Source organism: Glossina fuscipes, unplaced genomic scaffold (genome assembly GCF_014805625.2).
Source record: "Glossina fuscipes isolate IAEA_lab_2018 unplaced genomic scaffold, Yale_Gfus_2 112, whole genome shotgun sequence".
NCBI lineage: Eukaryota > Metazoa > Arthropoda > Insecta > Diptera > Glossinidae > Glossina > Glossina fuscipes.
This window is the reverse complement of record NW_023998455.1, coordinates 9,231,337-9,290,664: the sequence shown is the minus strand read 5'-3', so window position 1 is coordinate 9,290,664 and position 59,328 is coordinate 9,231,337. Positions and strand designations below refer to the sequence as shown.

General features: G+C 34.1%; 5 protein-coding genes and 1 long non-coding RNA gene across 11 annotated transcripts; 2 read left to right on the top strand and 4 right to left on the bottom strand.

The window, feature by feature from the left end:
• Positions 1-664: 664 nt before the first annotated feature.
• On the top strand, positions 665-4,165 carry LOC119639567. Of its 2 annotated transcripts, XM_038037018.1 has the most exons (5): positions 665-702; positions 920-1,121; positions 1,603-2,693; positions 3,372-3,519; positions 3,875-4,165. In XM_038037018.1, exons 2-5 carry the CDS (start codon positions 966-968, stop codon positions 4,019-4,021), a joined length of 1,542 nt encoding a protein of 513 aa, XP_037892946.1. In that variant the 5' UTR covers positions 665-702; positions 920-965; the 3' UTR covers positions 4,022-4,165. The 2 variants fall into 2 exon arrangements, with proteins under 2 accessions (XP_037892946.1, XP_037892945.1); XM_038037017.1 differs by lacking the exon at positions 665-702 and having other exon boundaries at positions 716-1,121.
• Positions 4,166-4,246: 81 nt separating this feature from the next.
• On the bottom strand, positions 4,247-6,979 carry LOC119639568 (Werner Syndrome-like exonuclease). The gene is made up of 5 exons (XM_038037019.1): positions 6,596-6,979; positions 5,701-5,925; positions 5,120-5,261; positions 4,759-4,860; positions 4,247-4,394 (listed from the first exon to the last, which is right to left on the bottom strand). The coding sequence occupies exons 1-5, from the start codon at positions 6,775-6,777 to the stop codon at positions 4,332-4,334; spliced, it is 714 nt and encodes a 237-aa protein (XP_037892947.1). The 5' UTR covers positions 6,778-6,979; the 3' UTR covers positions 4,247-4,331.
• A 730-nt stretch (positions 6,980-7,709) lies between these two features.
• LOC119639499 lies at positions 7,710-8,880 on the bottom strand. 2 transcript variants are annotated; one of them, XR_005247551.1, is made up of 3 exons: positions 8,579-8,880; positions 8,327-8,526; positions 7,710-8,268 (listed from the first exon to the last, which is right to left on the bottom strand). It is a non-coding gene; the product is annotated as an uncharacterized LOC119639499 (long non-coding RNA). The 2 variants fall into 2 exon arrangements; XR_005247550.1 differs by having other exon boundaries at positions 8,327-8,511; positions 8,579-8,878.
• A 16,620-nt stretch (positions 8,881-25,500) lies between these two features.
• Positions 25,501-37,982, top strand: LOC119639174 (protein glass). Its single transcript, XM_038036432.1, has 5 exons — positions 25,501-25,775; positions 28,235-28,380; positions 32,000-32,130; positions 36,483-37,139; positions 37,197-37,982. Exons 2-5 carry the CDS (start codon positions 28,335-28,337, stop codon positions 37,980-37,982), a joined length of 1,620 nt encoding a protein of 539 aa, XP_037892360.1. The 5' UTR covers positions 25,501-25,775; positions 28,235-28,334.
• A 6,553-nt stretch (positions 37,983-44,535) lies between these two features.
• LOC119639173 lies at positions 44,536-52,652 on the bottom strand. The gene is made up of 2 exons (XM_038036431.1): positions 51,352-52,652; positions 44,536-46,882 (listed from the first exon to the last, which is right to left on the bottom strand). The coding sequence occupies exons 1-2, from the start codon at positions 52,279-52,281 to the stop codon at positions 45,608-45,610; spliced, it is 2,205 nt and encodes a 734-aa protein (XP_037892359.1). The 5' UTR covers positions 52,282-52,652; the 3' UTR covers positions 44,536-45,607.
• A 2,787-nt stretch (positions 52,653-55,439) lies between these two features.
• LOC119639175 (retinol dehydrogenase 14) lies at positions 55,440-58,755 on the bottom strand. 4 transcript variants are annotated; one of them, XM_038036434.1, is made up of 4 exons: positions 58,565-58,755; positions 56,900-57,037; positions 56,339-56,477; positions 55,441-56,276 (listed from the first exon to the last, which is right to left on the bottom strand). In XM_038036434.1, exons 2-4 carry the CDS (start codon positions 57,035-57,037, stop codon positions 55,546-55,548), a joined length of 1,008 nt encoding a protein of 335 aa, XP_037892362.1. In that variant the 5' UTR covers positions 58,565-58,755; the 3' UTR covers positions 55,441-55,545. The 4 variants fall into 4 exon arrangements, with proteins under 4 accessions (XP_037892364.1, XP_037892362.1, XP_037892361.1 ...); XM_038036433.1 differs by lacking the exon at positions 58,565-58,755 and adding an exon at positions 57,120-57,804; XM_038036436.1 differs by lacking the exons at positions 56,900-57,037; positions 58,565-58,755 and adding an exon at positions 58,283-58,373 and having other exon boundaries at positions 55,440-56,276.
• Between the last annotated feature and the right edge of the window lie 573 nt (positions 58,756-59,328).

The window sequence follows — 59,328 nt, the reverse complement described above, 5'->3', positions numbered from 1 at the left end:
ACTTACACTCATAAAATTTTAGGCTTAAACGGTACTACGTTTTCATTTTCAATCTCACATAAATGGCAATTAATTCCACATAATTGGCAATTAATTCTACATGAATAATAAGTAATTCTACAAAAACAGGTCATCCGTAAGAATACATCTTCAAGATATTGGAATTAATGCGGAGTTCTGGGGAATTAATATAGGCAAAGCAGTAGCGGAATAAACTGTTCAAGTTTCTGTGGAAGTAAGTCGGTTTTTGTGGAACGTCTTCTGTTGGAGAGTTTAACATCTCTGTTTTCCTTGTAAACATATGGTGTTACTACTTACACTTTGGGCGATGAACAGCTTCAAAAAAGAGTAAGACAACAATTAATTCTGATAGATGTAGATAGCTTTTAGGCATGAACTGTTAAATGGAAGCCCGCCCGTATGCTATGATTTCTTTATGTTATGTAGCAGTGTTAGTGTTATGTATGTTACATATGTATTTGCGTGTTAGATAATTTGAATAAATGCATATGCATTCTTATGTTCATTGCTATTTTCTATTACAAATGAATATGGGCAGACAAGCGGTAAAGTCGGTCCTGGTTAACCACAATTTTCTATTCTTACATATTTGTTCTTTGGTTTTATCCCTTTTGTTGTTGATGTTTTTCTTTGCTGCGATTTGTAACTTCAGGGGTGGTCTAGCATAAACACAAAACAAAAGTATATATATAACATCGGCGTTATTGATTTTTCTTCACAATTTCCACTGGCAATAAACGAAATGCATTGAAAAGTGTTTATATAAAATAAAAAAAAACCGTAGGCCTTGAGATTTTGATATATTTTTTCAAGTGAATCCTTAGGTAGTTTCTTAATTTATCGGGTCATATTTTGTTTTTTCTCATTTACAAAACACGTATACATTTCGCTTCATCAGCATCAAAATCTCAATTTAAGTGAAGAAACAAGAAACGGACTTCGGAATGAGTGACGCAATTGATTCAGATGATGAACGTTATGCAAATGCATCTTTCGAAAATGACACCGATGAAGAAATTCCGGAAATGACTGATCTGGAAAGCGAAACCGAAAATAGTGGCAACGAAGATGACGCTTTGCCTTCAGTTAAAGCAAACGCGGTATGTATGTATGTAGGCAGAAAGGATAGTCAATGTATCATTTCCTTCAGACTTTATTATCTTTGCTTCGCGTAAAATGTTTAGGACTGTAGATCGAAAAACGTTAGTGCATTAATATGGAAATTCAGCCAGAGCCAATCATCAGCAATTTGGAATTTTTCCTTTTTGATTTAATTTTCCAAATAAAAAAGTAGTTTAGTAAGTAAAAATCCCTTTCAAAAATGTAGTGCAAGGTCATGAAAGCATGTACTTTTTATTGCGAGCTTCATTTTTTCGATAGCGACAAAGAACATGAAAACTCCAACATCGAACGAGAAAAAGATCTTAATAATTGTTAAGAAACCTATCTCAGGTTTACACATTTGAGTAACAGTGCAGTGGCAACCAAAGCACAGAAGTCGGTCCAATCGATCTAAATAAAACTTTCACTACCGCGATGTTATATTAGAAGATTAATTGATGATTCTCCTCGTCTTTTAAGGTAAACGGCAGTTACATTCATCGCTTATCGAAACGTATAAGTTCTACGCGAAAGTACGGCTACAGTAATCGCAGAATGCGTAACAATTCTTCTTCTGAGGAGGAGATTGATGCAACCGCAAATGAAACACAGGAGGAAATTGCAACCGAACCAATGTGTTTCGATGAAGATTTGCCACAAGCGTCAAAAAAGGGTAGCTGTCGCAATGGTTACAATATTGAACAACGTAATACCACTGAGTATTGTACTGAGGACGATGATGAAGATTACAAACAAATCGAAGTCATGGAAAGCCGATACAAGAAGTTCATGAAACAAAACTCTGTGGTTGCAAACGGTGAGGCCATTGAACAAAATGATCTCTGCTCCGAAGAAGATGAGGTCAGTGAAACTTTCGAAGAAAGCGAAATGGAAGATGACAAGGGTAGTCGTGAGGAATATTTCGAGCAAGAAGAATTAAGGGATGAAGAGGAACTGCCAAAGTCAGAACGACAAACGAGTCCTGGTTGCAATAATTATGCAGGCAGCAATAACTTGATTAAAGCAGATCAAAGCTTCCCACCGACTAATATTATTCGAATGCTACAAGAATCGTTGTATAAAATGAAGGCCAGTGAAGAGTACATTTTGCCTGCTAATGATACATTGCACCCTGCTGAGCTAAATATTGACTTCGAGCAAATGAACATACCGAATTCTCAAGAGATTGCAATGGCTCTAATGGATGCTGTAAAAACTACGATCTTAGAAAATTCGAATGAGGAAACGATTCGTCAAAGCAATGTAAATAACATTAAATCGAACAGCGAACAAGATGTAAATAGTGAGCAAGGATGCGATTCCGTTAATGATAATCAAACTCCTCGATGTCTCGAGCAAATGAAGACTGAAGACCCTGGAGAAGACCAAATGCAAGAGGTGGTCAGAGCTAATAGTAAAATCGAGTGCATTGATATGGAAGATATGGATGATGATATGAGCGAAACGCAAATGAGCTTCTGCCACCCGATATGTGCCTACAAGTCTGATGAATCTTTATTTAAACGGGGCTTTTACAAAGAACTTCAAACGTCATCGGCAGAAAAGGTTAAGTAAGTCTTGTTCTTAAAAATTATCTCTCAAACATGCTCAAATTAACGGCGATAGCAGTAGCGTTAAGCAAGCATTAGTACAACGTTGTTTTTCAATCTGCTCAATTAAGGGGACAGTTATTAAAAATTTAAATAATGTCGAGTTTTAAAGCAAAACTGCCTTAGTAAAATAAATAATAAGTTAATGAATCACTGCTTAAGATCGTTGTACACATAAATTGGACAACTATTGGCGACTCTGTACAATATCTTGGAAGGAAATGTTGCAAAATTTCAACACAGTCTAGCTATCAGTTTACAAGTTATATCCGTGGATTCCATGCGTTTATAGTAATGTTTTTAAGTTTTAACAATTTCAAAACCAACTCTCTTATAAAATTCAAATTGCACCTTCATCGTTTACTTGAACGTGTCATATGCAGACATTTATTTGTTTCATATGCAAACATGGTTAAGATATGGTTTTTTATTCATTATAGGTCAACCCTTCATATTAAAAAAAAAAAACCATATGTTGAAGGTTATTTTTTATAATTTTCTAATATTTTATAAAAAATTGTATATCCTTTCTATCCTTTCGTATATTTTCCTGCAAAATGAGAATAAAACTCCTGACGGCGTCGAGAAGCGTCTTCTAAAAAGACTAATATTAATTATCGACATTTTTCCTGCTTACAGGGCTACTTCTCAAAATCGCAAAAGTTGGAGCTTCTCAAACGAACGTATGCGTGAAATCGAGCGTCATAATCGAATATTATTGCGTAAGATATTATCCCAGAAACCAACGTACACAATGAATTCTCAACAAAAGCTTCAACACAAACTGGTAATTAACTGTTATTTAAAGGCTAACAATTATTAATAATAGGAAATTGGATAATTTAATTTGGAAAATTGCGTCGCGTCTGTTTTGAGAATGACCTACTAATCTGTCCGTCCTAATATAGACATAAGTAATTGCTTTGAAGTATATATAAACGGAAGTTTTCCGACCACTGTTTCAAAGTAAATATCCTCATTTTATGACAACTATACAAAATATACTTGAAAAAGTTTCAAGTCGCTCAGCTTATTATGACATAATATCATTTCCAAATTAAAATAAAAAAAAATATTGAAGATATTTTGTTTTTACATACATCACATTTACCACATTTTAAAATTTACGAATGCTTTTGCAGACCACTTCTTCGCCATATCCCAATACCCGTGTATCCAGTGCGGCCGTTAATCGCAAAAAGCAACAACGGCAAATCGACCTTGACAATCAGGTGTTAAAACGCAAAATCGAAGCCATATCCTTACGACGCGGCCCGATGCGGCCATGATATCATGTTCATCTTTCATCTATTTTAGAACCGACCGAATCGAAGGCATGTTTTTTTTTCTATTTTTAATTTTGTAGATATTTCGTTGTTATATTTCCGCTCCATTTATTTAGCAAATAAATAAGATCTTTTATTTTAACACAATTTTCCTCGGGTTTTTATCGTAATCTTTCTATTCGCTGAATGTGAAAAAACGGATAAAATCGCAAGCAAATAAAACACTTATTTTTAAAAGACTTTCCTTTTAATTCTTAGATCATGATAAATAAATAATTCCAACGCCATCATTCAACCATCTTCCAACAATCACTCACAGCCTTTCTTTTTTTATTCGCGCTCGATTTTCCAATTCCCGGTAAATCACTAGTCCAATCTGTCAGAAGATATGGAAAGCTTTATTCAACTTTTGATAATTGTAAGATGCTACTGCAGTTAATTCTTATTAAACAATTTTGTAACCTTTTTCAGTCCCTTTGATAGAATGATAGAATGTAAAACTAAAAACTTTGTTTTTTCCCGTTTGATCGTTAGGGGTTTTCTCGATTTGAAATTTTCAAATCTCCTATAATAATGAAAATTTTCACATCTTTGGGAAGTTAACAAAGGTACATTGACCAAAATTCTTGCCTACGGCCAAAGTATCTTTAACTAATAACGAACATAACTGGACAATTGTTGCCGTGGGTATGAAAAAGGAGATTGTCCTTGTAATATTACGTAATATGTTGCATACTTACATAAACATCTATAGCTGCATACATTAACTGATCTTTATTCAAAGGTACGACATGCCAATTGCTCATTCTAACTTTTTTGTTTTTGTCTACGGTTTGGTTTATCTGAAATTATATGTTTTTTGCTAAACCAATTTAAATACACCAAGAGCTTATGTTCGCTACTTTCTATCACTTCCACTTATATTGCTCACAAATCAAGCGAATTTCAGGAAAGATGCTTACGGATATGTTGCTTTGTTTAATTAAATTAAATATATTACTTTGCAACGCTTGATTTGCTAAGGAAGACTACTGGAAGTGAATGATGGGCATATTGATATTCAAACTTTTCTGCCGCAACAACTAATCTGACAAAAATTACCAAATAATTGCATAGACGATCTAAACTCCATCGGCATCCGGTTTCATTAATTTCGTTGCACCAAGTTCCCAAATCAATGCAGCGGTGCTTTAAGTCGTCTAATTTCATTTCAGGGAAATCCCTAGCCAGCTTCTGGACATCGCTGAAAATAACCAATTGAATAATTTGCATATTTCAAAAAAATGATGCAAGTGGTGCTTTTGTGTCCACCACCAGACATTTACATAAAATATATGTAAGAATCGTTTTTGGAAATTGCAGACCCCCCATCGTCGGTTAATTATGTATTTTCAAAATTTTTTCATAATCATACCTTGTAGTGCTCATATACTTGGGCGACTTTTCAATAACAACTGCGACGAACAGACCATATTGCATACCCTTATCTATTTCTTCTAATGACATCTTGCAATAGTCGTTGGACAAATTTTCGCTTTATAACTAGCAATGTAGCTTTTAACGTGAACATGCTCAGACAAAGCTATAATTTGCAAAATTCGCATTAAGTATAACTTTTTAGGAATTGCGAATAATATTTCTTAATGTTAAAGACGAAGAAGTCTAATAATATTTAAACTTACTTTTTAATGTTTACTCCGTGCATGCGAACGCGTGGATGTTTCAGCAAAGCGACTAGCGCTGCTGGTAATTTCCTCAAATTGGATAGTTGGAAAACATAACAACAATTTAATTCCAGGCACACCTGCACAACAGAAGTCTTACCCGGACCTGTTTGAAATGAAAATGGCCATTCCATATCAAAAGAGAGGGGAATCGGAACATGCTGCTGTCTTTCCACCCATTGTCTGAAATCGAAAGTTTTGCAAAATAACATATGGTTTCTTGCCTTACGTTTTCTTTCTTTTTTTTAAGAAAAACTAAAATATGAAGCGGACGATTGCTACCATAGTTTTATTGAAAATTTCATGTCCACACCGACGTAGGAAATGCAGGGAACAATCGGAAACACCTTTAGAAAATTTTGTAAATTCAATTAGTTTGTGCTATATCTTTTGTCTAAATGTTTTTGCTTACAACACACTCAATTGTTGAATTATTCGAATTGTATTTTTTTTTGAAATTTGGAAAATAAATAGGAATAATCATAAGGAAGTTGTATCTGTGATCACTATTTGCTCTCTTTGATTTACCATTTATAAAGGGTAAGCGTGAATTCAGGATGGCTGTTCACGAATAGAATGGCTAGGGAGTCATGAAGAAGGCAGCCAAGATAAAAAATATACGTTGAATAACAATGAGCTGTTAAAATTCAAAAATTACTTTCTTGTTAAGCATGAAGATATTTCTGTTTCCGAGATATGCGCATACTTTGTAATGGACGCATATCTTTAAAAGGATCACTCATACGTTTACGCATTTTAAAATAACAATTTTTTCAGCAAAGGACCGCCCGATCATTTTAGTAGAAAGTATGAAAGTTAGATTTTGTCCAAATTATTAAGTTCGTGGGCTTACATCAAGCTATCAGCGGCCTCAGCTATTTCTGACATATCCGTCAAGTAAACGATTTTTCCGCCATATTTGACATATTTGACACACGGGAAATTTTTCTTCTCGTTATTCTCCTTCTTTGCCGTAGCTTCCCGCGTTGAGTTATTATTTATTAAACGATCACTTCGTCTCTTAAAAGTTTCCATAGCATATGTGATTATTAGAATTCAACTCGCATACGTACACATAATTAAAATTATTAATTCACGAACATCTTTTTAATCTTTAAAGACAAATCCAATAATTTTTACACATAAAAACGCTAATTCATTTCATAAACAATTCTCAACAATATATACAAATAAGCGCTAAGTACGATCGACGAAGTTGCTATTCAGTATCAGAACAACATGAATTGAAACGATTCATCTTATGGCCAATAATGCTGCTCTGTGTTCATATAGATGCTGAAAAACAACTATGTGAGCGAGAATAATGGGATATATATATGTATATACGTAAGGACTACCAAAAAAAAGACGGCACAAATATTTGTAGTTGTAATGCCGCCAATATGAATGCATCTGTATACTTAATATACGTTATTCTTTTTCTGCGCTGCTTGGAAAGCCTAACTTATGATCACTCTTCTGCTTGTGATTAGATGAAAAAAGACTAATGTGTTGGCGGTTAGCAATGTATAATGTACATTTATAATTTTTTTTCTCAAAGTCATCTGAGGAATTTTTTTTTTTTTTAGGATTAACTTTGCGATTAAGGCGGAAATTTAATTCACGCACTTCGGTCATTGCAGCCGTCGCATTTTTTCTTGTTCACGTCGAAATCTCTACGCATTATAATGTTTTTTTTTGATGTATTTGAAACGTCTGCACATTATTTATCACTAATAAGCCGCGGTGGTCGACAAAAAGTTTCCTAGTTATTATTTCTATGGATTGTGAAGCAATTCCCTACACGAAATCTATGCATTTTATTTTATGTCACGAAACAACAAACGGACCATCCAAACAATAAAATAAAAAAATTAAATGTATTATAGTTGTTTATGTCCACAATTAATTTTATTAAAATGAATTGAAAAATTTCTCAATAAATTATGTAAATTTAATTTTATGCGGTACAACTGGAGAGCGGTGAACAACGTTCTTGGACCTTTCAATAATTTTTACTAATTTATTTTGTACATCCAAAATATCACGTTTCAGTAATTTAAAAAGATTCTTCGAGTTCGTTACATACCACGTCATGTTCTCGCTCTGCACAGTCACCGCAGTCAAGTTCTTAGTGTTCACGATGAAAATCGATAGATTCGACGTCTCTTCGGGAATGTTTTAGCAAAAAACAAAGGTAAAGGTTACCATATCAAGTCTGTCTCCAGAACCTGTGCCGTGTCGTCAATTTGCATGTTCAACTCTTTAGGCCGATTAACCGAACGTTCCGAAATCCCTTTAGGAAGATTACTTACTATCATTCAAAATATTTTGGCAGCCAACAGATGCATTCCTGCGACCATTGGACTAACTTGGTAAGCATCCATTCCCTTTCCAGTGCACATTTGGGATAATGCTCTGATACTAGCGCTAGTTGATCTTTGTAATCTAGATACAATTCGAATACTTTGCGTACTGTCTGATCATATTGCTGCATTTTTCATTTTTTATTTCAGTTGAATTTATCTGAAAGTAACTTACGCTGTAAACAGTCAGCAATTTATGTAAATTTACTAATACTAACCATATACATCAGTCTGAAAACTCATCTGCTAGTATAGATATTACGTTAGAACAGAGTATTCTGGAATTTGATGTATGCTATACTTTTCGGTCGTATGCATATAACGTTCCAATTCATCCTCATTTTCTACTAGAGCGGTAGTTATTTGGCGCTGATAGCGCTCTCTATGGTTAAGGTAAGACCTACTGTTTAAAAATTAGCTGATGGATGGATGTAAAGTGTGCATAAGCTGAGATGTTTAGAAAAACTTACTCAGCATTGCTGGTAGTCTCATCCGCTGCATAAGATACGTCATCAACCAGAACTTTGGACCATTTAAAAATAAGTAAAATGCTTTATTTCTTTACTTGTGGCAACGAAAAATGAAATAGTTTAATAGAGTTCGTATACATTGAAAGCCGCCATTTTACTGCAATTTTATTTCTGTTTTCCTATCTAATATATATTGCACACATCCTGCAACGATATTTATCATAAAACGATTCTATTGATTTGTTGATTCGTAGAATTTGTGTAGATTAAATCATGCAAGTACGTCGCACTTCTTCGAAGAATGCTAGTAAAGACACGATAGGATAACACAGCAATATTGCCAAATTTACAACAAATTTATATTTCCTCAACCATGGTTACCATCATCCTAGAGCACGTTAGGGATGCTTTATAAACTCCGCAGAACATCTCTATGCTTGATCACAAACGAATTGTATTTTCTATAAAAATTTGTACTTTTATATGTTGGATTTAAAGGGAACCTTGAGTGGTTGATGATAGCTCTGAACTGTTCCTTTTAAAAAATAAATTATTATTATTATTATAATGATAATAATAATAAAAAATAAATAAATAAAAAAGAGAAATAAATTAAAAAATAAACAAACACAAATAAATAGAAACAAACAAAAAAAAAAAAAAATAATAATAATAAAAGGCGGAGCTTACATCATTTAGTTTATATTATTATTATTTTAAAAGATGTAAAAACTATAAAATTTTTTGGTCTATTTTGTTTCCTATTTATTTTCAGGTTCTTGAATTATTATTATTTTATAGGTATTTTATATTATCGTATTTGTTTATCTTATTATATTATACATAAACATAAAATAAGTATAAAACCATGGTGAAAATTCCAGAACGTGTGTTTAGCAAGATATAGAAAAGAATATCCGGACTTATGGAATAGCATATAGGAAATAATTTGGGGTTGTCGCGGGCGGTAAGTACAATAACAAGGTAGCTTCTTTGAGATTCGACTTAGGAAAAAACCAAGTGATACAAGTAGGAGACAAGCTAGTATGGTGGAAGAAGCGATGGACGCTCAGGAGACAATATAAATGACAGCGCCATGCGTAGTGGTAGGTTAGATGTAATAAGGATATACAAAGCCCAGATGTTTGAATGGATGAAATTTACACCAGCTTACGCTAGGCTTATCCAGCAGTTGGAGAGGGTTCAAGAGGAAAAGAGGAGTAGGAACGGCACCTAGCAAAATATGAAGACCAGAAGGTCGAACTAGAAGCTGACAGCGTGGTGCCGGGCATGGAGGCCCTCCGTAGAGGTCGTGAGGAAATTGACTCCTCACGACAAAATTATCTAATTGCATTTCGACGAAGTCTTCACCAAAAATCAAGTAGTGTGTTCGCGGACGATCGATACACTAATTAGGTGCCATTAGCACAAGAAGAACACGTGTGATTACAAAATGATACTCGTCTTCGCTGTAAGTAGCTTGGCGACGGCGTTTAATATGATCATATACATCCAGCCCTCAACGCGTTCAAATTTAGTCGCAAAAGCACTACTAGACAACATCAACCTGGCTAAAGATATTGCAGTAGTTTGCGACAGGAATGTCGCATATAAAGAAGCGATATTACCTGCTGGAGTCCTATTAATGTACGATTATTTGTACCTCCTCAGAAGATATAAAGATAAAATAGAAAAAACGAAAGAAAAATACGCCATTACAATAATTAGAAGGTTGCACAAGCAATCCGAGCCCACTAGTCAATTCTGGACCGGAAGAGTGCACATCTTCAATGACGCGACACCGGCCATGCTACAAGTGGTCATCAAGGAAAATATATTCCGAAAGGAGTCCGAAATTGCAAGGCGGACATGCGAAATCTTCACGGCGCTGTCAAATTTCGTCAATATATTTCATCGGAGCTCCATAATGGATCAAAATGTGGAGGAGCTCAAACGCAAACTTGCTAAAATCAGTGACTACTTCTTGAAAGTATTTAATAAGGACGCCCCTGCCGTTGCTACAGAAACAATAACTGTAAGTTTTGCCATATTGATGGAAGATTTAACGAAGGCTTAGCATACCACAAATTTCGCTTCACACAGGGTAAGCCAAGACCTTCTCGGGGCATTCTTCATAAATATGTCTCCATCAAAAAGAAAGAGGACCAGATCGCCCGCCGAAATCGTTCAATTGCGCAACCGCCTAAGGAACTTCCAAGTTTTCAAATATAAAAAAGGAATAATTACAACCGACCATTACCGCCTCATCAATGAAATGAGGGACGAAACTGAGGAAGAGCCCGAAGAAGAGCATATACCATTCGGGCTCGATGGGGGGTATTTCGCGACAATTCATAAAGGGGAGATGACTAACATCGATTATGCAAATATCCGTTACTAGAATTTAACAACAAATCTTAATCAAAATCGTTTTGACGACATATCGTCTTGTTTCAAAGAAGAAAGGAATTGTAACTACCACCTATTTTTCTGCAAACGACACATCTTAACGAAACATATTGGCATATCCCAACTTCCACTTAACAAACCATCACTTTGTTTAAGTACTCGGGCAACCTTCGAATTTTAGAAATTTTCTCCGAACCAAGAAAAGTACTTTACTACTTCAGTATTAGACGACGTTATATGTATTGTATGTATATAAGAAATCCTTGGCCACTTTTAGATATTGTGGCCTTATTGTGAATTGGATTGCAAAGGTTCGCAAGGTCTTTGGTAGATATTTATGTTTTCATTTTCGGCAACGGCAGTATTCACATAATGAATATTTAAATATTTTTAAAAATGCTTTATTATTTTTTTAAGCACAAATTGGTTTGGTTGGTGTTAAAAATTACCTTAAATTTGTACTGAAAATTAGTCCACATGCATAACACCTCACAGAAATTAAAAAAACATACGCTTTTGTCCATTAATAAATTAATTCTAATAATTATTATAAAACTGAATGGTTACCGAAATTTGCATTAGCATCCGTACTTAAATAAAACGTTAATAGAACCAGATGAGTGCTGTATATAATTTCTCCACAGTTTGCTTTATGCTTATTCTTCAATTTGTAAAACAAAACTCGTTTTCGTATAAAAAACGTTCAACTTATCCATTTGTGGTCAGCTTCGTCACTTTTTCCACTTATTCTTTACCTTTCTTTTACGAGGAGTAATTGGTGTTCGTCAAATGTTCGCTATGCATATCAGCACGTATTCTGATTAATATAAGCAGACTGGCGATTGCTGAATATATTGTAAGCGTAGACGATATATTAATTCATATATCAGAGAACTCCCACGATAGTTATATTCGGGTGTCAGCGTAAATGAACAAGAGTTAAGCAAAGTTGGTCCCAAATTTTGTTCTCATAACTTTCGTCGTTAAGGGCTAAGAATTAGCAAAATGATTTTTCATTGTGGGCGAAGGCGGCACGAGAGTTTGTCTACCAATTATCAAAAAAAAAAAAAAAAAAAAAAAAAAAAAAAATGCGGGAAAATGTCAGTAGCGTAGTGAAAGGGTTCGATGATACTTTTGGTTTTAGTGGGTGTAATTACCTAAGGAGTACTACTATCTTTCGTTTCTTTCTTTCTCCACCTTCTTTCTTATCTTCCAGAAAGTAATTGCATAAAAAGAACCCTTTTTGAATTTGTACGATTGCGTAAAGATATGTGCAGCAGCATAATTGAATAAAACCAGTCTCCAGATCATTTTAGAATTTATTGTTCCATTTACTTATTGATTCAGATTCCTAGCAAAATTTTACACACTATGACATTGTTCTATCCAATAAAAAGGATTTTATTGAAAATTTGATTTTTATGTTTGGCTTTATCAAATCTTTTTCTTTTTTTGAACGGACGTATTTTTGCTTATATTATTTTTTATATTCTTTTTAGGCCGGGTTCTTTTGCCTAGCTGCAGGCATATGTACGCATAGCATTCTGAATGCACCTCGTTGCTTATGAATTGTTTTTTTAAGTAGACGGTCAAACATGTTGTGATGGATAGAATAGAAGCCTTAATAGTGTTTTAACGGCACAAAAAGTACATATTTAATTGATTTTTGAAGCCACAAGACTTGTCTTGAACAAGAAAAACTGCATTCAGATCAAGCCGAATCTTAAGTACTCATCACCGTTACCATTGCTGTTTATAAGAAGTTGTACCTGTCCTTAAAAACCCATTAAGAATTAATTTTTAATATAATAGAGTTTATTATGATTCCTTTCAATTACTTTAAAATAGCAAATATGTAGACCTCTTGTATGAGTTGAATTTGTAATTTATTATTGTTGTTTTCACGGAAAATTTGTATATCTAAAAACGTAATAAGGATTGCAGCGACATTTACTTGTTGTAAGTTGTTTAAGAGTCGCGGTATCATTCTTAGGTTAGCTTGAATTGACAAGTGGTGCAATTTACTTCAACGTAAATATATGTGTACATACATGCATATGCCTTTAAACGCCTATGAACGTATGCATGTATCCGTACTCTTGGCAATCATGAGATTTTGAGTTGATTTGATGACATTCGTCCGATTATCGGTCCTTGGTTCATATGTTGTTTAAATTCCTACGAGCGTAAAAATTGTACCCGAAGACAAAAATTTGGCATATGGGTTCTTAATATAAGTTCACATATCAAGCTCATCATGTACTTGCCTTTGCTATTATTTCCATTTTAATTAGCATTAATTTCACTTAAACTAAGCAGAATTGCATTCTAAGCTAACGTTAAGTTTGATAATTGTGTATTTAGTTTGAAATGAGTTTATAGTTGTTTGAAGAAATACATGTATGTGGATTAGTACTAAATAATATATATTTGTATTCGGTATTTGAAAGAGACGTTCTTGTGATTACACTGAACTAACACTAAATTGGCATTTTGGGTGAGACGTTTGAAAAGCGCTGACGGACAAAAATCGCTTGCCACTAACGAAGAGTGTATTCACATTGCGTAAATAAGAAATGAATCCTTGCAATTTTAACCAGAATCCGCTTGTTCCGAGCTTCAGCTCATTTACTCTTAAATAATTACCTGTTTCGAGCTCTTTAGTGATATACTGCTCGTATCCTCGTCAAACACAGCGTTTATGTAATACGGACATAGGTTGTGATGAAACGACTTGACAAAGTGACAAAAATATTTTCTAAAATACATTATTATGACAAAAACACATGCATAATGATAAAATTTGTTGAGGCAATCCAGCAAGGACGGATGGACGCATCACGACATATATATTCGTCATACGCAGTTAATTGATTAATATGGCGAAATGTGAGTTTGTTCCTCTAGCCCAATTTTCGCGGTCTTCATCTGAAAAAAAGAAAACATTTTCTAAGTAATGAACGGTCGTTTATTTTGACGCGACATACACTAATCTTATACATATATAGCTAATCAGCCATAAAATTACTCAAGAAGAGCAGATTTGCATTCGGCATATCATATAGACAGAAATTGTTGATCTTGAAAGCCAAGTCTTTTGGAGTTTAAGAATAACAACAATTATAGCTGGGAAATACGGTTCGATTGTGACGCAAGCTGCATCCACGATTTGTTCGTCATCACCATATGTGCTGGTTCAAAACGTTAGTTCTTTGTCTCGTTCGGTTGGGAATGTTAGCGTTTACAATTCGCAAATGTGTACGGCATGAGCTAGGGAACGTTTAGATATTAGGACATTTAAAATAGAACAAAAACGAGATATTAACAGACGTATTCAGTTTTTCAAATTTTTCCCTTACTTTCTTTAAACGATTTTCAATAAAGCTTCCAGATCGTACAATTACCGCATATTAAAGAAGGAAATTCATTACAAGCTCTTATTTATGTACAATTATTAAGGCTCGAACTACCGCGTACTCCACTTTCACATCCTCTTTAAATGTCGATCTTCAAAAAAATGGCTAAGTTCCAAATCCTCCAAAATTGCAAGGCAAATTTATTCACATGAAGGTATCTTAAAATATTTGTAATCAATCTTCGTATAATAAATAATAAAGATTTATAGACAGAAATATGAAAAAATTGTTTTTGTTATTTCGATATTGTTTCAGTTTATTTTGCAGTGTGGGCGTGCATGCAGACACATCACAACCACTTTTTTACTGTGGATTTTTAATTGATCAAGAAATGTTTCTCGCAAATTGCAGCTTCTTATCTTCCGTTTCCTGGCGATGGTCATTTCACAAAAAGTACGGATCAAGGAATCATTTTGATTTGGTGGAAATGGGCATAGGCAGGGCGTCAGTAGTTGTAGTGTTAAAATGTTTGTTTATTAATTATATTACTTGTTCCTATAAATGTCAATAGAAATAGATCAAATAAATGAATATACATCATTTTTCCTACTTGCAAGCAATTACCCAAAAGCAACGAATTATATATCATATTGTTTCAAGACTTGCAGCATATTAAGGCATATCATTCTCGATGACATGTTTCATAATAAAATTGTAACTTTATGGATAATGCGGATTTGTGCGTTTATGAAAAACCAATTGGGCTTGGTTTCCCTCTATTAATTTTAGCCCCATCGTGTCCTGCCTAAGCCAATTTCAAGCAATTACAAGTAGAACAATTAGAACATCAACACTTACCTCAATCCGTGGACCGAGCTCCATTACGTTGAAATTTTATTTGATAAGATCACATATGTTCCTCTATACAATACTTTAAAGCGAACATATACTTACGTGCGTCGATTGACTATATTATTAGCTCAAGAATATGTATATGTTTTGGGTTTTCTTTTTATTTACCTAATACATGTTACATAGATGTAATTATAAATGGTTTAGGAATATTGTAATTAATTTTGTTAGTGTAATCCAGCGTTGCTAAGTGCGCATCTTCTTAAACTAAGAGTGATTGTTAATTTAATTGGGCGTTTTGTTGACACAAAATATTAAATATTAAGACCGTACGCAACTGTTACCAGTTAAAGAGGAATGTATTCTATGCGCACACTCCTACATTGCTGCTACATTTATAGCACAGTTGTCCAATATTCTCATCTTAGTGGGCCGCAAAATGAAAAGTAACCTTATGTACTTCACAAGACGCGTGAAAGAGTGACTAAAAGAAGCATGATATCTGTCTTATACCAAATCTTTTCCTTTGAATATAAAAAAGTTTTCCCTTTTTAGAAAGATTACATTATCATATATAATTCTGTGTGTACACAAGTCGTTTGATGAACATGCTTATTATAATGAATCCATGTTAGTGAAAGTAAAAGTTTGGTCTAAATGATTTCAAATGATTGATGGTTATGGTGATGTTTGGGGTTGTTCGGCAACAACACCGGCAGATTAAATTTGCTTTTCTGATAACTAGCCGTGACAGTAGCTTTAATGAAGAAAAGAGTGAACAATATGGACAGATGAAGTAGACGTCGATCATATAATTGTTGCTGAAAAATAGGCATTCCTTTGCATACATATGACTCTGTTTGTCTACATGTGCATATTATTATTGTTATTATTATTATTAAGTTAGTTAGAAAAATGAATTCTTAAAGCTAAAACTCTTAAAGCATCAGTACATCTAAGGCTATCGGCTTTATTGAAAATTCTACCGCGCTTGAGATTTAATCCCATGGCGAATGAGTTGTTAAGTGAGATCCCTTGTCTACTCGATCACTCAGGTGGATATATGTAATCTAGTTATAAATAATATTTTATCCAAGTTGAGCGAAAATTCTTCAACAATTTCGTTTATATTACAGAGTTTGAAAAATAATAACTTGGCGCGATAGTTTTCATGGTTGGACAATCATTATTTAAAGTACAAGAGGCTTCCTGCATCTTTCGCACAGCATAGATACGCATATGTGCGGTTATGTGCCTGCTAACATTTATTGGGCTTTTGCTATTATTCTCGTAATTTTATTTAACACGTAAAAAGTTTGCTTCAAGGGATGATTTGCGGTTTAGTGTTTACCAACGCGCACACGCGTAGCTCACTGGAGAGGAAAATTTTTGATTAGATCATATCACTGCACTGCATTTGGATTTCGGCATTTTTTGAAACTTCAAGTTTACTGAAGAAAAAGAAGGTTTCTTAAATATCCTTACAGTCTGTTCTTTATTTATACCTTTACTAGGCATTATACGGATGTCTCCAAGGATTTATTATAATTTGCTCTAATTATGATTAGAGTCATATAGACTGTTCAGAGTGGGTTACAATGATCTGTTTTTAGCATAACATCAATTTGTAGTTTAAGATCGAGAGCGAATGAAATTTCCGTGCTGCAAACAATTTTCCTTGCACATCTTTTTTTGCGTGTGTATGTGTACTTTTAATTGCGTTTGTTTTATACATTGCATTCCGTACAGCGAATTGCTTTATAAGTTGCTAAGCACATTGTATTTGTTCAGGTGAATCTTTCCCGCACCTGTATTTAAGTTTAATTTTACTGTAACTGTTGCTTTCTTACTTCCATTTCATACATAACGACAATCTGAAATGTTACACTCTTGCAATCTTTTAAATGCGGCATCGACGTGATGCTGTTCTCACATTTGCTTTTTTTCTGATATATGCCTGCAGATATGTTTATATGTGGTAGGGCCTGTGCTTGTGTGTTATACAAATTCCACACAGTGAACGCAATTCCTAAGCAACGTCTTTACAGTTGAATGAATCTTTATCTAGAAGGCTTTTGGATTTCTAATATCATTCATGGTTAATGAAGTTTAAAGTTTGTTAACATTACATTTTTATGAATAGATGTTTCAACCGTGTTGGATGAGATGATTTTACGAAGTTCAAACTTCTGTCCGGTTCTTATGGATCATCGATAAAAACTTAAATGTTCCCCAGCATTTTCGAATACTTTATATAAATTACGACAGAACAAAGTATGGCAACGACAATTCTGTCCGAAGATTGTGGAAATAAGATAATGAGAAACATAATTTGATCGAGTTAGTGAGCGCTTCTACCACGGAGTCGAGGACTATGAACTACTCGAACACTCTATAATGAAAGCGCTTATTCGACCTGGTTAGTGATCAGCTGAACCAAGGTCTTTTTATGTTTAAACTTTCTCAAATTTGTACGTTTACGGCTGAATCTATGATGTGAATCAACTAATGTGTACGTAATAATAATAATGCGAAAAAACCACTTTCACTGTTGAGGAGTAAGTTCGAAGTGGAAGTCCGAGGCAGGAGTAACTTTTATTTTAGTAGTTCGATCTACAAAAATTTAATTGCAATAAACGAAAAGACAAATCAATGAATAAACGAGGAAGTTTGATTTGTCTCTGAGCTATGTTTGCAAGCCATCTCCTTTAGACCAAAACAACGTCACTGAAGGATGAGGGTAAATTGATTTTGTCAAAACGTGTGCAATTCCAAATAGGACCTTTCGCGAGCGCACAAAGTACATTTATTGTTGATCGGCGTCAAATTCTGAATAAATTTAAACATGTCCGTCTTTTCGCCTATTCATCTGTGTAATGGCTGTTTTACATATTATCCTGGGAGCAAAAATGAAGCTCTCCACTTCAAGTTTGGCAGAAACATTGGAACTCCGTGCACGCAGATAGTTGTTCCAAATGGTTCAAATCGGTCGAAAAGCAGTACTACGTAAACTTGGAACGCCGCTGCTTTTCGAAAGGAATAAAAAATTGTGGTTTGCTCATTGCTCATAAACTACAGCAGATAAATTTATAGAAATGCGCAAGTATATTCTGTGAGCAATGCTACAGTGCTTGTGTAGCATTGTGTACCAAACTTTTATTTAAACCGATTTTGGCCCGCCCCATCTATCCCATCTAACAATCTATAGTTTATGCAACAAAAACTGTGAGCATCTTTGCCTTTCGTGTTTGTTGTTTGTTATTCATAAAGTATGAAAATTTAATTCTTTTGATTATTTTTAGTCTCTGTTAGGGTAATGTTGGTGGACATAAAAGATTCGGGTACGAGCGAATATAATTTTCTCATTTCTTATTACTCTTCTTGAAGTGATTAAGCCGCTGCATAAATAAATGGATACTTTAACTTACTTCATTATAGACTGTAAAGCAAAGCAGTAATTGACCGCAGTAGGAGTTTTGATAGCCCGAACGCTTCAACTATTTGTATCTATTGTTGTATGGAAATTTAATTTATAAATTGAATGAATGAGTAAATAAATCGTCATAAGTAAAAAAAAAAAACAAAATGCAATTTAATCTATATTTTTTAACATATGTTATATCGAAAACGTAATGTGCTAAGGAAGGGTAAACGTTTTACTCTATGCGGTAAGTGCATCTCCATATACAAGCTATTGTCCCAAAATAACACACTCAAAACGCACACCTAGATATTGGCACAAAAATAGCAAATACTAGGCTGTAGAGATAAACGCACACATTTAAAAGTATAGTTTAAGTCAAATTAAAAAATTCAGAAACTTTTGTAATATTGGTTGTTATAAGAGAGGGAGGAGAAGAATGTATCAAAAAGACAGCATTGCTAAATGCATGCCGTTTTTCATTCAGTATATGTGTATACCTTTTACCGAATACGAGAGGCGTACTTCTAAATTTCTATATAATTTTTATGTTAACATGTACGAGTGAGTATATGTGCCCGTCAAGATAGTTAACTGAATGAAATGTTCAAAGAAGGAGTAACATATTTTTAATTACCGTCACCTCATCAAGATGTTTGTTATTTTGTATTGACAGTTGAGTGAACATCAGTCACTATCATCAAGAGACGGCTATAATATTAAAAATAAAAAATACTTTACACAAACTTATACTGACGATATCAATAACGCAAGATATTAAATTTCAGTATTGACTTTGTCAACACATGTGACGCACTGGTAGAAACAAATTTACAAGAGTACTTTTTACATTCACTATCGGGGATATATTAAATTTATCAAATACACATGCAATCTAGAAATACGCCTCGAGGATCTATTTACACGTACTTTGCCTATTTCTTATTAGCATGGATAGCGGATATATATCTTTTCGTACTTATATTCGCCTATGCATTCCGTTCACTTGTATGTAGTTTCGTCGAGAACATGTGATATTATAGTGGAGTTTATATTACCAGAATATTCTACGTTTAATAGCATATCTATGTTTGAGTAGTGTGCTAAAGCAACACAACGCTTTCACTAACCCTACTGGTTTTTTTTTATATTAGCTTTCCTGTCTACGCTTTTTAAGAAACATATTTCATTGAAAACATATACTTAACAATAGCTAAACATGAGCAAAAGAAGTAAATGCTGGGTGTCAAACAATTCGATCAATATCGACAATAATTTTCTTTTGGTTTTGTTGTTTTTATTTCTGTGAGTTGAAGTACTTTTGGAGATAGCACACTGGCTATTTGAATTTGAATACAATGTAGGAGCATATTGTATGTAACCTGATACTCCAAAGGACATTCTAGGAGGACACAGTTTCTCGATGTACTGACACATGCACACGTTTCATTCTGAAATATGCAGCCATTCATAAACTTCTTTATATGAATTAAACGCCAAGTCTTTCGTACAGCGCGTACAATAGAGAAAGAAATTAGCTTGAAACGACCGAAATGGATACAAACTATTTGAAAGCCTCGCTAGGCATATTTATCATAAGAGTTGTTCAAATACTCATTATGGTTGCATTATTTGTCGTTTCTCTTAGTACTTGGTATGAGATTGTGGCCTTCTTAAAAGTATGTTTCGTTACATACATTTAGCTGTTGCTGATGTAAATTATGATTATTTCGTAGAACTCAACTAAAGTCATTGGCCACAGGGTAAAGGAAAAAAACAATAGTTTTATAATTCATGAATTAAACATCAATTAAATTTTCTGCAACATCTTAAACTTAAACCCAAGAAATCATTTTATAAAAGATTCTTAACTTTTAAACATTGCCCCCTTGAGACAACATACGCTTCATATTTTATACATTCACCACATTTGATTGCAGTAACTCGGCCATTGATTGCAAGCTATGGATAGTTCCCACATATCTCCGGTTCCGCTGACACTATGTTCAGATAGCTTTGATAAATTGATAAACTGCTTTGCGATCATAATCTTTCAATGCGCACGAATTTGAGCACTTGGGCGAAAAACTTAACAGTGGTAATCAAAGAGGACTTGGGTAAAGTCCACGTGGTAACGTTGATCTGTAAACTGTATGTTCGAATCACGGAACCACGAGAGATTATAAGACGACATTAATGAAATTAGATTAAGAGCACGCCTGACGGGAACTGCATAGTTCTTCATATGCTTCATCATCGCTTTCTAATTCATAACTCATTTGCTCAGAAGTAAAGTAGTTTTTCGTTTACCTCGTACTGTGTTTAAAAATTCCGACGTAGATTACCTATGTGCTATACGAATCCCATCTACGAAGCTTGCGCGCATATGTTATGATGCAACGGAACGAAAGTTTGTTTGTCAGTTACAAAAAGTAAGATATTAGATTTCAAGTTCCTGGAGATTGGTGGTCGACAAAAATTAACGCGCAGGAAGCGGTTGTAATAAAAACGGCAGGGTCGCTTACCTTAACTTTTGTCTGCCGGCATGCAATGCCTTCTCCATTCAAAGCCATCGCGTACGGTCAGGTCCGCTGAATATCGCATATCACGTTTTGGATATATACGTAACTATTTCACTTGAAAAATTGAAGAGGATGAAAGATAAAACAAGCTTGAAATACATTTTTTTTTTTCAACTATTTGTGAATTACTAAAGGTCGGTGTCGTTGTCAGCCCTCTCCAGCCTGTTTCCTGTTAAAATACCACCTTGTCTTTTCGCTTGTCCGACACATATGATCGGTCTTTTCCCGCTACTATCCACAAAATTAGCTGTTGCAATTATATCAGTATCTGTATGAGACGAAGTCCGACACCAGTAATGCGTTGTTAAAATTTCTTAACTCTACATTTTCCTGATGTGCTGCTGAAGTGTAATGAGGTTTTCCACGTTAAGGTTTCTGAATTTATATTTGGCGAGAAATAGAAGCTACAGATTATCACTTCTTCGTCTTCTATTTGAACTAAAAGTTCTTCACTTCTTGCCTCATACGGCGCTTTAAATGTACTTTCTAGAGTTATTGTTCAAAATTTTGTGTTCTTAATATTTTCAGAGCACGCATCCGCACTAAAGCGTAAACCTAACGCCACTCTGTCTCTCTAAGTACACACTGACTGCTCACATTTGCATATGCTTTACGAAAAACTCTACTATTTATGTGGCAAAATGGAAAAAAATTTGCCATGCCCACATTAAGCTAATTGTTTAAAATTATTTTGTACATTTCTTAACAGATGGTAATACTATCTTCCTAAAAATGCGTTAATTCTAAAATAAATATGGCGGACCCCAGAACGTGGACGTCGATATCGGAATCACATAAGAAGACTTGTAGTGTAGAATGCGAAAAGTTAAGTGTGCTCATTCTAAGTTTATTTTGGCGGACGCCACGACGTAGTGTGTTTGCGAGTTTTGGCTCCAGTCAAATATAACTTTTTACTATTTTCAATTTATATATATTTTGAAATCAAAGCAAATTTGGTTTACACTCTTTCAAAATCCCCAAACCATATCATATGTTAATTGCTATGGTGAAATGTGTGCTATTTGAGTGCTCTTGAATGTACGCATAACTTTGGGAATTTTTTGATAAACATTTTTTTAGTGAGTAACAACTCACAGCTCGTTGTCTTCTAATGAATATAATGTAAATGTAAATGTGTGTTGCTTTAACTGATGTGAACACGGTCGCGATTCGCGATTGGTCCTTATGGCATTCTTACTTATTCATTTATATAATTAGTCGTAGATGACAGATAATCTCTTGGATAAATATTGAATTTCAATTAGGAACATTTATTAAAAGTAAACAACTAGTAACATATTTATTTTGTATGTAATGTGCAATATATGTAAACGGTTTAAAATTATAACCGTAAAACTCCTTTCATGCACATGCCTCACGTGTCACTCGACCGTTTACTGTTTTATTATCGCTACAAGTAGGTTATTATCACTACTATCTTATCTACCGGAAAGGCATTTTTTGCCAACACATGCACACACATCATAGGGAAACTTATGGACAGTTAGCAGGTATGCGTAATAAACATAATTTCAGTCTTCGCTGCTATACGCAACGTCATTATCAGTTAATCTGGTTTCTCTCTTCACGTTAGTCCTATGGGAATTATGTGTAATGCACTCTACTACTCTTGTCATTTAATATGCGGTTTACTTCAACAGGTCATTTGTGTGCACGTAGAGGATATATTTCCATTCATGTTCCTCTGCTCACATTTTAATTATTGTGAGAACTTTGCAGGATAATCTTAAAATTAATATTGTATAAAACCAGTTTTTTGTTCAGATTTTTTTTTTTTTTTTTAAGGGGAAAAATTTTGCTATACCTTTAACTTTAATGTGACATATTAAGTTTCGTTGTTAAATATTTTGTTGCGAACGCCTACCATTGACTGTTCTCATGCTTCAATGTTTAATTTTCGAAATTTCTTGCATTTTAGTGATCATACTTTCATATCAAGCTCAAAGGCAAAATCAATAGAAACCGATTTCTTTTAATGTTAGCTTACGTCTATTTGAACACTATATATTTTCTTTGTTAATTTAAGTAACAAACTGGAGGGGCAGTTATTTATTCTTTATACGTCCACTAAACGAATTGTTCGGCTCGCGAAATAAAGTTAAATTCTAAACAATATTCGCTGAAATTGAAAAAAAGTGCTGGTCTGAAAGTTTCCAAAGCATTTTAATTAGGAAGCAAGAACATAAGAAGCGGAAAAAGAGAAAATGAATGCATATGAACAAAACTACCAATTGAATACAGTCCACAGAGGCTCGTATTAATGGTTCAATACAAAATTAAAAACCACGATGTTAGTACGGGGATAGTGTGTACTCTACAGTGCAATGATGAATAATAAATAAATACCCCGGCGTTCAGTTATCAATGGTATTATATACGCAATAGATCATTATCGGAATGCATTGGGTGCAGTGTTGCATTTTATTAAAATTTTTACTACTAAAGTTTCTTGCTTTGAAACTTTCCAGCCAAAAGAAGGAAATAGAGTGAAGAGTTTTTTTTTTATATGGCCTAATAAAAGAGGAGGGAGGTATTTTAATTTATTCTTTTCCGTCGACATTTCTTCATAGTGCAATTAATATAAATCTGCTCTTATTGTCCGTCCGACTTCTTTTTAAGGACGTGTTAAACATTATTGTTATTATTTTCTAACGTTTGATGCAAGAGTTTTGCTTATAGACAAAATGCATTCATCTTGCTGACTGTAGGTATTAAAATTCAATTGATATTTCACAATTGTTGAAGACATAAATATAACCACAGCTTAATATCGAATATCAATCATGGTTTTCGTTACTTTTTATGAATTTATTGATTTTTTTTTTTTTTTGTATTTGTGGTTGCTTCAACTCCGCATATATGTTTTTTTGCGCATATTAATCATTCTCCTACCACATCGGCTACCAACGACGAAATCAAAAACTGGATGGGGACACCTATGCACGAGTAATTCTGTAAATTTCTACAAAAGATATTTAAAGGTCACCACTACAACGAGTTGTCGTTTCGTAAAAAACAAGAGCAAATGAAGCGAAACTGCTATATAATTGAATTTTAAGAAATGAAGTTCGCCATTGGTTTTCAATAACAAAGCACTTACATTAATTTAGGAAATGGTGTTCACAAGAAAACCATTTACGTATGTGAATACTAGTTCGAGAAATTCGTGTTTATGTATGGCTCTATTATATTAGGGTTGGAAAATTTACTACACAACAGAAATTCGAGTACATGTACGCAGACATAAAATAAAATATAAGCATTGCCAGTCTTACACGTATCTATCTATCTGCATCGTATATGTGCACAATACAGAAAATGTGTGAAAAAAGAAATAATTACGCATAAAACACAACCACATATAAAAAACAGGAAACACCCTTCCACCAACCAAGTGTGAACACAAGAAGCGTTATCGCTCTCATTACGCTTCGAGATTGCGTTATCTGTTCTAGCATATGAAAATTGAGAGAGCCTTACGTCGTTCACGATTGAAATTTCATTTGATTATAAAGCTTGCAATGATTGCATAGGAAAAATAAAAGCAAACCAAAGTCTCATCTCGTATGAATCCATTGACTTTTTGTTAGTGTAAACGTAAATGCAAAAGTCGATAGTTAGGTAACCAGCCTAGGTAGTAACAACATAGCGAAGTAAAACGAGAGAGAGAGAGAGAGTTCGGGTCGATACTCTTTATGAGTGAATAGGTAGACGATCAATGTCTTGTTTTTAATCGTGAATAAAAATACAAATTAGTTCTTTGTCAGTTGCACATATATAGCTCATTCGCTCTCCCTCTCTCATGTTGAGCAAGCTTAATGTTTACGAAGCGAAAAAAAGAGCTAAAAAAAAGTAAAACAAGCTACTGGTTCATAAAGAGAATAAGTGTTAAATTGTATGTGTCGGGTCTGGCCCTTCTGTTTTATTTACACATACGTAAATGAGTATATTAGCTGAGATGGGAGGTGGGAGGCGGTGGGAAAGCAATATATAGGAGGATTAATGTCACTGCAAGAAGAAGACAAGAAAAAAAAGAAAAATTGTTTTCCGTCTATCTTTTACTATAAGGGAAAGAAGAAGAGCCAATGAATTGGTTCATCTTTACTCTTTGCTCTGTAAGTATGTTAAGTAAGGACAATTGAAATTTGTAAATTGTGAACTGTTTGTTTTCGTTCACTTTTTATTTCTTGATATTGTCGTTCTTGTTGAAATTTTGCAATTATTGCTACGCTCCCTCAGTAATTTCAGTCGATTGTTTACTGAATCGATTCAAGCTTGAATTAGTTGCTGTCTTTAGTTCGGTGTTGCAAGTTGCTCTTAGATACACTTAAATATCAAATTGTTTAGTCTTCTCAACTCGGTGCCGCGTAACGGTTCTCACTTTTAAACCTTACAACTTTGAAAACATAATTCCACATTTACATTTAATAAGAAATTATTTTAAATGAAAAAAATTATCTAAAAACGTAACGGCACAAATCAGATATTCAGGATTCGGAAGGATTTTCTACATTTAAATGCAAAATTCAATGCAAAACAAGTTCTCACGTTGCAAGGTGCTAAACATATTCCATATTATTTTAAAGAGATTTTTTTTTTCTTTTTTTTAATTTTTAATGTTAAGTTTCGATGTGAGAAAGCCAGTTTCGTTTAAACCTCGCTTTGGAAAGTGGAGAAGTGTGAAGATTGAAAAAGAATTTTCTCGAGGGTATCACGACAGTGCCCGAAAAAATGCCTATATCTCACGTGAACTCTTAATTACACGTATGTGAAATTTATAACAAAACACTTTTGAAAATTTTAAAATGGATATGAAATTATCAAATATTTTATGGAATATCGCAAAACAAAATCGAACAATAAGCATTATGTGCATCGAAAATTTCTTCTGTTTGGCGAAATCTAATAGAAAGTTTTTGTTATTCGATTTCGAAGTTATTGATCCGGTTCATTTTTTCGAAAATGTTGAATTTTTTTTTTCCAAATTACTATTCGAACATATACAAAAGCGTTTATTTGAAAGAAACATTATTAATTTTTCCGCGCATTATCACCATTTCAATGGTCGATGGCTCTTGAAAGTCAACGAAATTCAATCCTCTTTGTTCGCAATTTTTCTTTTGATCTTTCTCGTGAAGATCAGGTCAAATCAAATTAATTTTCTAACTGCATACATACATATATTGTATGTCCTCAGAAAATCAAATCTTAATAGTTGTGATTAGAAATCAACTCAAGCATGGTTATCGATCTGATCACGCATCTGTCGTTGGAACTGGGAAAATTTGTAATATATTTAAAAAAGAATTCGACTAAAATAAGGAAAATACACTTTACTGTGTTACAGATTCAAGTTTAATAACAAATAATATATTAGCGGAAACTGTTCAAAAGCAAAGAAGCCTGCCACGGCTCTAGAACTCAAAAAACTTTGGAATTTGCACAAGATATGTAAACTTCCTTTGTTCATGGCTAAAGTCGTTTCGAACGATTCCTTCACATGCGCTTCGAAACGGATATAAGTTTTGTATTTGTCCTCGCATTCTTATTATTGCAGACTGAATACAATGAGTGAAATTTTTCTTAAAAATTATAAATCGAATTTAAGATTGAATAATACACAAGTAATTAAAGTTAATTCAAATTCAAGGACAGAAATGTTAATTCCTTTGAATATCCACGATCTGCTGGGATACCATACCTGATATTAAATCCTTGGCAATAGGCTACGATCTTTGTAAAAGTGAAAAAAACACCAAGGCACTTAACAATTTTTGAGGTTCATGTCTTTGTCGCGAAGCGAAGAAATACCGACGAAATATTTAAAAAGTTAAATTAAATTAGAAAAAGTTCACCTAATGTTCACAGAAGCAAAAAAAATTGTGACCCATTACCATGCAATATACATGCAATGTTTGTGTGTAGTGTACAAAGTTGCTCTAAATATTAAAAGCCGTCCAAACGGTCTGATTTTAAATAGACTTTCGAGAAAATCGTAGAAAAATTAAAAAGAATGATAGAAAGAGTTGATTCAATTTTGTGTTAAAATCCACTCGTTTTCTCTTCTCTTCATCGAATCGCCAGCTGACATTCTGCCTAACGGCATTTATTTTTATGGTCAGATCCCATCCAGTATAGCAAATAAAAATATATATACCTATATAAAAAGCACGCACCAGACCTCCTTTTTCGTCCTAAATGATTAAAATTAACAAAAGCCAATCACTGAAGCCAATTAATGAAAACATCACACATTATTGATATGGATAAGTTAATGAGATCGATTTATGCTCGCGACACGCGCTGCTCTATTAATATAAAAAAATAATATACATGAATGATCGAATAAGCCACTATTTAACAGACGGCATATAAACACGGCTGCGGCTAATAAAGACAATTGCTCTCTGCAAATATATTCAACTTATACGCAATTAAATATTTATTAAAAGATTTTATTAAGCTCGCATTAGAAACTAACGCTGTAACAAAATAGTGATACAATTATAAATGATTTAAAGTGAAGATACAGAGGAACATTCCAAAAGAAATGTTTGAACTGAACGTATTTGCGTATATTTGGATCTAACTCTTTCTTTACTAAGAAGCGAAAAAAATCTTTAAAAAACTATGGGTTACGCACATCCTCTAAATATTGCAATATATGCTTTCGCTTGCACGTCGACGCCATGAGCCAATGAAAAGCCGTGAAAACGAACCAAAAGGAAAGCGCTCTGAATCGTTTCTTTAGGAGAGGAGAGACAGACTCTCCGGAATATATGAATATGTCGTTGTCTGCGGGTAGTTCTGTGTTTTTATGAGTCAAGGTGGAAGAAAAGTTTGGATTGTCGTTTTATATGCGTCTTCCGTGCCAACAATGAAAGTATTCTTAGAGTAGCAAGCGGAACTGTGCAATTGTTTCGAGGAACACCACAACTATTTCCAAAAACAAATTTAAATTAAAATATAAATGAGTGCATATTTTTTGACGAACTTTTCGGTGTCGTTTTTACAGTTGTCCGAAATCTACAAATTACGATGCATAGAAGGGTTAAACCGAAAAAGCCGAGAAACTCAATAAAACATCAAACACATTTTCTTAAAGGAGTCATGTCATGGGATTGCTGCATAACAGTTCCAAACTCTTGAAAATAATTCTGGGTAAGTTTTTTCACACGTGTGTACATATATGCGGATGCGTTACTGTCAAAGTTACCCACAATTTTCCCCATTAAAGTATGGAAAATGATATATGTAGAAAGGGATAATAATAGGAACGCAGAAATCCTTTTACTTTCCGTCCGCCCTCTCAATTGATAGGTTGGAACAGTTTGCAGGCAAAATACTTGTAAAGTTTCGATGAAATATTCCATATACACCGTGAATATAAATAGTTCAATTTCTATGATTATTGTCATTTTTATACCCTACATCACTTGCCGTGCAAGAATATATTAGGTTTGTGCGGAGGCCTCCAGACAGAATCGTCTTTCGTTATATCAATCGACTCAGAATCTCTTCTTGCATCGATCGAAGTTTGTCTGCCTGCCTGTGTGGCTTTCTTTTGCTGAACCTGCAAGACGCAATTTTTGAGATATTTAGATGAAATGCGATATGCCGTCATATTTTGGTCAGGATGAGCGCCCTTGCATATGGTTCGGATCAGACCACTTTCTCGACCACTTTCCATACAACGCCGCCACCATTTTCTAATGGATGATGCTTTCAATGCTTTCAATCGAAACGTTCAACATGGTCGGAAACGTGAATCCGTCTGTTGTTGTAAAATTCTGTCCGTCATTTGAAATCGAAATGTACACACTTCGAAGGTATGTAACTGATGCCAAGTAATACAATTAGTACCAGAGGCAATCAAAATTACAGGACTCCTAATAAAATCAACACATTGGTAATGTTTTAATATTTTTTCAATTGAATGACGTTTGGCTAAGAAAATTAAATTTGTTCTTGCTAAATTTGAAGCCGATATCTAGATTTTAGAGACCAGGGAAATGTTTATCACACATTACACAAAGGGACAGATAAACAAACGAATACCTTTATTGACCTCCAGCAGCTTCCTTCTAGGCGTTGCAAGCGTTTTCTGAAAACGAACATACAACCACTCTTCAGTAGTTGATATAAAACTTACACATACGTGCCGCAAACTACTGAAAACACTACCACAAATACAAGATATTATACTCATTTCTTCACTTTACTCAATTTTCGTCGCAAAATAAGGTATGTTCTACAGACATGGTGTGCATAAATAATTTTATTGATTAATAACGGGGTGTTTGTACAGATAGATTTAGTCAAACCATTTGTACACACATACAATGAGCATGGAAATTGCAGAGAAATAATACATTTTATTGCTCATGCGCATACTTGAATGAACATACAACATACCCTATTTGTATGCGAATGGAAACACAAACAATTCACCCCATGCAATGAACCAATGCTTTCGTGGGGCGGAGTTACAATGTGCTTTGTGGTTAGCAAATATATATATAAATATATATATATTCGTCCGCGTTTGTCTACGTGTGTATAACTTTTAAGATATTATTTGCAAACTCGTTTGCTACGCAATTTTTTCTTTTTTTTCGTAATCATGTCTGCGATTGTAAAGCGTATTCATAGTTACATAGTTGTGGAAAGGTTCAAAAGCCTCCTTCCAATGACCAGAAATAAGATCATTATGAAAATGTGGATTACTCTTGCAAGTTGCAATCTTGATATCGGTTATAAGCCGAGCAAAACTGCCGTACATAATTTCTACTGGGTAGTTCGCATCGAACGAGAGACAAAGCATTAAAATACTCAAGGGTTATGTTTGCAAGTTATTCACAGTTCCCACAGATATTCTGTTATTTGCTTATCTGTTTTAATTTAATGTCCAGAATAAAGTTTATCTCTCTCTCTCTCTCTCTATCTCGATCTCTCTGTCTCTCTCTCTCTAACAAAAATGATCATCTTCCAGTAAGAAATTAAGCTTTCTTTCTGTGACGCTCAAACGGATATCAAAGCTGGATGCAACACTGTTTCTTTCGCCTAAACTTAGTTTATATATTCAGCAATGATTAATTCAGGACCATTTCTGTTTTAACTGCCTTCAAAACGTCTAATTCCGTACTACCAAAACTCATATTCAGGAATTTCTTTACTGTGTATATCAAGGTAAATAAAACCGAGTTTGGGCTAAATAGCTTAAGAGGTACTAGAAACCTTTTGAAAAGAGGTACTAGAAACCTAATTGTTGAATCATTTCACACAAAATGAAGACAACAACCAAGGAGTTGCCGCCGTGTCTGCGACAATCTCTCTTGCTTTCACCGCTTCCGACGACCACCTGCAGAGATTTCTCAGAGAGCAGTGCATAATTCTTTTAAAGTGGAATTGCTCTTCTCTGATTATTGGAACTCGGGTAATTGTTGTACAAAGTCATGCAAATGAAGAGGAGAGGTTGGCGGTTACACTACACCAGTGCGTGTACTGTTCTATGCGCGGCCACTTAAAGGAAGATTTTGCTCAACAATCCATACAAACGTTTCGTGCTTACTGTTCAAGATGAAAGCTCCCACTACCCCCAGCAATTTAGCAAGTTGGTCAAGATATTTTTCGAAAGTCAATCCGAAAAATCTGCGAACGATGTATTTTTTTCGATTATGTGAATAGAAAGTTGATTGGAAAGAGAGAAATTAATGAGAGGTTGTCGCCGAGTCGGCCTTTTCCAATAAAGGCACTAATGCACACTGCCTTTTCGAAGCTTCTTCTTGACCTAGCTAGTTGCGTTAAATCTCAACCAGCATTGTGTTTACAGAATTACTTTCTCGACTATGATAAAACTATTCAACATACTGAAAGATTATAAACATCCTGACAGTTTATTCTTTGCTCTCAAATCGTGCGCTTCCCATTTTCTTAACTTTAAACTGCTTACGGGAAACAAAATGGTTTCGCAGACTTTTGTTTTTTTTTGATAATTGAAATGTTTTTTAAGAAAAAGGATTAACATTAACGATTGGCGAATATTTAAGAAACTTGAGCAATAACAAAGGGCAAATATACTTTAAGAAAAATCTTGAAGGAAATCTTGAAAGGAAATATATTGCAGCAAAGTGTTTTGTAGATAAAGAGTGGGTCTGTGTCCTTTGTGGATGACAGATGTAACGTTGATTGCAACATTTTGGGTGGTGATGTCGTAGTGCGCTAGATCTGCAAAGCACAATAGCTAGACCAGCAATTCGAACATCAATTCAGACGTTTTCGCCATTCTAGCCATTGGCTTGTGAAACCGTGCATTCGCGGTTATCAAAAATGAATTTCAGGGTTTTTTAAGTTTTCCTGGTGTAACCACTTGTTATGGGGCATGTTGTTTGAAGCTTTCACTTTCCAAATATAATAGGGGGTTCCTCCTTCGAATGACGAAGCATACGTGTAAGTCCTGGGAATTATTGACCAGTGTATTATAGTGCTCCCATTACATGTGTATTTGTAATTTGTTTTAATGGCATCAGGAGTCTGCCTTCCTCCTCATGGACGGATAAAAAGGCAAAAACTTCTTCTGTGTCTCATATAAGTCAATTTAAATATTAATATAATTTTTATATACAACTAGTGCTGTTTGGCAGAATTTGTTGATGTTTCATCGATGCTTAAAAAGCATGCATAGATGTGTGTAAATGAAATAAGAGCAAAATTGCGCAGCAGCTTTTTGGGGATGTTTCATCTATTAATCATTTTCCTGATTTTTCCATTCATTGCTTAGATTCTTTGGAAGATCAAGAGGGTGGAGCTATGTACATATCATGCGATGTCTCAAACGCAGGCCCCGCGGAACCAGAAACAGGATATGTTCCCAACAATCCATTGTTCGGTTTAACGTTGGACAGTCCGCAGGTAATTTAATCATAGAACGGCATTTTATTTGCTTTTAATTTACATACTTAAATTCTTATTGTCACTTCACGCTCCTGCATATATTCCTAGGGCGATTTCTTTCTTAATAGAAAGTGTTGTTGTTGTAAAAAAGAGAAAATTATCTTTAATTAAAACCGAGTCATCAATTGATGTCAATTAAAATTCTTTAAAAAAATGCATTTTGAAGCAAAGAAAAAAAACTTGAATGTTAAATAAGAAAAAAGTGATTTCTTTAAAAAGTGTTGTGTAATATGTGTGTGTGTGATCACGTAGCTACAATTTAGCATAAGCGTTAGTTAGAGTCAAATGTTGTGCTTGATAGTGTTATGCACACAAAAGTATTTTAAAGAGGAAAAACTCCATTTTCGTGGAAAGGATTAACCAATTTTCAGGTTATGAGACATGTAGGCTCGCATTGCAACTCAGAACAAATGTACAGCTCAGAACAAATGCAACCCCGGAGTGCATGTCTTCAGTTTCTAAGGAAGTGACATTATATGGATTCAAACCGAGATCTTGAAAGCGTTATGTGGAAATCTACTCAACGAAGAAACGACAAATAATACCTATAATACTTCTCTCCCATCCGCAAAGCGCTCGTTCGCACTGGTCACGTTACGATTTTCTAAAGATGAAAATGGCATGTAACTAACTACATTTTGTAACTGGTATTTATGAACTCAATGGAAATTGCAAAAGGTGATGAGTTTCTGATTGTTCTATCATTCTACATCATTATCGAAAAATTTAGGATTCGGAGGAGCAGTTGGAATGAAATGCAAGGAAAGCTACACGAACGAAAAGAACTAAGCATGAAACCCATTTAAAATTTTGGTAAAACAAAACAAAAACGACAAACTTGGAAATTTTCAATAACGTTATAGGTTTTATAAGTCAGACCAAATTCGTTTTCAAAGTTTGATGTCATGGGCCGCATTTTTCGTCAAAATAAATTAACTTCACTAACGGAGACGATGTCCTTCAACTAAAGGAATTAAAACGGAATTTATAAAAGAAATTAGTCATCCGGAGAGAAAACGTCGAGGGAAAACAATATCTCAAGTTCTTGTTGCAGTTGACGCTCAAAATTCACAGAAATTTGGGGAAATGCACATTCAGAAATGCGAAAAATATTTTCTAAAAGCAATTGTGGTCTTTTTGGAGACTTATAGGCTGTCAACCTACGGCGAATCGGAGATCCTCCTAAAAGGCGGAGTGAAATTCTCTATTTGAATTTATCTTTGGGAATGCGGTAAAAGGAGGATGAGAAAGGTGCTTTTCTCATTTATTCATTGCTATCCGCAAATAAAATTCATCGAGTTTCTTGTTAGCTGAACAAAATTTCGCAGTCGCCGTTGACATTCACTTTGTTTATTTATCAAACATTTCTTCTTTTTAAAAACGAACAAAAGAATCGCAAAAACTCCGACTTTAAAGTAAATATAACTTAAGAAATTAAACACTTTTTACCCGGAGGCGATGAAAGTGAATAGAAAAATCGTTCAACGCTAGATCTGACGGACTTTTCATTTTGAGCTTAAGAAGTCTGTGCAGGGAAGCGGGTTTGTTTAGACGTTATAGTTTGGGTTTTGGTGATATAAGGCAGCGAATACATGGATTTAGTCAAAATATTACAAAATATTAATTTCAAGTTCCCTCGCTTATTCCGAGACACATTGCGCTGCATTTTATCACTATTTGTGAACGTGCTGATGAGGCTTGGATTGTGATCATTTCTGGTGATTCTGCCGTACATGTGGGTAGTAGTTATTCAGAAATATAGCCACGGGATCAAAACTTGTATACGAAAATATTGCGACTGTGACTGGTCCCAGTCAAATTGAAAGGTTTTCATAACAATAGATATAAGCAAAGCGTCCACAAACAATAATTTTTGCGTTACACGTTATTTATTTTTAACCTTATCTTAAGTGTTTGTGTAAGTGTTAATATTAAAAAATAAACTATTTGCGAATGCCCCAGGAGGAAATTTGGAAAAAAATATCTTAATAGTAAGAAAAGTTACTTTGATTTAAAACAATGCCATCGACAATCGTTCAAGAAACTTTATTGGAAACGAAAAACATTTAAATTGATATTGTTGAATGTGTGGAGCGCGTAAAACATATATATACATGTATTTATATACACTTTGTCTTTGGAATAAAGGTTAACAAGTCTATCGCGATTAGAAAAGGAATTGGATAAATCGTTCATATAAAAGACGAGGACTTGTTAACATAAACCATACGTAACAAGTTTGCGGTCAATTTAAAGGGAAAAAATGTAAGACTATCGCAACAGCGATTGTTGCAAGGTTTGCATAACATTATTCATCAACATCGCAGATCAAAAGAAAGAAGCCAAGAAGAACGTATTCGCCAACGCATTGTCAAAGCAATCTAGGATATCTAGAAATCTATATTAAATTGCTTAAAAGAGAGTTTAATATTTGGAAAGACACAGCAAGCATTTGCTGATCGCGCAGATGTAGACTGGTTCGAATACATTCGAATACAAGATACATGTTGCAGTTAACGGACATGGCGGGGGCTATGCAGAGTAAGTAGAGAATAGAAAAGAATGTTCAGGGTTACAATGCTCTACAAAAGTCCTTTAGAAGGCAGTCCCAAACTTATAGGCAAGCCGGCTTTAAATAGGAAAACCGATATTGCAACAAATAAATTTTAACGGGATTGTGGCATATTCTTCGTTCTTCTCAAAATCGTTAGCGAATTATTTTTTTTGGCGTTGAGTATTGGGTTTTACGATGCAGAAGTTTTCACGCTTTTTTTTTTTTTTAAACATACAGCTAATCCTGCGTTTGCGCATTAAATACGGACTACAAGAAAAAAATATTCAGAAACTTCATCAGTATTTATAACACAAATGTGTTTTCACAACGTGCGAAGGAAAATTTATTTGACACGAAAAGGGTCGGGAGAAGGGTCGTATAAAAAAGATTCCCGCAGAAAATTTTTCAAAGTTTTATGAAATAGCGGGATAGTGCTTTCCGAAAAAAAAAAAAAAATGAATCAAATTACACATGGAAACATTTAAAAAATTATGCTTTCATTTAAAACAAGGAGACATTTTCAAAATGTACGGATTCAATGCGGATCGTCATAGTCTAAAGCGCGCATATTCTTCCTCTTTCTCTCTTTTTATCTCTATACATATTCCTAGACTGCATAAAAAAAGTTTCACAAAAAAAAAATTGCACAAACTAAAAGAGCTGCATAAAGCCGAAGCGAACAAGAATGCGTGCGCAAAAACAGGCTTAACTCACCTCGTCAAAGCTCGCCGATCCGGTTTAGTTCACCTGTTTAATATAACCTTCGAATAAATTCTTTATGATAGGTGATTAGCAACGGAGTTATCATAAAAAAGGTAAATATGCTACCACTGTATGAAGACACGGCCTTCGTTTTGTCTATGTCTATGTGTCTCTCAGTTCTACAACTGCCAAGCTTGAAAAGACTACGAGAAGATGTTAAAATTTAACAATGTGCTCGCATAGCTAACAAAGCCTTCCATAATAGTTAGGATGATAGTGATTCTGATCTCGTGAAAACCATTAACATGCTACAATTGACGCTTCTTACATTAATTGCTATACTATGTGTTCAAAGCTCACCTTAAAAAATAAACGCCAGTGATGAAGACAGCTTGTTGTCGTTAATCGGTTTTATTTAACCACAAACAAGGGGTCATTGTGCACATTATCACTAGGTTTTTATTCAACGGCTTGCCTATTATATGGGTTTGAAGGTCTAGAACATTTCAGAATTTATTACGACCTCTATTACTAGCAACAGTGGGAATATATAATTGCTTGTTGTTACTACTATTATAAAACAACAGCTCAGCAATTATTTTATACTCATTACCGGAGCTTTCGTAATTACCGGCATAGTCATTTAGTTTTGCTTCTTTTCTATTTTTATGGTTGGAAAAAGGAAAGGCTGGGGATGAGTCTTTACTTTGCGTTTTCCTATGTTTGCAGTGAACTACATTGGTCTTACAAATCACATACAAAAGCCTTTATATGCTTAAGTTGGCCCTTATATTTTTCAACACATCATTGTCGGCCTTAATTGTTTGAAATTTACAACTTCTTCCCAACTTAAACTTGGTAAACTTGGTTTAAAATTTTCGTTATAGTATGTTCCAAGTTGGCTTACGCCAAACCACCATTAAAAAAATTGTTTATTTATATTACGTTATGGATTGTTACTTTTAAAGGCAAGCAGGATATTTAATCTTTTAGAAGTATATCGCAATATTGACATCAATTATTCACCGCTTACTTTCGGTATATGTGTTTTTAGCACGAGTGCGCCGCTTCCTCCTGTGTTGGGTGTTTGTCGTGTCAAGGTAATACAGCCCTACCGGTATCCTCACTGCCTACGAACGATTTCGATTGTGGCTCATGCTTCGATGCAGCCGTTGGTGAAGGTTCGTTCAACGTCTCTGGCTCTGTACAAAATTGCACACAAGTGAACTTCAATAGTGGGGATAGTGAAGGAAACTGCGCCGCTAATTACTGGTCTGCGGATGAAATGGCCTCAACGTTCCCAGGACTCTCACCTTTAGACATCGATCCATTGCCCAGCTTATTCCCATTCTCTCCATGTGGTACCTCTTATAACTTTTCTGCAAATCCACATCAAGCTTCACTCTCGTACACCGTTCATCCACATCAAATGTTGATTTCGCCTAATGCTCATAACCAAACATTATCCGCTAACATACAGTCCTCGCACGGCAACACTTTAAGCTCCACAGATCAAGCATGTTTTTATGAGCCTCCTAACCCTGTCGCGTCATCATCATCAACAATGGTAAGTAACACCTGCAATAACCAACAAATGAGTGGCGTAGGATCAGCAGCTATGTATCCCAGTATGAGTGTAAACGTTAGCATGAATATGACAATGCATGGATATGGGTCGGCGGACGGTTCTGTGCCAATGCAATGTTCCCAGGTACAACGCGATTTTTTGACTTGTAGATTGGAAAGCTAATATCACTATAAATTACAGTGGACTCCAGCTAACAGTTCATCGTCAGTTAACGTTTTATATCCGCCGGTTTTGAGTCCTTCTCACTACCCCGCTGCCGCCACATACTCATTCACAGCGGATTTCCGAGCACCACCAATGCAAAGCAATCACAACCCGGTTATATTACCATCTCTTGCAGAGGCTGTGGAGAAGGTGCCTTCTTCATCGCCTTCATTGTCCCTTTCTGCTGCTATCACTCCAAAAAGTTTCCACGCAAACACACAAATGACTCAGGCTTATTCTCTAAACACAAAAAGTCCAACTTCATGCACACAAATGCGTGACACAAAACCAATAACAAACACCACCGCAACCACAATTTCACCTAGCACGGCTCCCATCATTGCCGCGACTTTTGATGATGAAGATAGCAATGATGAAGGATCTGATAGCAAACCTAACCTTTGTCGTTTGTGTGGAAAAACATATGCTCGGCCAAGCACATTGAAAACCCACTTAAGAACGCATTCTGGCGAACGGCCTTACCGTTGTCCCGATTGCAATAAAAGTTTTTCACAAGCCGCAAATTTAACAGCTCATGTACGCACACATACAGGACAGAAACCTTTTCGCTGTCCTATTTGTGATAGACGTTTCTCACAAAGTTCCAGTGTCACCACGCACATGAGAACCCATTCAGGAGAACGCCCATATCGTTGCTCCTCGTGTAAAAAGTCGTTCTCGGACAGTTCAACTCTAACAAAACATTTACGGATCCATAGTGGTGAGAAACCATATCAATGTAAATTATGTTTACTGAGGTAAGTAAATTTTCAGGCATTTGTTAAGACAATAAATATTTTTATGCCTTAGGTCAACGAAAATTTCTGTAAACTAGATCAGCTTAGAGAAAAGCAGGGAAAAACGATCTTTCACCCAGTTATTCGTTGTAAACTCAAAGTTTATTGACTTTTCAATCTAATAACAGATGTAATATGACAAAAAGCCACTTCGCATCTAGGTATATAGAAGCCAGCTAGCTATAAATTTCCAAGATTTTTCTAAATACAACAATTTTGAGTTATCGGTACAAGATATTTTACAAGACGATTCATAACGTTTTGTATTTCCGCGAATTTCTTGCTCGGAACACAATAAATAAGCATTGACGATTTCAAATTGTACATCATATATAATCACAAGCGAGAACATCCCATAGACGTTAATAAGAAATGTTGTCCAAACATACGCATCCCTCGATTAGTTAGCTAAAAATTGTATACAGAGGAACGACCGCTTAAAGTGACGCATCATAGTTTTTCACGCATCTTAGAAAATGCAATCAAATCCAACGAGTCTGAAAAAGGTGAGATAGCTGAGGAATCAAGTGGAAGTTTAGAAACAATAAAGCATTGCGTGCGACAGAATTATTTCCTCTTGCCATAAAAAAAAAATTAAAAATAAGTTGAGAATTTTTCTTTCTAAAGAAGACAAACGTACTTCATATGAATAACTAGTAGGATAGAAGTGCGTGACTACTTGCTTAATTAGAAGGAGATGGCAATTCACAAAATTGTGCTGACTATAGATGCATAACATAATTTTGTAGCTGATACAAAATAACCAGTGACATAATGTGAGGCGAAGAAGTTATTTTCACCTACTGACCGAATGATCAGAGAACAATTCAGCAAACGAAACTTTCTCCGGCTGTACACTGCCACTTAAGTTTGCGTAGCGGCAGAAACGTAGCACGTCCAAGCTAAACATCAAAAAAATGATGAGTATAACGATTTATTTATTATGTGCAAGGTATGTATTTGGCTATTGCTATAATCTCGCTGAGGAATTTGGCGGCTGATAAGGGTTCCCCACATTGTTCACAGCAGCAACCATTGACAAATTTTACAAACTCAGACATCTTTTTAAAAGCCGTGCAATTGCCTGTGTTAACATAATAACCAGATTCAGTTACGCTATTTCTATTTAAAACTCAAGAAAAGCTAAACTTAGAACTTATACAGAAGCGATTAATTTCCTTTACCCGTAAATGAATCCGCTTTTTGTTATAGAACTAATTTTACCCGTTTTTTCAGATTCTCACAATCGGGCAATCTGAATCGACATATGCGTGTGCACGCCACGAATAATAATGGAAACGGTACCTTACTGACATGACAAAAAAATCGCAGTGGAGGCGGTTTTCAACACTACGTTCCACACGCTCACACCTATGGCCACCACGCACATCAACATTCACAGTCACATCACCGTGCACATCATTTGAATGCCAGTAATTATAGCGATTACGGTAATTATAACTTCGGCGATTATGCTTCACCCAATTCACAAAACTATTCAGGGTATTACCTTTGTGCACTTAACAAACCCAAATTAGAGCGATTCTATTAAAGGTCACAGAGGTATATATCACATCTATATGATTGTATGTTTATAAACATGCAATGACCCACATATTATCATATATACATATATATAATTTTTTACAATTTCGGTAGTAAAGTGAAAATTGATTTTACTCTACCGAATCAAAAAAAAAGCGAGTAATCGAAAAACGATGTAATAATATTATGCTCAAATTCAGATGCATACAAATATATGTATAATTTATATATCATCAAGTAACAGTATGTAACTACACTACATGTAAACATGTAAATATGAAAAATGTTATGTATATAAAAAATTCATGCGAAAATATATATAGTCAGATATTAGTTGTTATTGCATAAAAGACTGGTCCAAAATAATTTTGTTGAAACGTCATAATCTTAATCGGAAATTAAGTCAAAATAATATTCGGTTCTGTTTTTCTAAATCCATAATGTTCCTAGCTATACTTGATCGTTTCAGAATGGCAAAATCTGCGTTTCAAAAAGGAATTCACCTTAATCGGTTTGTTAACTGCAATCACAGCAATTCGAATTCATGTGTTAACTTAAAAAGTCTTTTAATCTGAATGGAAAAACTTTTTGATAAAACATTCTCGAATTGCTTTCAAAATGAAAAGAGATTACATTCGGCTGGAATCGAATCGTTTAATACTCACCATCCGATCGTTGATTTTTTCTTTCAATCCACTCGCGATATGTGGATCTACCTCTGTTTTCAATCATAAGAGGCGTTCATGTCCTTTAAAATCAGAAAAGAAATTCGAAATGTGCTTAAGGAAAATATTTCGTACACTTTACACTTTATTAGAAAAACAAAGAGTATTTTGCTGGCCATAGCTTTTAACTACAAAGCATTGTGGGATGTTTGAGTCGGATCCGGGTTAGAATAATTTACAGGCCAAAACATACATATATATGCGATGACGACGACCGGAAACAAAGGCACAAAAGTTCAGATAAAGAGCAGCAAAAATAAAAAGACGCAAACAATTTAGAAATAAGACAAACAGAAAAGGGAAATTTCGGAGTTAATTTAGCTATTCCATTATTTGCAATCAGAAATGTGCACTGAATTCGTGGCAACAAGCAACTCATGATAACGGGCATGTTGGACCAGTCCTAGGCGAATAAAATGACTTTAAGAAATAAATGTACATTGTTACTTTACAAATTCATTTTTATAGAAGTAAGCCTCAAAAATAAATTGTAAATAGGTTATATATTTTCGAAGCGCCTACAAGCCTACTATAAAAATTGATTAAAGACTAGTGTCGCAAGACCGTCAAATAGAATATCTTACGATCACATCGATTTATTTGCAATTGCATGTTGCTTTTCAACATGAATATCAGCACACATACACAATATAAATATTTTCAAAAAATAAACTTAAATTGAATGCAAGTAGAAAAATCTAGATATAAAAACGCTTCACATATTTCATTTACAAACTGTCCATCCTCCGTAAGGTACAATTTTGTTTTCATATACCTATATCCAATTCAATGCTACATAGGAGTTCTCATAATGAAGACTTTATTTATTAAAAAGTCCCTGCAGTTCAGATCGTAACCTTTGCGAGATAATAAATAACAATAGAAAATTCATCATAAGGAATTTTCTCCAACACAATATTAAGCATTCATTTTTAGGATATATAGCATTTCAAAATAATCCGTGGTAGTTGAGTTCGAAATGAGAAACAGCTCTAGAATGTATAGAAAATAATCTGTGGTATATGAGTTAGAAATGAAAAACTGAAATACAAGAGAGAATGATTTGCATGTGGCGCTTAGGTGTAACTAGAGATATACCATATTGCTTTGCGCTTGAATCTTCAACTGCTCATCCTCATCCTTCCTTAAATAATTTTGTCGTTCATACCTAACATATTTTCTATATTGCAATTGACTTGTGCAATGTAAAAGAGGTCGTATTAATTAAATCTTATTCACTTAAAGAATATCTCAAATTGGCGCAGAAAGCTTGTGAAGGTGCCTGGGTTCTTTGAATAAATATCAGTTGTGAAGATTGTTATGACCATCCATCCTTCATTCCATTCTTCTTTTTCATATATAAATACTCTTTTGACTTAGAGGCTTTTTTGATGGTGAGTATAACACGGCGAGAACAGAACAACTAAATAGCCTTCTTATGTTCGATTTCAACTATTGTCTACACCGAGTTCTGATGGAAGAACTCTTGCGAATTATTTTAAAATTTGAGAGAGCCTTCTTTGTTACTTTGTTTGAGAATTTTGCCTATTTTCAACATATACAGTTCCATAAGCGTTTCGAAAGCATAAGTTTTGATATATAACTACTAAAATAATCAAATAATAAATTGTTTTAAAATTTTGAGCAACAGTTTGTTCTTACGTCAAGGATACATTGTGCATTATGCATATATAACCTAAGCATGTGTTGAAATAACCTATTTATACATATGTAAATAAGCATGTCATATTTTTTTAATGTTTATTATTTCTAGACCTAACAGAGGTGCTTCATGTTTTTCCAATTCTTTGCTAACATTGAATACAATAAATAACTAGTCTAGTCAATAAATAAATTATAAACAAAAAGAAAAAATCGACATTTCTTTATACGAATGTATTTGTGTGTACACATTTGGATCTCCTAAAAGGTTTAATAAATTCTGCATTTAACATATATAATACAAAGTGATCGTTGTTTAAGTACTCGAAATCGCAGATTCAAATTTTTCCTTTTAAGATATAGGAATCTTTTGTCATCGAATTGTCATACACCCAGGGTTGGGCTCTATTTTTTTTGAAGCTACAAAAACGCTACAATTTCTGAATCGGTTAGGTCATGTCTATCCGTTTGTATGTCTGCTTGATATGCGTTATTGACACACACAAAATTGAAGATATCGGCTTCAAATTTAGTAGAAACATGAGAAGTTTTTACAGGCAGGTTGATATTGAAAAAGGGTCAAATTGGTCCACTGCAGTAAATCGTAAGATGAACGAAACTCTTCTTTCTCTAAACATAAATTTGTGGGCTTTTGCTCGTTACCCTTAAATTGTGAAAGACAGAAGTGTGAAATTTTCTGCATTTACTTTACTGTACCATTTATTTGCCGAAACGGAAAACTCAGTCATCCCCACACAAAGTTATAAGCGATTACATGTCTTTCTTTCCACTTTTTTGAGGTTTTATGCTTTTCAAACATAAGGGAAACGAAGCGGAATGTGTCAAATTATTTTCCTACGTTAATTCTAAAACGAATTAATTTTTTCATCTTAATACCATGGGTACCCAGTAAACGACTTGGAGAGTAGAATGTGACAAGCTAATTGTTCTAATTCTAATTAATTATAGTCGACGCTTAATAAATAAAATCTCCTAACGTTTACGAGAAACCGTTTTCTGGGGTACTATAATATCGAGTGCCCCAAGATTATGAGTAGTCAATAGAAAGCCCAGAAAATAGAATATTTCCGAGTTTATGTTGGGCCGTTCTTTTTCCGACCTTAGTCAAATACAATTTTCTTACTCCTCTGCTTTTACTCAATTTATATTAAGTTTAGAATTCAACTAAATGTACTCACAAGTCTGTCAACAGATGACGCAAGCGGTATTCTTTTCTTTTCGTTTTTAAAATCAGATTGTTGAACTTTTGCCTCCAATTTCGATATGAAAGTCGTTCAACATCGATTCAAGCGTTCGTTTTGCTATAAGTACAGAAATCACCCATTAAACTAATTTTATATGAATATGAATGTAAGTATACATCCGTCGAGATGAGCTGACGGCGACCGTTGAAATATTTCCATTCAAATTAAGTTTTTTACTTAGTTTTCCCTATTAATGCTCTAATGAAAAGAAACAAGCAAATTACACACGGCTGGGGCGCAATCAATCACTATTCTAAAGAACATTCGAAAGAAACAACGAAAAAGATATACACTGTGTAATATTAGGTGGGCGTAGCTTTGATCATTTTGTGTCGTGTGTAGTCATTACAAAAATAACACGAATAAATCTTAATGATGACGGTCATACGAAATTTCGCACCACCATCTTGTTCTGATGTTAAATGCTCTTTTGCAATCCATTTCCAGATAGGCCGTCCCTCCCGCAGCTACTATTCCATTATTGTATGAATTTCTTAAACCGTGCATTCAACTGAAATAAAGTACCTCCACTGTCACCCTTTCCCATGTAACGGCCTTTAAAAATTGGGAATCGAATAGTTGGACTGATTATTGTCATCAGAAAACAACTTATTAGACCTTGGATAACAATTTACAGAATTACTGAAACTAGAAAATATCAACGCAAATAAAAAAAGGCAATCACGTACTATGGAAGAGCACATAAATAAGTTTATTGTTATTAACTACCATCTAGTGTTGCAGTGTCTTGGAGAGAAGTGACAATAAAAAAATCATGTTTTTAAAAATTGCAAAAAAAAACACATTTCAGCGTTTTAGTATGTTTTAAAAGGTACCAGAAGCTATTCGAAAAATCGAATTTCATTGAGATATCAGGGGCCCACCATCAACAAACGATTGGTGGGTATATACAAGAGGTTTGGTAACCCGTGACATCGTAATTTAATTTTTTTCGGAAGACTTCACTGCCTTTTCCCAAATCGACTTCACAAAATCACGAGTCCAAAGGTCAAATATAAACGTAAAACAAATAGAGGGACCCACTTGCGGAAGATAGAAAATCTTGGGGCCAAAATGATTTTGTAGAGGTCGTATGAAAAAACGAATCGAACGCTGTGATAACAGGTTACAAGCGACTATTTTGTCCTTAACATAATTGTATCACTAAGATAAATTATAATCATTATTTTATTGTAATTTAAATAAATATATATTCATTATTCTTTTAAATTCTTACTTATTTCTAATTGTCCTTACTATTATTCCTTTTTTATTTCACTTTATTCCTTTTCTTGTCGGATTCGGGAACGTATTTTAATTGAAATCTTCATTGTTCAAATTCTTGTGTTCATTGTATTACTATTGCTATTTAAGAAATATTTTTAATTTTTGAACATAAGCCGCGGCGCTATATTTTAAGCCCATGCGGGCGCAAGATAAAGCTTTAAAGATCTGCTTAAACAGATAGTACCACATTTTTTCTTTGAAGAATCGACGGTGTTATATCAGTTTAGTTGAATTCCATAACCAACCATTAACTAAACGATAAACAAGGGAGAAACAAGATTTATCAACAATAATCACAACAACACCACAACGTTATTCCCCAAAACACTAAATGACTTCATATAAGAAAAATTTTAAAAACGATTAAAAAAACTTACTTATTGCTCATAAACAGTTTTATTAAACGATGATACACTATCTAATTTAGACATGTATAAAAAGTAGTCTCATTACATTCCCTATTACATACAAAATGTTGCCAAACTACATCAAAATGAAAATTCCAATACCGCACGCTTTCGTATAAAAGCAAAAAATACTTTCGTTGGTTTATGTGAATGTGAATTTAAACTGATGTGAATTATGAATAAAAGGGAGAACATAGATTCACTGTTGGTGAGATCGGAAGGGAAATGGGGACATGAACAGAGCTAATTGCGCGTCCCAATCATAGTTTTGAGGACACAGAGGTGACAAACAGAGTAGACGTGTTAGTGTTTTCTTTTATTGTACACATAAATCAAACTGCTGAAATTGGCACTTCTTTGCATACTACAGAAAGGGGCTGTACAAAATTAAAACTGTCCTCCTCATTATTCTGATCTTCAAGACACTAGAAAATTGGACAAAAAATCGATCAAAATAAATGAATTTGCAAAATAATGCAAAATGGATTCATGCGAACTCTAATGTTTTCCTTAATTACTTAATTGCTAATACTAAATTATTTTTGGAATAGAATGCTGCTTATAGAACCTGAGGCGTAGTTTAAATACTTAAAAAAGACCAGCGGAAATGAACTGGAGATGCGCATGCACATCTTAGACATCTTTTAACGGAGGGTGTATTGCTTAAATGCAATAGCGATTAACAAAGTGATGGAGTTCTTAAGAACAAGCACATTCTACCACTCGCATATCGCTCCATGTTGAAATTTTCAATTTCTCACTGTCTTTCTCATCCACATGCAATATCTCGAGCTCATCTAATTTAGAGGGTGCACAACAAGGACGCGGAGCTTTGCGATGATCTTGCTTCCATATCAAACTTTGTAGCATTGCATGATGGTGAGCGGGATTATAGCGAGGTGGACAACGTCCGTGACAATAGCCTGCATCGAATGCTTTCGGTTGCAAAATGAACTCAAAACCTTTGATTTCTTTAAACACGACCTCCATGCTATGGCGACAGCATCGCTGATTAATTTTGTAACAGTTGTGGCGGCGTGTTTCCGCGTGTTTTCCATGGTTGGCGTTTGAATGGTGATGGTACTGGCGTACCGTTGAAGTTTCCGAAAAGGATTCGTGCGCGCGGATACTGCCTTGCGATTGTCCAAAGCGGCCAATTATATTTAGGGCTGGCATTAGATGAGACTCTTGGCCAGTAGCAGCAAAGGATTCAGGCGATGATGTGTACCCGTCATTGAAGAGTCGTGCACCAAGGCGCTTGCAATTGTCACACTGCAGTTCCACTTCAAGTTGCGATTTATGAGAGAGCAATATTGAAACCACGGCTTTGGTAACATTAAATTGCAACCACTGAGTGCTCGTTTGGTCCGACTGATCAATATCAACATTTACAGGCACTTTCCGTCCATCCAGCCATCTCCGTTTACCATGATGTGTTATATGAAATACACGCAAATTCAATATATCTAGCCTTTGGTTATTTGAACGCTCCTTAATACTTGTATCCCTGTTAACGCAGGAATTGTTTTTAGCCTCTTTATGTTTTTTACGATTGTCCTGTTTCTTTTTATTTCTGTTACGTAACGCTAAACTAGGATTATGGATAAGCATCAGTCGGACGTTAGCTTCCTCAATATCACCGGCACTCCATTGCTGCGCCTGCGGAGTGAGGGCAAAGAGTAGATGTATATTTAGTTTGCTATCACCTCGTGGTTTTTTATGCGCACTTCTCGTAATTTGATTTTTTCGTTTATTACTTTTAAAAAAATTCAAATCACTTAAAAAAAAATCACGTTTTTTTCGTGATTGTTTACTTGTATTGTAATTATCATATGCCAAATATCCTTTACTTGAAACACTTAATATTTGTAATGGTGCATCTACCAATTCGCGACTTTCTCGCCTATTCCGGCTATGGACTCGTTGTAAATATACTCTATATTTGGCAGCATATTCTTTCTGACTGATGTTGATCTGAAATTGAATAACAACAAACAGAAGATAATATACAATAAATATTAGATAAGTGCCTTAGTACCTAAGTGACTACACCATCATCCAATATCCATTTAAGCTGTTAAAAGATACAATTTCTTCTATACATTAATTTAGTGCTTAATCAAACAACAAACAGAAAACCTAGAACTAGGAGCCTAAACTTTAACATCGTCAACTCAAGATTACACAAACAGTTCATGGCGAACTTGAGTGTTATGTAAGAGCGTTTTTCGAATAAAGGAACGTTGATTCATTCATTTATTAAAGTCGATACCATGGGAATGATCAGGCGGTTCCCAAGCCAGATTTCTGAACAAATATTGCAACTTATTTGTGCCATAGAGCTTTCTAGGCCAAACTCCATAAACTCTAGCACAGACCCAGCCTTGTTTATGAAAAGTTCACCGTGTAAATTGAAGCGCATTCCGTGCCCGAATAGAATATCTAGATCACAGACCGAATCCACATTCTTGTCTTTGTGCTCAGTTGTAAAAGAATTCCTCCTTTGTTGCTAACTTTTCAACGAACAAAACTAAACCGTAACAGTCGAATTTAATTATCAAGTCATCGGCTATTTTTACGAACTTTTAGATCAATTATCCAATTAATGCTTTCCTACTGCATGTCAGCAATTTGCTGTTTTGAATATGCAGCTTTTTTCTCGAAATTTGCCTTAATTTTTCGTCAGGTGCATGCTGTTCGCTTTTAAACTTCATCTGTGGGCATAAAGGCGTTTCGAATACAATTACTGCAGCCGCAACAGCTCTCCAAACTAAATTTTGATTGCTATAAAGGAATTAAATTGTCCCTATCAGTAAGGAACTAAAATAATACGAGCTATTTTAAAATGCACTTTGGCGGAGTTTAAGTATTTCTATTACCTTATACTTATCTGATATGATCTCTCCTGTGCAACAGAGATTGTTTGCGAAACTTGAGCATATTTCTAGAGTAATTTCGCATTCAATATAAAATGGTCACTTCTAAAAGAAAATGATGTTTTCAACAACCATTCCAATATTTTTTTCACAGCTTCACATAGACAAAGTGTCAGTTGCAACGTAGCCTGGCACTGTTAGTTGCACTTTTTAAAAAATTATAGAACTGCATGTGCGACAGGAAGTGTACTCGTTAATGCTTTTTTGTTTTTGTACAAAAGCCATGACATGGCAGATATGCTACCTTTTTCATTTCATTTGCAGCTTGTCAACTCAAACACGATTATTTCCGACGATGGTTTGTAGTTCCACACCATCTTTCCACATTTCCACGGATAATTTTAAACAAGTAAAATAAGTAAAGTAAGTAAATATAACAAAATAGTTTCAAGAAACTGCTGCTAATATCTTCAAATCCATCGTTTTGTGTAACTTTCCCGTCCTTTACCCAGTGACCCCAAATTATATAATTTAGAACTTTTGTCTCAAGACGGTAATGTATATTTTGTAAATTCTGTAAAACCAAGCTGCGAAAGCTTTATATGTTTTACTCACTGAATGCAATATGTTCTAAATTTGAATTCCATGCCAGCTAATGATGAAAACATCTCCTAGACAAATTTAATGTGAGAATGGCTCTCAATTAATTCGATAAAACTTATTTGCATATTAGATTCTTCTATATTCGCGTGAAATCGTCTCATCAACTTTTCCTTATTATATATGTACGTCGTCTGTCCCAGCAAAATCTTAGGCGAACGCAGCTGCCATAACTGCTTTTAAGTGAAATATATAGTTTCCTATTTAATGTTTGACTTTTTCTTTTTAAAATATCTGCTCTGATCTTATTTTTGTCTTTGTTTTTGTTCTTCATATGGCTTTCTTGAATAAATGCGAACGTTTCTAATGCACACAAATGAACGCTACGTCAATATTTGAATCAATGAAATAATGCACATGTAGTATTTGACTCAGTTCATGTCAGTTCAGTTTAATTATTTATGGTCATTCATTCCTTATCCAGCATTACTTCTTTTATTATTTTGTCTACGATTATCTTTGTTTGCACATCTTTCAATCTTAAACCATGCAAACACACCGCATTTTTGATTAGAGTATGGACAGCAGTGCGCATATTATGATAAACGTATTTCAGTGACATAACAGTAGAACGGCGAAAAGTATGAAATTGAAGAATGAAGGTCTTTTAACCAAGCACAAGTGTGAGTTGATATTGTACACTTCTTACCCATTCAGCTTCTTGTGAAAAGAACTGTGTTAATGTTTAGTTGAATAATTGTCAATCTCCTTCATCCCTTATTTCATCATACATACACAAAGAAATATTCTGGTAGTACTAAAGCCATACATATAAATACATATATGTATAGCAGTGAAATTTGTAAAATATTCAGAAGAAAAGTGTCACACAGTAATAGATCTTCCTTTTTTATTACCATGTTGAAAACAATAGGAAGTCTGAACACTTCCGCATATGGATAATTTGGACCTTGAAATAACTTTACGAACTATATTCCCAAAAACCACAACATTGCCCAATAAAATGTCAACACAGACACTAAATTTTACTGTTTTGATTACTGTTTTTTTTTTTTTTTTTTTTGTGTGTCATAAACATGTACATAACCAATTCCATTTATGTATATCATAAATTAAAAAGTCACATTTTTATCTTATGTAAGCCTAAATAAATAACAAATTCGCTGGTTGTAGGCTTTGTTTAGGATTTAGAAAAAAGTTGATAAATCTTTTCTTCCTCTTCAGAGCAATACGATCTTCTTCATTCACAATCAAAGTTTTAATCATTATTAGTTAATTTTATTGTGCACATATCTTGATAATCAAAAGAATTTAAATCTAAACTATTTCTGCACTTTCTCTCTTGTTACGTTAGTAGTACATGCGTTGAAAATATTTATATGCGACAATAACATCTTATAAAGCATATACGCATTGATGTGGACAGTAGAATCAAAATTGCTTATGTCTATCAGTTTACTCTTCCTCCGTCCGTACGTCTACCACACTGCAACAGCAAATTGTTACATTTTCTCCAAAAAAAAAAAAGCATTAATTCCGCAGTCAGGTAGGGCCGACCGTCAGATACCTTACGCCATTTACTCTAATACGGTTACTCACTTATTTTCTCAAAAATACTCATAATATATTTTTATATAAATGCATAATTTTCAAAAAAGCACTCATATTGGAGAATACTCAAAACTTCAACTGACGTAAGGCAAATTCAGCAAACTTAGACTTGTCGAAGGTCGACCCATTTTTCAGTTGCTTCTGTCATAACAAACTGCAGGTTCAACTTTGTCGCTATAGAAATACTTTCATGACACCCTCTACATATGGCGCGGTCTAAAAGCTAGACATATGTGACGCAAATGATCACTGAGGGCAAATTTTCATCATGAAATATTAAAAATTAGACCTTTTTGGTACACAAGTTTTTCTTTCTTTAGAATCGTTATGAGGGTTACGATCCCTCTTCCCAAACCTCGCAATAGACTTAAGCGGTCCAAATTCAATAAAGTTAATCTTAATGTCAATTTGTTAGACATTTTTGCCATAAAAATATTCAGCTCCCTTAGGACGGTTATATGATAAGGGGTTCGAGAAAGTTTTCTATCCGATCCAAAGTTTTCACATGAATTTAGGATGCCGAAAGACTATTACTAAGCGATATTTGTGGCGAAAATTGTACTATTGCGACTTATTATCACATAAGGCGTTCTATGTAAAGTGATAGAAAAAGTGGTCCGATCCGAACGATTTTCAATTGTGTTTGTGCTTTGGCCGAAACACGCTAACATATCAAATTTCGCCAAAATATCTTCAAAATTACGATTTATACTCCGAATACAGGAAAAGAACAACAACAGACAAACAAATTTCAAGTGATTCTGAATAAATGGGTATGATAAAAAGTGCGTATATCTCATCCGTCTAGATACTACATATGACCGCACAAACTTGAAAGACGGGATGTTACCGGAATTGGTAGATTACATTTAAACATTTTCTTGTTTTTCTAAACATAGTATATGAAGTATTGTTAATAAAGTCATTGTTCTTTTTACAGGACGGCTAAAAAAGCAAAACAAAACTTTACGAAAAATTGTCTATACAAAACTAACGCAAAAATTTGTTTTAGTTTGAAATTATAACACAAGTAAGTACTTATCATGCTGTTACCGTTTTGTTTGTGTTTGCCAGGTGACCAATTTCCACGCAAAATATATGATTTTTGTTTTAATTTATTGAAGAAAAGAGCTATTGCCAGCTATTACAGACTCCTTCGCTTCAAAGGCTATTTTATTTGTTTTTTCAAAATAATCAATTTCTTCTTTTAATTTTTCTTACGAAAAATGCTGGATTTTATGTGTAAACGGCCTATAACTCATGTTCTTTTGTTAGTATATCAAGTAAATTGAATAATTGTTTAAATCTGCCAACTACACAGAACCATTTAAATACCTTTTTCATATTGGGCAATTTTTGCAAGCCCAGTCCGTCCATAACTAACTTAAGCATCTTCAAGTGATCTTTTTGTGCCCTCATATTAACGAGCGATTTGTTAGCTGCGTTATTATTGCTCGCCAAGTCATTATTATTAATACTGACTTTCTGCTCATCTTTATTGTTCAATTTTTTTAAGCAATTATAAAAACGGTACTTATCATAACCACCACCACCATTGCCATCAGTACGATTTGGTTTAGCATCTCTGCTATTTCTAAAACTGGTTTGATTACTTCGATTATAATTAGAAATTAACTTATCATAATTGTAAGCGGCTATCAAGCTATTTGTGTAGGTAGAATTATTATTGAAATAAGCCTGGTGTTCGGCAGCTAAATATTCATTAGATTTATTATGACATCGTTGAAGATCATAGAAATGGTTAACACGATGGCCCTTTCGATGATGATGATACAGCTGCTTGTTGATATTGGTTAAATTTGCTGCAAGAAAGTCACAATTACAAATTTTATTTTGCTGCTTACAGTGGCGCAGCTTATGGCTATTAACAAGATCAGTAGGTGCCAAAGAGTGGGAAACGCATTTATGACGAAGACTAGGTGCGCAGCAGAGAAATGTTGTTGATATAGTATTTTCACTTATAGTGACATTTTCAGTTAAGTTTAAGGCTGCTGCAGCTGAGTTAGACGTAAGATGAAGCGTGACCGTCAAGAATACCGCCAACAGAACTCGAAAGTTAATCTGTCGCAACTTATCTCCTCTCGTTAGAAAACATTGTCTATGTACTAGGATTAACTTAAAGATTCTTGCAGTTATTTGTATGCCTTTAATTGACTCTTTGACAGACTTCAAGTCTGTAGTACATTTTCGTAGCCAATAATAACAACTTTTTGACTGATCATCAATTATAACACTTAATTGCATTTTGAGGTGATTCTTGATTATTTAAACATTTTCGATTTTTTCTATTCATCATTCACCTGATGTGGAATAGCATACATACATACATATTGCTTACTAGCTGCTATTCAAATTCTGAAAGAGCATTATTTTCTTTTTTAGTTTCTGGTAAGAACATTATTATAATTGATTACAAACACTTTCGGATCTTCTTTCTGTTCTCTTTACTAAAAATCCTTTAAATCCATTAAACAGCGAATTTAAATTACATTGATACGTTTTAATGAGATGTCATTTATTTATATTTTTATTATTTTTATTCACTTCATCTTTCCACTATTTAGCAGCATTAAAGCGATCTATCAAGAAAAAAAATGTGTATAAAAGCGACACCAAAATCTTACATTTTTATTTTAAAAATTACAAAAATTAAAAAATATGCCACTATCCACCTATTTTAATGTGTGCGCAAAATGCAACAACAAAATTCACAATATTTTATCTCACTTTTTATACTTTTTTTACGCTCAGAAATTGAATTTATTATTCTCAGCATATACAAAACGTTTTTCTCTCACTTTCAGAAATCAAAGAAATCCTCTCAGAGAAAAAAAAATTTTACAATAACAATGCCGCTAAAGATTAGAATACTTATAAGAGGGAAAGCAGGTTCGTTTGTTGACAGCGTTGCCATCCTTACAAATTAGGCTATACTCACTAAGGCAATTGCATTTTCAATGCTGTCTTCATACGTTTCATGTTTTATAATTATATATAAAGGTTTTTATACTATAATTTATAAATAAAAACTTGGAAAATTTTAGGCAAAGTCAAAAAAATATCATAGTTATTTTTAATTTGAAAGCTGCTTTATCCATATTTGTAGAATAGCGACACTTGGTGTTTTTTCTTTTACTTTTTATTCAAACGTATTAAAGTTATTTATTTGCTAAAAGTCAAAATAGAGATTACTATTCGCTACCATTTACGCTTTTTATTTTATAAAGCGTAATTATCAATAGAAAAAATTTTTTTTAAAACATAAATTATATATATAATTCATTCAAAGCTTCAGCCCATGAAAAACAGTCATAAGAAAATACGTCGAGCGAAGAAATTCAAATGAAAAATTCGAAAAAGTACAATGAATGGCAAAAAAATCCGATTATGTAAATCTACGTACAAGTTAAAATATATGGTTTTTTTTTAAAGTCAACACTATAATAAATTTTCTCAGCACAAAACACTTTCACTCAACACAGACTCAGTTTTTTTCTCTAAGTTTATTTTCCAATGTGTTAGTGAATAAAAATGTAAGTTTTCACACTTAGAAAATGGTCTCTCTTTGCATTGTTAACACTTCACTCTTTGCTTACAAATAAATTAAAGACTTTTTCCATTATTTACTAAATTGTAAATGTCAATACATGTTCCTTATTCTATAATCTTTTTCTTTATGCGCAAATTAGCCACACTATGTCGAATTTTTCTCATTACGGTAATTGTGGGAAATGCTAAGAAAGAGAGATTTCTTTCAGAGCTGTGGATCGATGAAAATTAAAAGAAGGTTTAACTTTCTGCTGCTTGATAACATCAGTAGAATAATTTCATTACAGGGTCAACATTCTAATTATAAGCGTGTTCACAATTCCACGTTCCCCAACAAAAGCTCGCCTAACGAAGTTATTCCTTTGAATTTTAAATCCCTCTTAATCATACGAGCCGAAAATTCACAGTTTAATTAAATCGCCGAAATACCGATTGAACCCTTATCTCCATCATTAAGTGCACATTCTGTAGCATGAGCATGTTGTTCTTCTTCCTTCTTGGAGCAGGTTGCTTGTTCTTTTTCCTTTTTTGTGCAGGTTGCTTGTTCTTCCTCCTTTTTGGTGCAGGTTTTTTTCTTCTGAATGTCTCGCCCTAAGCTAACACCAAAAAACTAACGCTAAAAAAACTTACTTTCACCAAAAAACCTTCATTCGAAAGAGACAGTTAAATGAATTATAAATTGAATTATAATTGAAACACGCATACATAAAATTAAAAATGTGAATTCAAGAGCTTTTTTTATTTATTATTTATGGTTGCACTCACAATATATAATACTATATAATATATAGTATATAATATATAATAATATATAATAACAGTAGTAGTTACAATTCATCGAACAATAGATTTTGTTATTAATTAAGGATGGCTCCTTTCGTTGCTGCATATTTCAAAAATTGAAATCGAATGTGATTGTGAAGTTATTGTTTTGTGTCTTTATCGTACGTCTTGCACTATATTTTGTACTGCTAATGGGCCCGAAATAATGCTCGTATGAATATAAGTGAGACTAATTGACATTTTTTGCTAATGTAAATCTAAAGTAACTTGTAGCTTCTCTACAGTAAATGTTGCTTTTGTTGGGCTGCATTACATAGTTTAACATCTCTGCTTTTACTGTTATCTTATGGTGCAAGCCATTTAAAACAAGTGACAACGAGCCTAACAAATTTGATTTTCGTCGCAGTATTGTTCTAGATTGCTCACTTGTCTGCAACTCCCTTTAATATAGGTTTACAAAGTCGCCTGAAAATGTACTAGATTTTGTAAAAAATCATGGATTCACCGGAAAATGCTGCACATGTTATGAATAAATTCATGTATTCTCCAGCTAAAGTTTTGAGTCCATTAAGCCGCTTACTTAAAGAAGGTGAAATAGTAAAAAGTCTACGTCAACAAAGAGAAGCGGTCCACATTTGCGGCCGCTGAGCGTTGGTGGTAGTTTATAGATCAAATGGTTTCATACATTCCGGGCGTCACCGAAACGTTTCGAAACGTGTCTCTCTAAAGAAGCTTTTAACCAAGTTTTGAAATCTCTGTGGTATCTTTCGTGCTCACTATTATGCTCACCTTAAAGAACGACTTCGTTCATCAGGGCTGCCGACTTCTCATCTTAGTCAATCCTGAAGTTTTTTTCTCCTTGTTTTCTTGAACAAAAATCTTTCAAGCCTCAACAAAATCGAACAAAAATGTCTTAAACTTTAACAAAACTAAACAAAAATTTCTCAAATCTTAACAATTGCTACAGTTCTCGAGTATTCCAACTTTAATGCACACGTTAGTAGATTTACTAGAATAAGTTTTCGCTGAAGCATATTCCCAATCTTGTACGTTAAACTCAATAAAAATTTTCACTAGTAGTAGGTGAACGCTTATTTATTTTATAAAATCAATATAAAGCTGCTAAAGCCTGGATGATTCACACACACAATTTGCCTAACATGGTTAAATTAGGTATTAGATTTTAGGATCATCTGGGGTTAGTTTAACTATTTTAACGGATTCTTCCCATAGATTTTTGGCTTTCTCTTCATCCATAGCCGTTGCACTCAATGTAGCTTCTTTGCAGTCCATAAAGTATTTTCCAGTGACGTTAACCACTTCGTCAGAAGTAGCCAAATATATAATAGTTTGTGCGCCAGCTTTTGGTTTCTTAAAGAATCCTTTCGTAATAGCCATCATTGGCAAATTAAGCGGAAAGGGCACGTTGCGCCATATTCCGGAGTCAATCATACCTGGATGTAGGAAATTAACAGTAATGCCGGTATTTTCCAATCGTTTAGCCAATTCGCGAGCGAAGTATATGTTAGCAAATTTAGAAACATAGTATAAATAAGCGGCAGGAAAAGTTCCAATGGGATTTAATTTGTCTAGATTAACTGACGCCAGACGATACAGTTCCGAGGCTACTATTACTATTCGTGCAGGTGCACTTTTCCTAATTAAGCTTATAAGTAAATGCGTTAACAAAAAAGGGCCATAATGATTTGTCGCCATTGTTAACTCAATACCATCTTCGCTAGTTTGGCCGCGAAAGGCTAAAGCCATTCCTGCGTTGTGAATGAGCACATCGATTTTCTGCTCGTTTCTTAAGATCTCAGCTGCGAATTCTCGAATCGACTTTTGGGAGCCCAAATCGAGCTTCCTTACGACCACATTGTCGTTACCACTCTCTTTGATAATTTCATCTACAATTCAATGTTTGGAAGGTAAATATTTCTGTATACATATACATATCTAACAGAAATACCTCTTACTGCATTGGCCGTTTCCAGATTTCTGCAAGCCATAATAATTTTAGCTCCACGTTTAGCTAAATCTCGAGCAGTTTCCTTACCAATGCCGCTATTAGCTCCAGTAATGATAACAGTTTTGCCTTCCATCTTAATCTAATAACGATAGACACATGGATGCGAGTAAAACATATGCAAAAATTCAAACAAAGCTACTCCACGCTCTCCACCTTATCAACTAAATACTAGTATTGTAGTTCATAATTCTTTCTAGAGCAAATGCTCGCCGTCCGATAGTCGATACGAAATGGAAAGCTGAGTAAGTATTCAATGGCATATTAATATATATTTTTTTAACGAAAAGAAAGAGGATTAGACCGCATTCTGATATATTTCTGAAGCAATACAGATGCTCAGTTTTCGTTGCTTTTTTGTGGCTTAGTCTACAATATTGCTAGTTAAATAAACTAAACAAGCCTTTATCATCCTTTCACTTAATAAGCCTACAATTGATTGGAATGTTTAAGTAATCTATGGAGACCTAGTTTAAAAATTGTAATGTTTAACAGAAAAGTTACCTCGTTAAAACACCTTCCAGATGTTATACGCAGATAAAATCGAAAACTAAATAATGTCGCAACGATAGCTGATATTACGGCTATTATGGTGACATCATTCAAATAATGATCGCCCGGAAATAAACCTAGGGAAACCATCTAAAAAGGATGCACGTAAGCATAAATTTTTTTGAATGAAATAAATTAACGCTTATAAAAGAGACATGCTCTTTATACTCACCACCTACACTAAATAGTAATAAAAAATTATGTATTTTGTTAACCAGTTAACTGTCTCGACCTCGTCAGCTATAAATTTGCATGCTCGTCAAACACAGAGTATGTATAACATGAAATTACGTTGTAACGAAACGATTTGACAAAATGACAAAAATATTTTCTAAAATACATTTTTATGGCAAATACACATTCACAATGATAAAATTTTATAAGGAAAACCGATAAGGACGGATAGGCGGATCATGACGTACGCATTTGTCGCACACAGCTAACTGGTTACTGTGGCCTAGGGATCAATGACCTCTGACAAGTATTGAGATCACAAATTATATCTGTTGTAATTCAATAGTTTTTCTCTGATTACAATTTGGCAAAACAAGGACAAATGCAGCCTATCTTCAATCAACAGTATATTGAGCAAATTCTGTAATTCGTTCGCAACTTCTGTGGCTTTAGAACACTGACCATAACAACAATAAGAATATATCGATTATGAAAATGAGTCAATATAAAGACAATTAAATGATTTAATTTAATTAAATTTAATTTATTCTAATTATCAGTACAATCGCCCAGAGAAAATACGTTAACTTTTTCAATGCGCGCCTCGTGTTTTGAAATATATATCATACTAACGATATTCATATAAACATTTTTTGAAAGAAAAAATAAGATAGCAAATGCGAAAAGATATGGACAAGTTTCAATTCAGCCTCTTCCTCATAACTATTACGAAAGCGCTTACTATCGTTATTAAATAAGAAAGCTTTACGGTAAAAGCTGGTTGGCAAAATGTTCGCGTAAGTAGAAATTTTGAAGTACTGCGTCTGAGAGTAATTCAAAAAACCCGTCCTAATTGATTGCATATGCAACCGTATTTATGTAAGGACGTACATGCATTCATTTGAATACGTTTGTGCATGTATGTATCTTATATAGGCAAAAATTTTGCAAAAAAAAATCTGACAAGCTAACTTGCCCTGCAAATAACACGCAAACAAAATACATTGTCTGTAAGTAATGTATAACTGTATTGCAAGCGAGAAAATTTCCACTTCGCGAAAAACTCCGAACCGTTGCAGATACCAGCAAAGATTTCGTAAAAGCCGAAACTCTCGCTGACTAATATATTTCTAATGTATATTATTTATTATGTATACTAACTTGTTGCTTTAACAGAGATTGGATAGATTTTCATATAGTTAACAGAGATTTTATAGGCTTTTATATATATCTTGTTGCTTCACTGCACCCTACTAACCGCCGATAAATTTATGCACTTGATTATTTTTCTTTTTTTTTTTCCTTTTTCTATATAAGAAATTGCTATTAGCATTTGCTATTGGCCGCATCTGTGTTGCCGTGAGTTGCAAAAGTGCGATAGTTTATTTTTATGGTAACGGTAGCATAATTAAGACTATTATTTCTTTTATTTTATAATGTTACCTTAAAGCAAAAGAAAACTTGTTAAATAATTTACACCAGCGTTTGTAGAAGCGAGAAGTTTTAAATTTCGCAAAAAGTTTCTCTTTAATTATGTATTTTTGTAACTTAGCCTACAACCTTTACAACCTTCGCCTTGAACGTTTGCTTTATAACTGGTCAATGTCCAGAGCTCAAATAGTGAAACGAAGTTAAAGTTAAGTTTGTAACACTCGCAACCCACCTAATCTCAATAGAGTTATATTTAAAAAATTTGTTGTTAGCTCATTCTGTGTTATGTGTGATGAAACCATTGGAATTGGTTTAACCGGTTTGTTAGTCTGCGCATACAATGCAAGTAACATTAAAAAAGATTGATAACATTTGCATTTCAAATAAATACAAATTCGTTTTAACGTTCGTTTAAGAAAACTAGTCGACAAACCAGAAGACATTTAATAAATTATATTTAACACAAATTTTTAACACAATACACTTCCTTCAATTCTAACCAAAGGAACTTGGTTTCTATTTCACAAGATCTGCAAGATTTTTGGGAACACTAAGGCATTCTTTAATCAGAAGAATTTCTACTTAACAAGGAAACCAGATGCAAGATTGTTTTCGCAATGATATATATCGGGAAACTCAAATAAATCATACAAAAATAATGGAACTTTTATTTTTATTGAAAATTTCCTCAAATTTTTCTAATTACATAATCTATCTCTATACCCTTGCAATTTACAAGGTACAAGTTCTATATTTTCAAATCTTACCTCTTTATT

What these genes read in the sequence shown, in the direction of transcription:
- LOC119639567 (XM_038037018.1), top strand. Translation starts at nt 966, where the DNA reads ATGAGTGACGCAATTGATTCAGATGATGAACGTTATGCAAATGCATCT. An exon ending in CTTCAGTTAAAGCAAACGCG is followed by an intron (nt 1,122 to 1,602) that starts GTATGTATGTAT and finishes TCGTCTTTTAAG; the next exon opens with GTAAACGGCAGTTACATTCA. An exon ending in TCATCGGCAGAAAAGGTTAA is followed by an intron (nt 2,694 to 3,371) that starts GTAAGTCTTGTT and finishes TCCTGCTTACAG; the next exon opens with GGCTACTTCTCAAAATCGCA.
- LOC119639175 (XM_038036434.1), bottom strand. Translation starts at nt 57,037, where the DNA reads ATGGTTTCCCTAGGTTTATTTCCGGGCGATCATTATTTGAATGATGTC. An exon ending in CTGGAAGGTGTTTTAACGAG is followed by an intron (nt 56,478 to 56,899) that starts GTAACTTTTCTG and finishes TATCGTTATTAG; the next exon opens with ATTAAGATGGAAGGCAAAAC. An exon ending in AACGGCCAATGCAGTAAGAG is followed by an intron (nt 56,277 to 56,338) that starts GTATTTCTGTTA and finishes ATTGAATTGTAG; the next exon opens with ATGAAATTATCAAAGAGAGT.
- LOC119639174 (XM_038036432.1), top strand. Translation starts at nt 28,335, where the DNA reads ATGGGATTGCTGCATAACAGTTCCAAACTCTTGAAAATAATTCTGG. An exon ending in ACTCTTGAAAATAATTCTGG is followed by an intron (nt 28,381 to 31,999) that starts GTAAGTTTTTTC and finishes TTCATTGCTTAG; the next exon opens with ATTCTTTGGAAGATCAAGAG. An exon ending in TGCCAATGCAATGTTCCCAG is followed by an intron (nt 37,140 to 37,196) that starts GTACAACGCGAT and finishes TATAAATTACAG; the next exon opens with TGGACTCCAGCTAACAGTTC.
- LOC119639568 (XM_038037019.1), bottom strand. Translation starts at nt 6,777, where the DNA reads ATGGAAACTTTTAAGAGACGAAGTGATCGTTTAATAAATAATAACTCA. An exon ending in CACGGAGTAAACATTAAAAA is followed by an intron (nt 5,262 to 5,700) that starts GTAAGTTTAAAT and finishes GGTTATTTTCAG; the next exon opens with CGATGTCCAGAAGCTGGCTA. An exon ending in ATCGTCTATGCAATTATTTG is followed by an intron (nt 4,861 to 5,119) that starts GTAATTTTTGTC and finishes ATATAATTTCAG; the next exon opens with ATAAACCAAACCGTAGACAA.
- LOC119639173 (XM_038036431.1), bottom strand. Translation starts at nt 52,281, where the DNA reads ATGCAATTAAGTGTTATAATTGATGATCAGTCAAAAAGTTGTTATTAT. An exon ending in AATTGCCCAATATGAAAAAG is followed by an intron (nt 46,883 to 51,351) that starts GTATTTAAATGG and finishes ATTCAATTTCAG; the next exon opens with ATCAACATCAGTCAGAAAGA.